A 72,089-nucleotide genomic window follows, 5' to 3' on the forward strand; every position below is an offset into this window, starting at 1 on the left:
GAAACAGAGAAGGGACCAGAAGTAAGGGAGGACCCACCCACACCAGTGGCCTGGCAGGGCAGGTGGGCATCATGGCACGGGGCTCCACAGAGTGCCCCAGGTGGCCCCGGGGTCTGCCTCAGGCCCTGGCCCTGCCTCCCGAATATTCCTCACTTGCTGCCCTCAATGGGCCCTTCTTAAGTGAAGGCCTTCCAGAAGCTTCCTTACTCCTCAGTTACCCTGCTCTGAAAACTGGGAGTTTCCTCCCTAATCTGCCCTCTCTCCAAAGGGTAAGGTGCCCCTCTGGCCTTAGCCAGGAGGCTCAGGACAGGTTGGGCCTGCCCTTCAGACGGGGGTGGAAGGCAGGAGACAAATGATGGGGGACGCAGAGGCAAATTGAAAATTATCACCCCTCGCCTGGGGTGAGCACTCCCTGGAGCTTCACTAGATAGAACCTTACTCATTCGTTCAACAGATGAGGAAACCAAGGCTCAGAGACAGGGAGCCACATGTCCAAGAATTCCCAGGAGTCAGCGAGGGGCAGAGATGACTCCCTGGGCCACCTCCCCCAGAAGGCCCTCCCAGATGAGTCTTGTGGCTTCTCTGCTGTTCCACCTGGTGCCTCCTCGCCCTGAGCTACCTCAGGTGCACCCAAGGCTCTCACAGAGTTTAGGAGCTTCTGGAAGATTTGGGGTCTGCTGTTCCTTGCCCACCTCCCACGCTGCTGTCAGAACCTGTACCAAAATGTCACCGTCACAGCAGACATCCACCACCACCCCCCAGCGTGTATAAAGAGCCATATGTGAATTATCTCACTTAATCCTGTAAGGTCAGCAGTCAAGGTACTATTTCCACTTTACAGAGGAAGAAACGGAGGTTCAGAGCAGGTGACACCTGGCCAGGTTCACCCAGCCCAGGAGCAGTACCAGGCAGCAAGAATCAGAGGCCAGATTCCTAACCACTGGGCTCCACTGCCTCTCACCTCTGGGCAGAGGCAGGGCTGGGGCCCTGGAGAGCGGAGGCCCTTTGTCTCACTGCCCTCGGCTGTCCCTGCTCAGCCCAGTCGCTCACCTGAGAGCCAGGTCCAATCCGGATAGCATCTGGGAGAAAACCTCGAAACTGCCTTCCCCTTCCAGCTGCCGGGCCACGTGGCTCTTCTCCAACAGCATCGTCTGCCAGGGGAGAGGACAGGCGCCGGTCAGCACGAGGCCCCGCTAGGCTGCCCGCACACCCCCACCAACCCCCAGGCCCACTCTTCGAGGCAGCACCTCAGGCCCCAACTTGGCTGGACGCCTCCAAATCAAAACGTGCCAGGCCTTTGTCTCACTGATTCAGCGTCCACGCAGGCAATCAACGAATGCAACGGGCTCATTCCGATGAAGGAATCCAAGGGTACTAACAATTAACCCAGAGCCGCCCTCCAACACACTCTTATGCAACCGAAGCCCTTAATAACTTGACCCACATGGTGATGCACGGTAGACTTTCAGGGCCGGGACAGAAAGGGATTTATCGTGCACCAGCGAGTCTGGGTATTCTCCTAGCTCCGCATACAAACAACCCTTCTAATAACCTAATCCTGTTTTCTGTTCAAACAGAATGTTGGCGGGGGCGGGGGGGGGGGAAGGGGAGGAGCCAGGTGATTTCAGAGAGAGGAACAAACAGGCCATGTGCCTGTCACACACGGGCTGCCGCAGAAGGCCAGCGAGCGCCTGTTTAATTTCAGCTTACGCTTTTAAGACCCAGCTAATGAGCGGCTGAATTATGTATCTACTCATGAATATTTCATCCCTGTGATACTCCGAGGCACAGACGAGCTGGCCTGCTCCGGGAGGAGATGTCTGGGCACTGAGTGAGGTGGGGAGGAGCTGGCCTTGGCCTGGGGAGCGATGACCATTTAGACACATTCCAGGGTCCCAGCTGGAGGCGTGGGCCCTGCTGAGTGGGGCTGAGGCTACTGCAGCCCCAAAGAGCCCCCTCTCCCTCCCATCCAGAGGCCTCACCTGGAGCTGGGCGGCCGTGACTCGGCCTGTGGCGTTCAAGTCCAGTGACATCACCATGGAGCACCGGGTGGCACGGCGGCTGTGGCCGGTGAACACGGAGCCAAAGGCCCGGAGGACAGTGAAGGTGGCTCGAATCTTCTCCACTGGTGGGGCACAGACAGGGCATCACCCGTGGCCCGGGTGCTGCCACCCCCACCTCTCACAGGACCCCATTCTGGCCCCAGGCCCCAGCAGGGGCCCCTCCACTCCCCCAACTCAGCTCTAAGCCACACCTCTTCCGCTGCTGGGCTGGCCCTGTGCTGCAAGCAGGGGCGCGGGGTGAGCAAGAGTGAGCCCAGAAGGGGAGATACACACACCTAGGATTGGTACGATCTGAGTGACAAGGGCTGCCCTAGGGCCTCCTGGGCCTGGTGGAGTCTAGGAGGAGGGCAGAGCATTAACATTCTTGGACCTGCTGTCGGGGAACGCCCATCACAGCCAGCTCAAAAAGCCCAGCAGTCCCAAGCTTTTTAACATAACTATTTAACAAGCACCCACTATGTGCTAGGCACCTGGATACAGCCTAGCCTGACTCCCACTCCCCCAACACACACTTTCAGCAGATCTACATTCTGGGAGGGCCTCTCCTTGCTGTATCCCCAGCTCCTCACAGGGCTCTAACCTGGGCCAGGTGCAGAACAGGTGATCAATAAAGCATTGGAATAAGCCCAGTGGAGAAGCAGGATAGTACAATGGTTAAACAAGCTTGAATATGGCCTCTCCCCGTTGTTAGTCACCTGATTTGGAGCGAATAAATTAACCTCCCTGTGCCTCAGATACCCCATCTATAAGATGGGGGTAATAATAGTACTTACTTACCTCATGTGGTTGCCACAAAGACTAAAAGATTTAATAATGTAAAGTGCTCAGAACATGCTCCAAATGTGGTGGTGTTAGTATTGTTTGTTATTATTAGAAAAGCAATACTGCCTGGGCCATATATTCTCAGCAGGGGGAATACTGCCCCCAAGAGGGCAGAAACTGATTCTTGAGGATGGGGGCAGTTTTCCTTTCTTATGTATAGAATAGAGCACAGATACACACACACACACACACACATGTCTGTGTGTGTCTGTATATATATACACACATACACACACACTGCATAAACAAATATATGGTGAATCTATGGCATTAACTTTTCACGGTGGGAGACGATTAGGAGAAAGAACAACTAAAAAGGCTCCTCAGAGGGGCAACAATACATTGAGGACACTGGCCCAGGGGTAACAGCTCTGGAGCCAAACTGTCTGTGTTTGAATCTCGGTGCTAGGATGTATGAGCTGTGTGGCCTTGGGCAAGCTGGTTAACCTCCCTGCGTTTTAATGGCCTCATCTATAAAATTCAAATAATAATAATGTCTACCTTATAGGGATGTTTTAAATAATAAATAAGTTAACCTGCTTGGAATAGAGCCTGGCGCGTAAGTCCTCAGCAAGCATTTACCACGATCCCCATCAATATTGTAATTATTATCACCAACTGACACTATTTTTTATTGAAGTATAGTTGATTTACAATGTTGAAACTCTTTCTTTAATGCCCAGCTCAAACATCATTTCCTCAAGGAAGCCCCCCGGCCCCTTCTCTGTGCTCCCTCCGCCTCTCCCCTCCCCAGCTCGGCCAGCAAGCGGTGCAGAGCACTGGAGTCTGGCACAGATGAGCAGCTGAGTCTCCCTTCCGGCTGTCAGTGCCTCCTTGTCTTTGTTTTTACTTATCGGGTCCTCTGCACAGTCCAGTGGGCTGTGCGCTGCACAAGGACACCACACCTAAGGGCACAGCATTTATATCAGATAGCCATAGGCCTGTATACTTATTAGGATGATGGCCCAGAACGTGGTGGTCAAGTGTTTGGTTCTAACAATGTCAATGCGTGACGACGGTTCCACATGTGGCAGTGAGTGTCTTAGGCAAGGAGTACCTGTTTCTAATTCACACAAAAGTACCCAACAGACTAGGGGTGGCCCTGCCCAGAAGCCAGCACAGGGTCTGCACACAGGTGCTCAGTGAACGCTAGCTGAGCAGATATAAGAAAGAGCCGCCCAGCACCCCCTCTGACTCTCCCTTCCCTTCCCCCACGCCACCGCCCCCACCACGTCCCAGCTGCACGTCACCTGGAGACCACTGTACCTGAGACCCTGCCATCCACACTGCCTGCCATCCCCACCAGGTGCTCCAGGACCTGCTCGCAGCAGGTGGTCTTGCCAGCACCGCTCTGGCCCAGGGCCACGATGCTCTGGTCCCTCTGCTGGCTCAGCAGAGCCCAGTACGCCCGCTGGGCCAGGGAGCCAACGTGGGCGGGTAGGCCATCCCAGCAGCTCCTGGGCACCTGCAGGAAGAGCGCCGGCATCAGCCTTCCCACCCGGCCGGGGCCCAGGGAGCACTCCACAATGCTCCAACCCGGCCTCAAGCCCAGATCCACGTCCATGCCTCCCATCCTACTCCAGCCTTGTCAGAGACGTCGTGCATTTTTCTGGGGAGAGCCCAGCCTGGAGATCTAGTCCTGCCACTGGCTCGCTGTGAGTCCTTGGGCAGCCTTGGACCCTGCTCTGAGCCTGGCCTCTTCTTCAGCCAATGAGAGGCTTGAACTAAAGCTGCATTAGCTCATGGGGCTCATCTCACTTGCTACACAAAGGACTGGATCGTACCTGTCTGAAATGAAGCAGGTGGATAAAATGGCTCAATTGATGAGTGACGTCTGCCATGGAAACAGAATGGGGCATGGGGGAATTGGCGGTACGTGTGCTATGTATTTGCTATAACAGATTTAGATACCGGAAGCCCCTTTGACTTCATTCATTCATCCATCCATACATTCATTCACTCAGTAAAAAAAAAAAAAATTCATTGAGTGTCTACTACATAGCAGGCACTAACCCAGGCACTGGGGGCACAACACTACTCAAGGCGAATAAAGGAAATCTCTGCCAACCGTGAGGAGATATCATTATACACCTATTAAGATGGCTAAAAAACCGGTTTTTAATTTTTTTTGACACACTACCAAGTTCTGGTTAAGATGCAGAGCAAGTGGAATTCTCCCACAATGCTACACAATACAGCCACTCTGGAGAACAGCTTGGCAGCCTCTTTTACAGTGATACGTACACTCGTCATCCAACTGAGCAACCCCACTCCTAGGTATTTACCCAAGAGAAATGGACATTTGTGTTCACCAAAAAACCCTCTGTCACTGGTTATATTGAGTAGGTATTCAAAATCATCAACAACCTAGAAACAACCCAAATGTCCCTCAACTAAAGAACTAAGATAACCAACCACCCTGGTTTTAGCACTGAAAGTCCCATGTCCCAGAAAAACCATTCCCTCCCACGGAAACCAGGACAACTGGTCCCCCTCCGAACAGATAAACAAAGCTGTGCAATAAAATACAATAGAATAAAAGAACTAACGGCTCACAGCTGCAACAATATGGGTGAATCTCAAATGCGCTGTGCATTGTGATAAGTGGAAGAAGCCGATTCCAAAGGTTACACGCAGTACAATCCCATTTATATGACTTTTCAGAAAAGGCACAACTAGGGAAAAGGGACAAAAGAACAGATTAGTGGCTGCCCAGGGCGGGACATGGGGGAGGGGATGACCACAAGGGTATGGAGAACTTTTGGGGGTGATGGGAACTGTCCTGTAATTGATGGCAGAGACAGTTTCACAACTATACGTGTTTGTCAAAAACTTACAGAAGTGAACACTAAAAAGGGTGACATTAACTGTATGTAAATTATACCTTAATAAACCTGACTTAAGACAAAAAAAGCCCTGCCTGTAGAGCTTGCTTTCCTTTGGGAGAAGACAGATGATAAAAAACCAACTAATTAAATTATACTCAACGGGAGTCATTTGAAAGCCATGAGCTTGGATGAGATCACCAAGGAAGTGGGCGTTTAAAGAGGGAGACAGAAGAGGTGTAGGGATGGGGCACCCAGACTTGGAGAGATCAGGGACCAGCAAAGGAGGCTGAGAGGGAGGGCCAGCGGGACAGAAGGAAAACCAGGAGAGCGGAATTCCTGAGCTGCGGAAGGGAGTGATGGCAGGAGGAGGGAAGGACCAGCCCCTGAAGTGCTGCTGAGGGTCAAGTCAGAGGAGGCCGGAGAATTGTCCACTGGGCTTGGCAGCATGGAGGTCACTGTGACCTTGACAAATGTCTGCTTAGCGTGGTTTTCAGGGAGAACGGAAGAGGGCGGTGGAGGTAGTGAGGGCAGTAGAAAGGCACCAAAGGGAGCAGGGAAACGGGCCTGGCTGGAGGAGGACCTTGGAAGCCCAGGATGCTAAGCGGGTGACAAGTGGGCTAGCATCCACCCTCCCAGTGGCTTGGCAGGACCAGGGGCACAAACTCCGGTGTGGCGGCCCTCCCCCTCCCCGAACCCCCAGCCTGGGGCTAAGGAGCACCCCCAGTGCACTGTTGGCCTTTCCTACCCCGAGGCCCCCAGGAACAGCAATGAGTCCCCATCCTGACACAAATCAAAAGGCTCACAGACCTACTAGAGAATGGACCTGAGGATATGGGGAGGGGGAAGGGTAAGATGTGACAAAGTGAGACAGTGGCATGGACATATATACACTATCAAACGTCAAACAGAGAGCTAGTGGGAAGCAGCCGCAGAGCACAGGGAGATCAGCTTGGTGCTTTGTGACCACCTAGAGGGGTGGGATAGGGAGGGTGGGAGGGAGGGAGATGCAAGAGGGAAGAGATATGGGAACATACGTATATGTATAACTGATTCACTTTGTTACACAGCAGAAACTAACACACCATTGTAAAGCAAGTATACTCCAATAAAGATGTTAAAATAAATAAATAAATAAATAAAAAAGGCTCAGCAGGACCCCAAACCTGGCAAAGTAGGACAAGCCGCCACACTGGCTGGACACAGCCTAAGGGAACGCAGCGGGCAGGGGGTCCTGAGGTCCGAGCCTCGGAGCCACCTGCCGCTTTGGAAACATAAAGTTCAAGGGCCAGGCTATCCCAATCGTCAGCCTTCTCAGGCCTGCAGGGGAACAGGGAGGATTCTGCAGACCCAGGCCCCACAGTCACACACAGGTACCCCCTGCATGCTTGCACACGGGCATGCTCAAGGGCACACGCACCCAACAGCTGCAGAGGCCTCTGCACACAGGTGTGCCCATCTACACCCCACGCAGTCACAGCACACTCACCCCAAAAGAGGCCTGCACCCCCAGGCACGCACCCAGCTCCCAGCCACCCGGCAAGCCCAGACCCCCAGTGAGAGAGGCCCCCAGCCCTGCCTGGAGCCCTCCTAGCCCATCTTCAAGGAGGCCTCAGTCCCAGCCTCACCGCAGGTCTCTGCTCCCACCTGGTGGCCATTTGAGGAACCAGAGGGGACTCAGCCAAAGACAGAAGGAAGCTGTGGGTGTGGGAGGCAGCGTGACTTGAGGGGGACCCACGCCCACCGCAGGGTTACAGGGGCTTAGGGGGATCACGGGACTCAAGTTCCTCCTACCAGGTTGGGTCCCAATCCCCGCACTTTTAGGCTCTTTGACCCAGGCCGTGTAGCAGACGCCGCAATCGAGGACAGTCACGGTCGAGAGAACTGGGCTTGCGGAGAGACCTGTGACAAACACCCCTCCCAGGGGCCCCTAAGGAACCAGAGCAGGCTCTCGGGGCCTTGGGCTGCAGTAACAGAAGCACAGCCTGCCTGGCAACGGAGGGGAGAGTGCAGCGTCGCCCTTCCAGGCTAATGAGAACCTACTGTATAGCACAGGGAACTCTACTCAATGCTCTGTGGTGACCTAAATGGGAAGGAAATCCAAAAAAGAGGGGATATATGTATATGTATAGCTGATTCACTTTGCTGTACAGCAGAACTACGCTCAAATAAAATTAATTTTTTAAAAAAGGTGCCTTTTGTTATGTTAATGAGGTGACTTTTGGAAAGCCAAATATATATGAGATGACCAAATATATATATATATATATAATATTTTTTTTTCCTTTCTAGATTACCAGTTTATTATAAAAAGATCTAACTCAGGAACAGCCATATGGAAGAGACGCACAGGGCAAGGTATGGGGAAAGGGGTGCAAAGCTTCCATGCTGTCCCACCTGGCACCTCCCTGGGTACACCAATCCAGAAGCTCTCCAAACTCCATTCTTTTTTTTTTTTTTTAATAATTTTGAAGAACTTTTTTTTAAAATTATTTATTTATTTATTTATTTTAGTTGTGTTGGGTCTTCGTTTCTGTGCAAGGGCTTTCTCTAGTTGTGGCAAGCGGGGGCCACTCTTCATCGCGATGCGCGGGTCTCTCACCATCGCGGCCTCTCTTGTTGCGGAGCACAGGCTCCAGACGCGCAGGCTCAGCAGTTGTGGCTCACGGGCCCACTTGCTCCGTGTCATGTGGCATCTTCCCAGACCAGGGCTCGAGCCCGCGTCCCCTGCATTGGCAGGCAGACTCTCAACCACTGCGCCACCAGGGAAGCCCCAAACTCCATTCTTTTAATTTCACTGAAGCTTCGTTATGTAGACAGGATTAACTGATTCAACCTCAAGCCCCTCTCCCCTTCAAGGGGGTGGGGGGGAGGGTGGAAGAGACTGAAAGTTCCAATCCTCTAATTCTGGTTGGTTCCCCTGGCAACCAGCCCCTTCCTTAGGGGCTTTCCAAAAGTCACCTCATTAACACAAACTCAGGTGTGGTTGAAAGGGTTTTGTTATGAATATCAAAAGACACTCCTATCTGGAAATTCCACGGGGTTTAGAAGTTTTGTGCCAGGAATGAGGGACAAAGACCAAATATATATTTTATTATACCTACTGCCTAATACTAAATCTTACTGCTAATAAGGTAAGTACAATTAAAACGATAGTGAAATACCATTTTCACCTATCCAATTGGCCACATGGAAAAGTTTGATATTACTCTGTGTTGGTGAGGATACTGGGGAACAGGCAATCTCATACACTGCTAGCTAGTGCAAGTATGAAGGGCAGCATCTGCTGAAATTTTCAATGCATATTTCCTTTAATCCAGCAAGTCCACTTTTGTGGGCAATTCAGAACCCTCTCTAGAATAAGGGTCAGCAAATTTTTTTTTTCCAAAAAGGGCGAAAATGTAAATATTTTAAGGTTTGGGCCACGTGGGAGATGGCCAAATATATATTTTTGGTCCGAATGACCAAATATGTATTTTTCTTCATAAATCACAATATTGCACCCAGCTCAATAAAAATCTCCAAATGCTTTGCACATCAGCTGGCTTTGACAAGTCTTCACCTCTCCCCCCACCCCCTTCCTCTCTCCCTAAATCATGCTCTGAGTGTTTCTTGAAGAAATAGAAAAATCTTGGCTCCTCCAGCACATTGCCTCTCCACTCTCCATATTTGTGGTTGCCTCACTGACCCAGGTTGGCCACACGTCCCTTGCCAGCCACCTTACAGCCTGGTGAGATCCTGGACCTCCCAGATGGGCCTCCTGGCCTAGGGATGACCAGTAATATTTCTCTCAAATGCTAGCATCTACTGATCTGTAGTTGGGGACTGCCTGGAGTGTTGTATTGAGAAGGATCCTGAGCTATGGCTGAACTAGCAAGAAAGTGTGTGGTGATTGACTAGCAGTGTCTGCCATGGGCGCAGGAATGGTTCGGAGTGGTGCCTGTGCCAAGTATTTGCCATTTCCAGCCTGGGGCTTCCCCTGCCACAGTGAGGCAAGAGGCTGGTCAGTCTTTTGCTGGGAGGCTCCCCTGACTGCTCCATCACAGGGCTGTCTTTCTACCCCTGCTCCCTTGCTACCTGGAGTTTTGCTGTCTAATACGGCAGCCACTAGCCACATGGGGCTATTTCAATTTAAATGAATTAAAATTAAATTAAAACCTCAGGGGCTTCCCTGGTGGCACAGTGGTTAAGAATCCGCCTGTCAATGCAGGGGACACGGGTTTAAGCCCTGGTCCGGGAAGATCCCACATGCCTCGGAGCAACTAAGCCCGTGCACTACAACTACTGAGCCTGCGCTCTAGAGCCGGTGAGCCACAACTACTGAAGCCCACGCACCACAACTACTGAAGCCCGCGTGCTACAGCCCGTGCTCTGCAACAAGAGAAGCTACCACAGTGAGAAGCCCTCACACCACAACGAAGAGCAGCCCCCGCTCGCCGCAACTAGAGAAAACCCGTGCACAGCAACGAAGACTCAACGCAGCCAAAAATAAATAAATAAATAAATAAATAATTTAAAAAACACACACGTAAGATGATTTTTTTTAAAAAAGATCTGTATGTAGAACACTGAGCACCTAAGGGCTCGATTATGGGCTGTTATCATTCAAACGGGACTGATACAGAACTTTTCAAAGCTTCTGCTTCTGAGGTTTACACGTGCTGCTATGCCTAAGCCGGAAACTGATCATCACCATCTTTACATCACTTTGTGAAGTCATAACAATGGTGTTATGCATCTAGGGTTTTACAGGCAGTCCCAATTTCACATATTTAACACATTCTCCTGCCAAGAACCAAATACTTTATTTCAAAAATAAAATTACACTTCAGAACATAATATGGTAACCAGAGCCGAACCTAAGCTCCCACAATAACAACCAGAAAACTGGACAAAGTATATGAAGTAACTGTTTTCAGACACAGAAGGGGCTAGAGTCCCTGAAAGAAGGGAAGCAAACTAGGAGGACCCCAGGCTGCGTCAGCTCTTCGCCTGGAGGCACTTTCTGAAATGTGGTGCTGGGAGGGGGACCCAAGCAGACCATGGTGGTCCTGCCGAGGCAAAGGCACCAGGAGTTCACGGAAGACGAGGTGCCTGGAAACACCAGAAAAATAAATGAAATGAAGAGCTATATAGCTATTATAAGCCAGTGGTGATGACAACTTACTAGGATATACTCAATCCAAAAGAAGACTGGAGAAGAAAAAAGCAACAAGGAAACAAATAATACATACGAGATTTAAATCCAACTAAATTGGTAATTATTCAAGTGTAAATGGTCTAAATAGTCTAATTACAAGGCAGAGGTCAGAGAATAGACATACCATGCAAACACTAATATCAAGAAAGCTCGAGTGATTATAACAATATTAGACAAAGTAGACGTCAGAACAAATATATTATTACCAGGACAGACTTCTCATCATGATAAAAGTGGTAGATTCATCAAGATGACATAACAATCATAATGTGTGTGTACTGGGAATTCCCTGGCGGTAAGTGGTTAGGGGTCCATGCTTCCACTGCAGGGGGCACAGGTTCAATCTCTGGTCGGGGGACTAAGATCCCGCAAGCTGCATGGTACGACCAAAAAACAAAAAAATACCGTGTGTACCTATCACAGGAGATGCAACAATGCCTCTCCTAGGCACTTACCAAAGAGAAATGACAGCATTTGTTCACAACAAGACTTGATGAAAAATATCCATAGCAGCTTTACTCATAATTTCCCTGAACTGGAAACAACCCGATGTCCATGAAAAGTGAAGTGTGTTAATAAGTCCATACATTGGAATACTATTCAGCAATAAAAGAAACAAAAATCCCAACACAAGCAACATGATAATGAACCTCAAGGAAGAACATGGTGCTGAGGCAAAGGGGCCAGACCCAAAAGAGTGCATAGGATTTGATTCTATTGATAGGATGTTCTAGAAAAGGCAAATATAATCTATTGTGACTGGAAGCAGAAGCAGATCAGTGTTTGCCTGGGGCTGGGTGGGATGAGCTATTTAGAAACGGGCCCAGAGTGTACTTTTTAAAGTGATGGAAATGGTCCATATATGGATCGTGGTAACAGGTACGCGGGTGCACACTTTTGTCAAAACTCAAACTCTATACTTAAATTGGATGTATTTTATTGTGAGTGTTTTATACCTCAATAAAATTGCTTTTTAAAAGAACAAAAGCATACAGCATATTTATCAGTAAACAAAGAAAAATTAAGTAACAACTGGATCCTTAGACATGTGGTATCTCACGAGAAGGAAATCAGGCATATTCTGAAAGAGATAAGCTAAAAAGTTAACACTAGAAGAAAAGGGCCCAAATCAATGTTCCCAATAAGCTATCCTATTTCAAGTTCTCTTCCATCACCAATTCTGAACCCACTTCTTGGTTTAAAAGTAGAAGCCACAAAACAAACCTAATTTCAATCTTCTGAAATAGTCATAGATTATATGGTAAGCAAATGAATTCTGAAAGAGCAAACTTTGAAGACAATGAATTAAAAAATAAAATCAAAGCAGTGAAATATTTCCAGTAAGGAAAAAAAAAAAAGATTTCTTTGGAGAGTAAGTGCCTCTTACAAGGGAAGAAAGAATATGTGCTTCTTGAAGAAGCTGTCCTAGTTGCTCTCACTGTGTTCTACTGTTATAAACAGTCTCTTTGAGGGACTAAAGCAATTCTCTCTGCCCCCACCTCCATCCACACTTTGCTGGGATTTCTCTTGGAAACCACCAAATCACAAGAATCTTCTCTGTTCATCAGCGAGCAGAGTTGGGACAAAGCTCTGAACTCTAAGGCTGACCTAAAAGCATCACGCAGAACACAGAGCGGGTGTGACAATACTCTTCAGCAGACGGCCCACTGTGCAAAGCAAGCAAGTCACCTTAATTCCGAGATGCATGAACACAGTCATCGCCCTACACCCTCAGGCTCTTGCCTGAGCCTTTCTTTCACCTTCTGACCCCAGCTGAACCCAAGCACATGGTACCCTGCAAGCCCCTGTGCCTCCCACCCGCTTTTGTACCACAGCACAATTCACTGCAAATCTATCCTCCCATCTTCAGATGACTTCTCACCACCTCCACTGCTGGCCGCTGGTCCCAAAGCCGGGATCATCTCTTGCTGAGCGCTGCAGCATCTCCTGCTTCTTGCTTCCACAGCACCGAGACGATGCTGCATGAGCACTTGAGTCAGGGTGTGCCGCCCCAGTGCTCAAACTTTCCTGTGCCCCATCCCAGGACCAGTAAAAGTGGAGATCCTCGTGATTGCCTAAAAAGCCTCGCCAACCACCCCCCACCTGTCTCGCGGTCCCTCGCACTCAGCCCCTTGGCTGCAGCCACCTTGCTCTTCCTCCACCACGTGGTTCCAGTCTTAGGGTCTCTGCCCTGCTGAGCCCTCTGCCTGGACCCACTTCCCCCCAGTACACAGGGGCTCAGCCCTCACACCTCCCCAGGACGCTGTTCAACCGTCCCTTTATAAGTGGTGCCTTCTCCAAACACCCTTTTGAAACTGCCGCACATACCGGCAAGCCCTGCCCCCCTCTGGCCTCTACAATTCTCCACAACATTTACTACTGTGCGGACAGTGTGTATTCGTTGGTCTGTCTCCCGCCCCCCCCCCAACCCCCCGGTAGAATGTTAGCTCCAGGGACTTCCCTGGTGGTCCAGTGGCTAAGTGCAGGGGGGCCCGGGTTCGATCCCTGGTCAGGGCACTAGATCCCACATGCCACAACTAAGAGTTCGCATGCTGCAACTAAAAGATCCCACGTGCCACAACTAAGACCCAGCGCAGCCAAATAAATAATTAAATAAGTATATTAAACAAAGAATGTCAGCTCCATAGGGGCACCCATAGCAGTACTACTCACGGATGCATGGTACACAGTGAAAGTCACTGAACGAAGGACGGAATTTTTAGTAGATTTCAAACAAAGCCCGAGAACCACCTCATAGCATATCTCTACATTTCCTGGTCTTGACTTTGACTAGAAGTAGGAATACTAAAATAAATCAAAAATAATGTATAAAACCCTCAGAAAAGGTATCTCCCAAAGAGCTAAAACCAGGGGATATTAATGACAGTGCACTGCCACCTGGAATTTCAGGCGTTTGGGGCTCCTAAAGTCCTAAACCCGCCCAATCATCCCTCTACTGTCAGTTCAAAAAGCTGACGGTCAACTTTTCCAGTAGAGGTGATGTTTCCTGGGTCCTTAGAACTCTCTAGGAATATATATTAAGACCCCAGCTTTGCTAATATTGCTAGAGCATGTAGCATTTTCCCTTAATTATGTGGACCCAGGCAACGAGACAGCTACAAAGTTGAGTCAGTTGCAGATGTTGGCTGATTGGCTAGACTTTCCTTTTGGCTAAGAGTGGTTTCCCCACACTTGCCGTGGGATCTAAACTCATGGCTCTGAAACATCACCAGTAGCCCCTTCCAAGAATTTCGGAGACTTCTGGGCAGTAGTAAACACTCCTTACAGCTGTCTGATACTGGCATGCCAGAGGTCTGTGGGTTTCACATCCATCCTTTTGCAGAGTGAGCTGGTGGCAGGTGGAAAGTCCTCTGTGGCCTGACGCTGTTCTAGTCTCCCCTATGTGCTGTTTTGTTTAATAAGACATTTCCAGTGGAGCACTTAATATATATTAGATTCTCAATGTCTCATTCAACAAAGCACATAAAGCAGAGACCTGTGCACTGCCCCCAAATTCTGGATTTTAGTATCATGATATATTAACTAGGAATTGTATAGTTTATATGCTTTTTTAAAAAACAAACTCCAGCACTACTTACAATAGCCAAGACATGGAAGCAGCCTAAATGTCCGTCCACAGATGAATGGATAAAGATGATGTGGTATATATCAATATATACACAATGGTATATTATGCAGCCATAAAAAAGAATGAAATAATGCCATTTGCAGCAACATGGACGGACCTAGAGATGATCATACTAAGTGAAGTGAGTCAGACAGAGAAAGACAAATATTACATGGTATCACTTATACATGGAATCTAAAAAAATGATACAAATGAACTGATTTACAAAACAGAAATAGACTCACAGACATAGAAAACAAACTTATGGCTACCGAAGGAGAAACGTGGGGAGGGATAAATTAGGAGTTTGGGATTAACAGATACACACCATTATATATAAAATAGATAAACACAAGGACCTACTGTATGGCACAGGGAACTACATTCAGTATCTTGTAATAACCTATAATGGAAAAGAATCTGAAAAACAATATATATATGTATAGCTGAATCACTTTGCTGTACACCTGAAACTAACACAACATTCTATCAACTATACTTCAATTAAAAAAAAACCCAGGGCTTCCCTGGTGGCGCAGTGGTTGAGAATCTGCCTGCCAATGCAGGGGACACGGGTTCGAGCCCTGGTCTGGGAAGATCCCACATGCCGCGGAGCAACTAGGCCCGTGAGCCACAACTACTGAGCCTGCGCGTCTGGAGCCTGTGCTCCGCAACGAAAGGCCACGATAGTGAGGCCCACGCACCGCGATGAAGAGTGGCCCCCACTTGCCACAGCTAGAGGAAGCCCTCGCACAGAAACGAAGACCCAACACAGCCAAAACTAAATAAATAAATAAATAAATAAATAATGATTTAAAAAAAAGAACTTTGTAAGGTAGCAATTTCTGTCTTTCCAATGTATCCTTTTTATAATGAAACATACATTTTTTTTTCAAAGTCCATGGCAAGTATATTTCTTATGCCTTAGCCCCAAACGCCAAATATAATTTATGCATTCTTTCAACCCGAATGTTCTTTGAAAGCATGCTAAATATGTTTGAGACCAACGTTAATAAATATTTAAGAAATTAAAGTGAAAAGTAAAAATCGAAAAGAAAAGGCACCAGACTGGAAAGAAAGGAGTACATTTGTTTTTATTCAGAGACAGGATCTTACATGTAGAAAATCCTGAAGAACTCACACACATACACACATACACAAATCTACTAGAACTAATAAATTAGTTCAGCAAGATTGTAGGATACAAGATCACCATACAAAATCCAATTCTATTTCCATGTACTAGCAATGAACAACCAAAAATGAAATTAAAGAAACAATTTCATCCATAATAGCATCAAAAACATTAAAATATTTGTGAATAAATTTAAGAAGACACATAAGACTGAAAACTACAACGCACTGCTGAGAGAAATTAGGGACGACGTAAACAACTGTAGAGACATTTCATTCATGGATTGGAAGACTTAATGTTGTTAAAATGACAGTTGTCTCCAAATCTATACATTCAACAAAATCCCTACCAAAATCTGAGTAGGCTTTTTTTTGAGGGGGGGCAGAAATTGAAAAACTGATGCTAAAATTCATATGGAAATGCAAAGGATCCAGAAGAGCCAAACACAAGTTTGAAAAAAAAAAGAAAGAAAAGAATAAAGTGAGAAGATTTTTATTTCCTGATTTCAAAACTTACTATAAAGCTACAGTAATCAAGACACTGTGGGACCAGCATAAGGACAGACATATACATCCACAGAACAAAACTAAGAGTCCAGAAATAAGTCCTTAAGTGTATGGTCAATCAATTTTCAACAAAGGTGCCAAGACAATCCAACGGGGGAAGGAAACGTTTTTATCTTCAAACAAAAAAACAAACATTTTTCAGACAACTAGATAGCCACATGCAAAAAAAGATGAATTTAGACTCTTACCTCACGTTATACATGACAACTCAAAAATCAAACAAAGACCTAAGAGCTAAAATGCTAAAACACTTCTAGAAGAAAAAGAGAAAAAAATCTTTGGGGAATTCAGTTAGGCAAAAAGTTCTTAGATAAGACACTAAAATTCATTCCAAAAAGTTGTAAACTGGACTTCAAAATTAAAACCTTCTGTACTTCAAAAGTCACTATGAAGAAAATGAAAAAGAAGCCACTGACTGGGAGGAAGTATTTGTGAATTATACACATGATAAATAACATAAATAAAGACAATCAATTTTTTAAATGGGCATAAGATTTAAATAGATATTTCACCAAAGAAGATATAAGAATGGCTAATCACCACAAACATGTCCAATATCACTAACTGTTAGGGAAATGCAAATCAAGACCCCAATGAAGCACCACTTCACACCCACTAGGAAGGCTAGAATCAAAGACAACAGCAAGTGTTGATGAGGCTATGGCAAACCTGGAACTCTCATAAAATGATGGTGAGAATGTAAATGTAGTATAATTTAGAAAGCAACTAGTGATTCCTTAGAAAGTTAAACATGAATTCACCATACAGCCCAGCAATTCCACTCCTAGTTACATACCCAGGAGAAATGAAAACATACATCCACACTTGTACGTGAATGTGAACACAGCAGCATCGTTTGTAATAGACCAAAAGTGGGAATAATTCAAATGTCCATCAACTGGCGAAGGGATAAACAAAATGTGGTCTATCCACGTAATGGAATATTATTCAGCAACAAAAGGGAACGAGAGACCGGAACACACAACGTGGATCAACCTCCAAAACCTGGTGTTAAATGAAAGAAGCCATGTGCAAAAGACAAACAGTCTACAACCTGTAAGATTCCACTCATATGAAATGTTCAGAAAAGGAAAATTACTATAGAGACAGAAAGCAGATTATTGGTTGCCTGGGGATGGGAGCAGGAAGTGACTACAAGTGGGCACAGGGGGTCTCTTTGACACATGGAAATGTTTTAAAATTAGACTGTGGTGCTGGCTGCACAACTCAGAGTTTACTAAAACTCATCAAATTTACACTCATAGTGAGTGAATTTTATAACATGTAATAGCATGCCTCGATAAAGCTGTTTTTCAAAGAGTAAAAGTTGCAAAATTTTGTTTTGACCAAAACCATGTTTCAAAGACACCAATTCTCACACGAATTCAAAAAGATCAATATTCAGACTCTGGATTAAGCTCTGAAGTCAGTGTGAGAAAATGAAATGTCTTCCATGGCAATAATGATGTGACGTCATAGTACTTTAACCATGATGTTCTTTATATATGAGAGTAACATTTGCATACTTTATGAATTAAGCATCTATTTTGGAGTCTCCTTATAATCGGAAACATCCTTCTCTAACAGGAGAGGGTATGCAGTCAGAGAAGTGAGTAGATTGTCAACAGACAGATGGAATTTATCAAATGTTATGTGCCCCACTTGCATATGATGAAATTATTTCAGTATATCACAGAAGAAAATGGTAGCAAAACATCTTAACCATACAAATTGATTTTAACCGACAAATTGATTTTACTGTCTATTTGATAACCAGTATCCCTTTAAAACCATTCTTTCAATGAGCCAAACCCAGGACACTTGTCAATCTCTAAATGAGTAAGTTTTACTGACAGCAAATTAGGAATCCACTTCATTGATGTCCGTTAAGACGTATGGTTTCTATGTAAGGATGAGGAAGATAAAGGCAGCTGTCATTTACTTAACCTTTTTTATTCTGGAAACCGGCAATTAAAAACAAAGAAGTTAAGCATTGATCCTGCTCTATTAGTCTTCTATTGCTGTGTAACAAATATCCACAAACTCAGTGACTTAAAAACACCACTAATAAATACCTCCCAGTTCTGGAGGTCAGAAGTCCTGGCTGGCTCTGCTGGGTTTTCTGCCTAGGGGCTCACAAAGCCAGAATCAAGGTGCTGGCAACCTGGGTTCTTATCTAGAGGCTCCAGGGAGGAATCTGCTCCCAAACTCATTCATGCTGTTGGCAGAATGCAGTTCCGAGGGCTGTAGGACTGAGGTCCCCGTTCCCTTGCTGCCTGCCAAGGAGGAGGGGTCACCCTCAGCTCCTCGACACACTCACAATCCTTCTCATGGGGCCCCCTCCACCTGCAAAGTTGCCAAGGGTGCGTCCCACCTTTCTCCTGCTTCAATCTCTCTGACTTCTGCTGCCGGCCTGAGGACATTCTCTGCTTTTAAAGGGCTGGTGTGAGCAAATTCAACCCACCCAGAACACAACCTTAATTATATCTGCAAAATCTCTTTCAGCGGGTTACCCCTGGGAGTAACCCCTGGAGGCTTTTAAAAGTCACGGGAGACGTCGCAGAAATCTGCCAACCGCACCTGACTGTCTTTACAGGCAAATATATAGCGCAAGTGGATGAGTAAAAAGCAGTCAACGTGGAAGGAATGGCATGATTAGCAAACTCACTGCTTCCTAACTTCCTAATAAAATAATCGATTTATGCAGAGATCGTCAGTGAAAATGAAACGAATGGCAGATGACAGCTGAATGAGGAGCCGGAGAGCTGAGCGCACCTGAGCCCACTTTAGAGAAGTGACGGACGGCAGAGCGGCCCCTACGTGTCATGTGCCTCTTGCTACAAAGTCCGAACCTAACACGCTAATCCAGCTGTTGGAGCTGGCTTTCAGCTCATAGGAAATTTAGGAAGCAGAAGTGCAATTTAAATGACACCACGAAAAAGCAAACAGAGAAATCCAGAATGTGGAACACTCTACAGCCGGCCCAGTTTCTTCAATACGTCAATTACCTGGGGGTGGGGGTGGGGTGGGGGGCTGTTCTGGATTAATGGGATGTTATTACCAATTACAATACAAGAACAATATTTGGATCCTGATTCAAAAAACACAAGAGTAAAAGGACATTTTAAAGTTAATCAGAAAAACCTGAATATGGACTCAGTATTAAAGTAAGAATCATCATTTTCATTGGTTGGCATAAAGGTCTTAAGGTTGTATGAGAAAACATTCAGGTTTTTTAGAGACGCACATAGGGCTGAAATGCTACGAGGGGTTTGCTAATTGCTTTAAAATATTCCGGCAACCACAAGAAGAGGGGATGGACAAAGCAGGTACACAAAATGTTGAAACATACCGAATCTGGCTGATGTATATGCATGGGGGCTCATTGTTCTGGTCCACTTTTACCCCGGACTAAACATTTTTATAATAAACGATTTCATTTAAGAGATTTCATTCATTGAGCATCTGCTGAGAATCAATCACTGTGCTCAGGGCTTCGCATCCACTTCCTGCTGGATCCTCACTACGGCCTTATGAAGCAGGTACCATTTGTATCCCCACTTTTATAGCTAAGAATATGAAACAACGACCAGTGTGGGGTGTAGCCGACAGGCCTGCCAATTGCCCGCCACCCCAGCGAAGCCTCAGAGGCCAAGGAAATGAAAGATTTCTACATTTTTTGGTTTCACAAAGCAGTCTGACAAGTCGCCTGCAGCCCGCGTTGGAGGGCGATCCCCCAAACCATGCGCCAACCGCAGCACAGGGGATGCTGGAAGGTTCGGAAGGAGACAAAAGGCGGAGACAGGTAGAGGGTGAAAGAGAAACAGAGGGACCACAGAAAAGCAACAAGGTGGAAACACAGGGAGACAGTCACGGAAAGGGGCGGAGGGAAGAGATGGGGAGACAGTGGGGAAGAGGGATGTGCTTGAAGGGGGATGTCACAGACCTAGAGTCAGACAAAGCTACTGCAACCTTGGTCCACCTTCCACTCTGCCCCACCCCTCACACCAACCAGAAAACGGGAACGCCTCGGAGCAAAGGAGGGACCAGACACGTTCAGTATAGAGCTCTGTCCACGTGTAGTTACAGATCCGTGTCAGGCACGGTTACCTTGTCCTCTCTCCCCATCCCCCAGCCCCCATCCCGTGACCTTCTCCCCAGACAGCTCACCAGCTCCAAGCTCAGAGCCAGGAGGAAGGGAAGGAGGAGTTATTTATTTATCTAAACCATGTTTCAGTTTTTTAACGGCCTAACTGAGATAAAAGTCACAGACCCTCAGTGCCCAGCAAAGCTGTTCTCAGCGGGGAAAGTCTGTGAGGCTGAAGTTAATAGCACGAGGGCCACGTTAATGCCACTAGGGGGTTCAGATCAGAGGCTCCTGGAGGCGGCTTCAGGTGACGGTTTAATCACAACGGAAAAAACGGGTCTGGGGTTTGCAACGTGTGACTGGGGGGGTGGGGGGAGTGGGGATGGCAGAAAGGGGTTACAGGAGGGAGCGTGGGGAGCAGAAAACACAAAGGAAGACAGAATCCTCAAACAGAATCCTCAATGCCTTTCAGAGACTGGAACTAGACCTGCAGAGGAGGGCAGGCCTGTCACACTGACCCCCCACCCCGCCCCGGGCATGTTAATAACACGGAACCACTTGCTCAAATTACACGTTAAAAAACACCTTCTTGGCCTTCCCTGGTGGCGCAGTGGTTACGAATCCGCCTGCCAACGCAGGGGACACGGGTTCGAGCCCTGGTCCCGGAAGATCCCACATGCCGCGGAGCAACTAAGCCTGTGCGCCACAACTACTGAGACTGCGCTCTAGAGCCCGCGAGCCACAACTACTGAGCCCGCGTGCCACAACTACTGAAGCCCGCGCACCCTAGAGCCCGTGCTCCACAATAAGAGAAGCCACCACAATGAGAGGCCTGCGCACTGTAACAAAGAGTAGCCCCCGCTCACCGCAACTAGAGGAAGCCAGTGCGCAGCAATGAAGACCCAACACAGCCAAAAATAAAATAAAATAAAAAATAAAATAAATTAAATTTAAAAAAAAACTGTAAATGACGCCTGCCCTCAAAAAATGCCCTGGGGTAGGGCATAGGCAAGGAAATTCAACACATGACAAATTTTTCAAGAACTCAATATGAAGAGGGAAGGTGTAGTCACTCTTTAAAAAAAAAAGGAAAAGAAAAAAAAGGACATGCCTAAAGTTCACTATAAGGAATTCTTAGCCATATGCAAATCCAACGTCCAAAAAGGTTTCAGCTCACACCAGTCAAATGACCATCAGCAAAAAGTCTACAAACTATAAATGCTGAAGGGCTTGTAGAGAACTGTGTACCTTCTAGCTGCTGGTGGGATGTAAAGTGGTAACAGCACTAACACAAACTGAATGGAGCTGCTTTAAAAGGTAAAAATTCAGCTACCATATGATGCGGCAGGGCACCTTTTGGGCCTATAACCTAAGGCCACCAGAATCGGAAAGACAGAGGCAGGCAAATGTGCACTGCAGCAATATTGAAATAGCCAAGATATGGAAGCAAAAAAAAGGTCCATAAACAGATGAATGGACAAAGAAGAAGTGGTATATAGACAGAATGGAATATAAGTCACGAAAAAAAATAAAAGAATGGCATATGCAGCACCACACATGAGCCTAGAGATAATCACACAACGTGAAGTAAATCAGAATGCGAAAGACAAATGCCTTTTGATATCACTTATGTTATCTGAAAATTCATAAAAATGAACATATTTCCACAGAGAAAGGCAATCTCAGATTGAGAAGACAAACTTATGGTTAAGCCAAAGAAAAGGTGTGAGGAATGGATAAATTAGGATATTGGGGTTAACACACATATACTAATACGTATAAAATATATAATCCCCAAAGACCTATGGAATACCAAGAGTGGTCTACTCAACACTCTGTAATAACCTACATGGAAAAGAACCCAAAGATCAATAGATATATGTATATGTGTAAATGAACAAGATTCTGTACACCTAGAAAAAAAGACATTTTTCAATCAAGTTTGCTCTGATAAAAACTACAACTTAAAGACACAGACAAGAATTAAGGAGGCTAAAACTTATGGGGGTTTGTCCTGGCACATTCCACTCTAATCTGCAACCTAAAAGCACAACTTGCAGCAAGGTTCTGTTTCCCTAGCAAGCAGAGTTGGCAACGTAGAAGTCTTCCCACCCTAAGGCCGTTTCCTCAAACAGCAGCTCAAATCTACTGCTAATGGTCACTAATATTCACAAGGACTGCAGGGCTGTAAATGACTCATGCCCTCAAACAATATCCTGGGGCAGGGAATGGCCAAAAAATCCAAACGCGGCAAATTTTTCAAGAAGGCAATTAGAAGTTGTAAGTTTAGCTCAATCTTTAAAAAAAAATGAAAAGGACATTGATAAACGCAAAACATCAGGAATTGTCAGACGCATGGAAACCCAATCTACACAAAGGTATCACCTCACACCAGTCAGAATGACCATCAGCAAAAAGTCAACAAACAATAGATGTTGAAGAAGTTGTGGAGAACAGCATAACCTCTCGGTCTAAGTGGGATGTAAACTGGTAACAGCCAATAATAGGAACAGAATGGCAGTGTGTTTAAAGGTAAAAAGTGAGTCACCATATGATCTGGAAGGCCCACTATTGGGCCTGTCACCTGTGAAAGCCAGAATCCAAAAGACACGGGATGGAAAATCGTGTATTGCAGCAGTATTTACAATAGGCAAGACATGGAAGCAAACAAAAGGCCCATCAACAGATAAATGGACAAAGAAGAAGTGGTATACGTACCGAATGGAATAGTAGCCTCGGGAAAAAAATGAACAGTGCCGTTTACAGGACTACAGATGAGCCTAGAAATAATCATATTAGGTTAAGTCAGTCAAAAGGGAATGACAAATATCCTATGATATCATTTATACATGTTATCCTAAGATTGCTACCAATGAACATATTTCCACAGAAAAAGACACTCACAGACTTATAAAACAAACTAATGGTTAACCAAAATGAAAGGTGGGAGGATGGATAATTTAGGACTAAGGGGCTAACATACATAGATTAATGTATGTTAAATGTATATAAACATATAACATATAAACTATATGAATTATATAATCACTAATACATAGAAAATATATAATGACAAAACACCTACCAAATACCAAGGGAGGTCTACTCAACATTCTGTAATAACATACATGGTAACAGGATCCGAAGATGAACAGACATATGCATGAATCATTGAGCAGATTCTGTACAGCCAAACAATCACAACACTCTAATCAAATTTACTCCGATAAGAAATAGAAATTAAATTTAAAAAGCAAACATAAGTAAGGAGACATAAACTTCTGGGGGCTTGTCCCAGCACATTCCACTCTAATTTACAACCTTGGAACGCTACCTCCAGGAAGACTCTGTTGCCCTAGTAACAAGAGTTGAGAACGAAATAATGCTGCCACCTTGTGGCTCTTTCCCACAACAGCAGCTTTAAACCCAGTGCTAATGGTAGCTTAATAGTCACAAGGACTGCTGGGCTGTAAATGACGCCTGCCCTCAAAAAATGCCCTGGGGTAGGGAATAGGCAAGGAAATTCAACACATGACAAATTTTTCAAGACGTCAATATGAAGAGGGAAGTTGTAGTCACTCTTTAAAAAAAAGGAAAAGAAAAAAAAGGACATGCCTAAAGCTCAGTATAAGGAATTATTAGCCACATGCAAATTCAACGTCAAAAAGGTTTCAGCTCACACCAGTCAAATGACCATCAGCAAACACTGCAGGATTCCACTCCCTGTGCTTTGTGGCTGCTTCCCAATAGCTATCTAGTTTACATTTGGTAGTGTATATATGTCCATGCCACTCTCTCACTTCATCCCAGATTACCCTTCCCCCTCCCTGTGTCCTCAAGTCCATTCTCTATGGCTGAGTCTTTATTCCTGTCCTGCCCCTAGGTTCTTCATAACCATTTTTTTCTTTTTTTTTAGATTCCATATATATGTGTTAGCATACGGTATTTGTTTTTCTCTTTCTGACTTACTTCACTCTGTATGACAGTCTCTAGGTCAATCCACCTCACTACAAATAACTCAATTTCATTTCTTTTTATGGCTGAGTAATAGTCCATTGTATATATGTGCCACAGCTTTATCCATTCATCTGTCGATCCTGCCAACACTTTCACTTTACTCAACTGAGACCAATGTCAGACTTGTAAGGTAATAAATTTACGATGTTTTGAGTCACTCAATTTGCGGTAATTTGTATGAAAGCAATAAAAAACAAATACAGACGTCCTACAAGAGCCAGGCTATATATTTATATTTAAGTATTTCTAAAATGAATTTAACCCTGTGATTCACAGCAGCAGCAGCTTCCAAGGGATCCCACCACACACCTGAGGCGAAAGCAGCCTAATAAAGAAGCAGTGACAGCAGCAGGTCACTGCCCCACACTTGGGGTAGAGGGGGATTTGATCTACTGTAGCAGCAGCGTAGCCTGAATGGGAATGCATCCTCCTGTGGCACTAGTCCCATCAGCATTAGTCTAATCTGCTAGCATCTGCTGTGCCAACAGGCCCAACGTATACAAACCCTCCAACTCAGTAGCATTAAGTGAGCCAGGCTCAGTGTTTCCTGAAACTCATATCCAATGGCACTGGAAAGCCCAGATATCACCTACTGTTATGAAAACATAAAAAACAATAACAGAAGACTGGCAACTTCAGAAAGAAAAGGCGAACAATGGAATGGGTGAAAACAAGTGGGATAAATATAAGAGACTATCATTAGTCTCATGAGTTTCTTAAATTCCCTATGATGGTCAAACAAAAATTATGACACCATCTGATGTGGTTCTCAATGTATATAAAGGAAATACTACAGAAAATCATACTTTAAAACTGGGGACTATTAAGAGACCTAAATGGAAGTAAAATTTTGAAACTTCACTTGAAGTAATAAAAGACAGATTCCAGTAGGCTATGATAAGTTACATATGTATAGTGTAATGCCAAAAGCAACCACTAAGAAAACTATACAAACAGTATACACAAATGATTATAAATAAATTAGATTAAAATGGACTTACCAAAAAATGTTTAAGTAACCCACAAGAAGGCAAAATAAGAGAAACACAGGATTGAGAAACTAAGGTAAAAGACAAAACAAAAAATAAAATGGTAGACCTAATCTTTAACATAGCAATAATTACATTAACTGTAAATGATCTAAATAACCAAGTCAAAGACAGAGATTGGAAGAGTAGATGAAAAAATCACAAGCATGATCCAACTCTATACTGTCTATAAGAAGCTTACTTTAAACATCATGATATAGGTAGTTCAAAGTAAAAGGATGAAAAAGGTATATCATGTGAACATTCATCAGAAAAAGCAGGAATGGCTATATTAATATCAGATAAAGTAGATTTCAGAGCAAAGGAAATTATTAGGGGCAAAGAGGGTCATTACATAAAGATAACAGGAATAATCCACCTAGATGACCTAGTGATACTAAATGTGTGTGCACCAAACAACAGAACTTCAAAACACATGAAGCAAACACTGAAAAAGGTAAAAGGAGAGAATTTCAAATCCACAATTATTATTTGAGACTTCAACACAGCAATTTATAGAACTCCCAGAGACAAAAATCAGCAAGGGTATGGAAGAACTGAAAACATCATCAATCAACAGGATATAACTGACATTTAAAGAACACACTCAATAAAAGCAGAATACATATTCAAGTGTCCATGGAACATTCACTCATATACCATACACTGGGTGATAAAAAAAAACATTAGCAGATTTAAAAGAATTAAAATCATAGAGAGTATATTCTCTAGCCATAATGGAACCAGACTAGAAATCAATAACAGAAAGACAACAGGAAAATCTTCAATCACATGAAAACTAAACATCACAATTCCAAATAACTCATGGGTAAAAAGTCAAGGAAAAATTTTTAAATGCATAGAATAAAAGAAAATGGAGATATAACAAATCAACATTTGTGGAATGAAGTGAAAGCAATGCTGAAAGGGAAGTCTATAGCACTAAATTGGGAAAGAAAATATTTCAAAGAAATAGTCTAATTTTCTATATTAAAATAGTAAAAACGGAAGAGGAAAAAACACTAAACAAGCAGAAAGAAGGAAATAATAAAGATGAAACAAAAATCCATGAAACTGAAAACAGGAAAATGGGGGGGGGGGGAGGAAATCAATGAAACAAAAGGCTGGTTCTTCAAAATAAACAATCTCATCAAGAAAGATGTAGCAAGACTGATCAAGATAAAAAGAGAGATGGCACAAATCACAGATATCAGAAATGCAACCAAGGATACCATGACATATCCTGCAGGTTAATAAGGGACAAGTTATTATGAACAAGTCTACACTATAAATTCAAAAATGTGGATGAAATGGACCAATGCGTCTACACCCAAAACTACCAAAACTCAGCCAAGATGAAAGAGACAATCTCAATTTTCCTGTAACTATGAGAAACACTGATTTTTCATTTAAAAACTCCCAAAAGAAATATTCAGGCTTAGATGTTTCACTTTTACCCAAGACTTAAAGAATTAACACCAATTTTACATGACTTGATAAGAAACAGAAGTAGAGGGAACAGTTCCTAATTAATTTTATGAAGCCAGTATTACCTTGATACCAAAACCAGACTGGGATAGTATAGAAAGAAGAAAACTACAGGCCAGTATTTTTTATGAAATTGGCTGTAAAAATCTTCAGCCAAATATTAGCAAATTAACTCCAGAAATATATAAAAAGAATAATATACCATGACCAAGTGGTATTTATTCCAGTTATGCAAAGTTGGTTAAATATTTGAAAATCAAACAATGTAATCTACCATATCCAATAGATTAAGGGGGAAAAGTCATGTGATCCTAATCATTAATGCAGAGAAAGCATTTGACAAAATCCAATCCCATTCATGATTTAAAAAAAAAGAAGAAAAGAAACTCCAAGCAAACTAGGAATAGAAAAGGAACATACAGAAACTCATAAAGATGATCTACAAACAACCTATACCGACATTATATTTAACTGTGAAAGACTGAACGCTTTCTCTGTAAGATCAGAAACAAGGCACCGATATCTGCTCTCACCACTTTTATTAAATATATTACTGGGGGTTCTAGTAAGAAAATAAAGCAAAAATAAATAAATAGATAAATTTAAAAGTTAAATTTTTAAAAAGTTTATTTAAAAGATGAAAGAACTATTCCTACTATGTTGAATAGGAAGGAATATATCCTCCTGAATGTTGAATAGTAATATATCCTATTATATTGAATAAGGAAAACTAAAACTGTCTATATCTGAAGATGAGATGATAATCTAAATGGAGAAAATACCAAGGAATCCACATAAAGCTTGAGAAATAATATTAGTTTGTAAATGTTTTAGAGTACAAGATCCACACAATTTTATCAAATTATATATTAATAACAAATGTGTAGAAGCTTAAATAAAAATATGTGATGCCATTTACAACTGACCTAAATAAATACTTAAATAGAAGCCCAATAAGACATTTATAGGACCTCTATACTGAAAATTACAAAATGCTGATGAAGAAAATTTTAAAAGTCCCAAACAAAGAGGGAGACATACCTTGTTCATGGATTAGAAAACACAACATAATAAAGCTGTCAATTCTCCCCAAGTTAAGAGGCTTAACACAATTACTCTTAAAATGCCCTCAAGGTTTTTGTGGATATAGACAAGCTTATTCTAAGATTTATATGGTAGGAAGAGGCTGAAGAATAGCTAAAACAATTTGTAAAGGAAGATTAAAATGGGAGGAATTAATCTACCCAATTTCAAGATTTCGCAGTAGTGATGGAGGGTAGATACATAGATCAATGGAATGGAACAGAGAACCCAGCAATAGACTGACACAAATACATTTAACTTGGTTTTGACAGCAGTGCAAAAGCTATCAAGGAAGAATAGACTTTTCAAAAAATGGTACTGAAACAGTTGGACATCCCTCGACAAAAACAAACAAACAAACAATGAACCTTAACCTAAACCTTACACATCTTACACAAAAATTAAATCAAAGTGGATCATAATCTTAAATGTAAAAGCAGGACATTTTTAGAGAAAAAAAATAGGAGAAAATCTTTGGCATCTACAACTAGGTGAATAATTCTTAGACTTGACACCGAAAGTATGATCAATAAAAGCAAAAACTGATCAATTGGATCTCATCAAAATGAGTTTAAAATGCTTCATAGAAGATCCTTTTAAGTGGATGAAAACTCAAATTACACAGTGGGAAAACATATTTGAAAATCCCATAGGAGACAAATGACTTGTATCTATAATATACAAAGAACTCTCCAAACAACTTAAAAAAATCCAACTAGAGAATAGGCAGAAGACAGGAACAGACATTTCATGGAAGAGAATATACACATGGCAAAGAAGCACATGAAAAGATGTTCAACATCGTTAGCCATCAGGGAAATGCAAATTAAGACCATAATGAGATATCAGAGAATAACTAAAATTAAAGTATAGTGACAACATCAAATGCTAGCGAGTACGTAGAAAAATTATATCACATCACTGGTGGGAAAATAAAATGGTTTAGCCACTCTGAGAAACAGCTTGACAGTCTCTTTTAATCCTAAAAGTAGATTCACCCTACAATGCAGTAATTGTACTCTTGAGCATTTATCCAAAAGAAACAAAAACTTAATGAAGTTCCCACAGAAACTTACACATAAATGTTCATAGCAGTTTTATTTCTAATAGCCACAAACTGGCAACTCCCCAAATGTCTTTCAATGGGTGAATGTTGAAACAGATTGTGATAAAATCTTATGATAGAATACTACCCAGCAACAACAAGGAACAAATTATTAATATATGCAAAAATTGAAATGAACTTCAAGGGAATGATGCCGAGGGAAAAGTTTTTAAAAGCCAATCTCCGAAGATTAAGTAATTCATGATTATGTTTACATATTATTCTTAAAATAACAAAACTGTGGAGATGGAGAACAGATTACAAGTTGCCAAGGGTTAGAGATGGGGGTAGAAGGTACAGCGGGGGAACTCTGTGAGGTTTTTGTGGTCCCAGTACAAATAATACAACAATCTTGGTTTTAATCCCTAAAGATTTTTAAAAGCAATTCCTAATAAGAGGTGTCCAGATATTTAGCAATGGCAGCAGATTAGAGGTATAGCTCCCCAACATGACAACTTCGAAAGAGATCTATACTATCAATACTAATTTAATGCATATGTTAATTTTTAAAAGGCCAGTCACAATACTTAAATGGTACATATCTTAACGATATTACTCTGGGTATCCAGCTATACCAAATGGACTAGCAGGATTTTCTGTCCATTCAATCTTATTTAAGACAGTAAATCTTATAATAAGACAGTTAAAAAAAGGAAAAGAAAAACAACAAACCTCAACTACAGTTGGATATTCTCACAGCAAGATGAGGTGAAAATACATAGCAGCGGTTCAAAAGCTTAAGCAGTGGCACCTAAATTTGGCTGCACATTAGAATCCTCTGAAGCACTTTTTAAAAACCCTCACACCGACGGTTGGTCATGCTAGACCAATACAATCCTTTTAACTCTCCTCAGACGATGCCAATGTCTAGCCAGAACGGAGAACCAGCGGACTAAGCAGAAGGGGATGTTTCTACAAAGATCTCTTAACAATAAGTCCTCTCACCCAATCAAGATTTACCTCCCCGCAAAGGGGTAAAGAAGGCTAGATGTTGTCCATACTTGCTTAGCTTTAATTAGCACTTGTGACTTGCCCAAAACCTAGATCATGTTTCCCCTAAATTTCATGTTATTCCCTAAGTTTATCAAACCCAAGGCTAAGGGGTTTGCCAGGATGAGATTTTAAGTGCTCACACAGGGGAAGTCCCTGGCAAACCAGGACAGCGGTCACTCTACACTGCAATGTAAAGCATCCTAAATAACCCTGCCACTGCTCCCAGATACTAGTCTGTGCCAACCAATGGAGAAAAGGCATTCTCCATTACTACCATGGCAAATGCTACTGTACTTACCTTGGCTAGTCCCTATCTTTTCCAGGCGCCACTCCCCTTCACCTGCTGGTGGACGCTTCGGCCAGCTGACAATGCAGATATTTTCAAACTTTAAGGTGAATAAAAATCATCTGGAGGGCCTGTTGTAACAGAGATCACTGAGCCCCACCAGAGTTGCTGATTCCATAGGGCTGGGACCGGGCCCTAAAACTTGAATATCTAACACATTATCAGGGGATGCTGGGAAAGCTGGTCAGGTAATGGTAAAGCTGGCCAGGAAAAAGAAACCCGACGTGTCAAGATCATAAAGTACGGAAGGGCAAGCCCGCCGGCAGTCCAGGCCGGGGTGGGGGGGACCTGGGTCCCCAGCCCTACAGGGCCAACGGCAGACCAGCTCGGGCGCCCCTCGGAAGCGCGGGGTCCCCGCTGCCGAGTCTGTGGCCCCGGCCGGCCCCGGCTCCCCTCTGCCCACCCTGCGCGCGGGGGCTGGAAACGGCCGCGGAGAACCAGGCAGGGCGGGAAGGGGGGCTCCAAAGAGGGTCTGGCGACTCGAGTCGCTCCGTTACTCGGTGGGCTCAGCGCGCGCCGTGGGGAAAGAGAGGTGGAGGTCCGGGAAGAGGGGACGGGCGGCACTCACGTAGACCAGCAGCAGCCATGGGTAGACGGCGGGCTCGGCCACCACGGGCGACTCCAGCCTCAGCTTCTCCCCCACGTTTTCGCGCGCGGCCCCCGCACCAGGCTAGTCTGGCGGTTGGGGGAGGGGCGGGGCGCCGCCGGCGGGGGCGGGACAGGCGGGCGGGCGGGAGGCTGAGGGGAGGGAGCCTGGCCTGGGCCTCAGCCGGCGCCGCCGCCGCCGCCGCCGGCCTGCTCCCGTCCGGCCCCCGGCTCCCTCTTTGTGGTCACAGGCCCGGGGCCTCCAGCGCTGCTGCCAACTGGGGCCGGCGTGAGCAAGCACAATGAGCCGGGGCCCGGCTGAACCACTCACTCGCGGCGAGCACCTCCCGCCCCGTGGACCCGCCCCCACGCACGCACGTACGCACGTACGAACGCACGCACGTACGCAAGCAAGCACGCACGCACGTCTTCAGCTGCCCCCCCCCCCCGGCCACACCCACCGGCCCGAAGTGGAGACCCGGGGAGACCCCTCGGGGCCTGGGGTGGCGGGTTCGACTCCCGCCCTTGACGAACCGTGACACCTCCCCCCCAATATGTTTCTAGGTATTATATGTATATATGAATATACTATTATATACACACTTGCGTATGAATTTATATGTGTATGTACATGCGCATATTTACATATAGGTGTGTGTGTGTACACATTGTATATATGTATGTGTATATATCTTATATATATGATATATGTATGTATATATACGATGAATTTCTATATACAGTACATATATATTTTTATGCTATATGCTTTTATATGTAGGTGTATATGTGTGTCTATATGTATGTACGTGTATGTATTGCATATATTATATGTGTATGTATGTTTACTGTCTATATGCACACCTAAATATCTTTGTATGTGTGTATATACGTATGCTATATATGTACCTAGGTGTGTATATTGCATATGTTATACGTATGTGTACATACTGTATACATACCAACTATGCATTTTATATGTGTGTATGTATAGTGTATATGTATGTGTGTATTGTCTATATTGTGTGTATATGTGTGTATACATACTGTATATATATAAACTGCATTTTATATGTGTGTATATATGTATGTGTGTATTGTATATACTATATGTGTATATGTGTGTACGCATACTGCATATGTACACAGCTGTATATTTTTGTATGCTTGTACATATGTACGTGTGTGTGTATATACACACACACCCCATATGGATTCTGTTTGTCTGGAGAACCCTCACTGATACGGACACTTATGACAATTGAGTACCTACTCTTTGCCAGCCAGGGAGCCAAAGGCTTGTCTTTCGGTGTCTCCCTTAAGTATCACGAGTCCCAGGAGGGAAGGTGATGCTGCTCCTACCAGTTGAGGTGCCTCAGGGTCAGTTAGGTGGACAGGGCGGGGGGCTGGAGCCTGGTGGAGCCCAGGTGGAGTTCTAGCAGCAGTACAGCCTAGCAGTCCCACTTCCCCGGGTGCTTCTCACAAAGACGCCGAGGGAGAGTCGGGACCTGAAGGAGGGAATGAGGAAGCTTCCGTGGGTCCGCAAGCCCAGACCAAGGCTGACTCGTCAAGAGTGTTAGAGGTCAGGACTGTGGTTACCCTGGGGGTGGGCTTACACAGAGCCATTCATATCCTGAAAAAGTATCCATTCTGCTCTTGTTTGTATGGTTACCCCCCTCCCCCAAATCTTTTAAAAACAGATTCTCTTGGTTGCTGGGAACACACACGGGGAAGTTGTGTGTGAGGGGGTATGATCCAGGGGACAGGGAGGATAAGCCCCCCACTCGTAGGGCAAGGAGTGGCTCAGCTTTGTGAGCTGAGGATGGCCCACGAGGTTCCAGAGAGAAGGGTCCCTGCTCCGTTCCTGCTCTGTGCACCCCATTCCCAGCCTGAGAAGCCCAGAGCCACCCACCCCCCCCGCAACACACGCACACCAGGGAGGAGAGCCAGTCACCCTGGCTCCCAGGCTCCGGCTCCAAGGCTCCCGGCACTAGGAGCTATTTTCAGCTTTCATGCCCTAGGACACGGCCAGAGCTATTGTCTCCGGAAACTCTCTGTCTGTCTCTCGCCCGGCCTCCCTCCCTTCCTCCCTCCCTCCTCCGCTTCTTCCCCTCCAGCTCCATCTGTCCTCCCCTCCACCCTGCATTTCTACCCAGGATGGCTCACAGACAGCTGCTCCCCGTGCCCACCTGCCACCATTCCATGGATGTCAAAGCAAGCCCTGGGGACTTCCCTGGAGGTCCAGTGATTAAGACTCCGAGCTTCCACTGCAGGGGACGCGGGTTCGATCCCTGGTCAGGGACATAAGATCCCACATGCCACACAGCACGGCCAAAACAAAATGAATAAATAAAGTTATAGTGATGAAACAGCCCTAGTGGTGCAAGGATGGGACGTATAGCTCTATGGTATAGAAAAAAGGTCCAGAAACAGATATATGAGAACTTGATATGATAGAAAGTGGGGAAATTAAGGAGTTTTCAATAAATGGCATTAGGACAATTGCATATCCATGTGGGGAAAAGTAAATTAGAAAAAAAAAAAAGCAAGCCCTGGTCAGGTGTGACCTTGGGCCCAGGGCCATTGGCACAGGTTGTCATGTGGGATGTTCTTCCTTAGACTCCTCCCTCCCTCCTGTGTCACTGTCACTTCCTCCAGAACCTTCCTGGACTCCCCTCCACAAGCCCGGGGTGTGCCCTCACCCGCCCTGGATCACCAGAATTCCAATCCCGGCCCACCCTTCCCCGCCAGGTAGAGAACTGTGCATGGTCAATAAGACCGTAGAGGTCATTGGCCATTGCTATTGCAGCTGGAATTGTTACTGTGTTTAGATAGGGTGACCAACACCCGCCCCCAGTTTGCCCAGGACCGCTCAGGTTTGAGCGCTGGAACTCTGGGGAAACTCTCAGTCCCGGGGAACCCCAGAAGGCTGGTCAGCCTATTTAGGACAGATCTTTCACTTGATCTCCCAACCCCCGAGAGCCAGAAAGGGAATCTCCCCCCTCCTTCCATTGTAACCTTCATTCATTCATCCACTCATCCCTTTATTCAACTCCTTTATTCAGCAAGTATTTATGAAGCATCTACTACACAGCAGACACTCTTCTAGGTGCTGGGGACATAACAGCATCCCTGTCCTCAAACAGCTCACGTTCTAGTGAGGGCAGCAAACAGTAAACTGAGAAGGTGTGATTTATTACATGGGGATGATGTCTCGGAGACCACTGCAGGGCAGGGGAGGTGGGAGAGGAAAGGGGCAGTTCTAAATGCAGGCGCTGACGGGATTGGGGCAGACCTTGCCCTGGGCCAGGCTGGTTGCTTCAACACAGCTGTCCTCGCCCAGAGCCATCCTGCCCCCGCCTCACCCAGTTCTTCCGTGATGTGTGGGGAAAATCTGTGGTTGTCACAACTGGGAGGGAGGGCCCCTGGAATCAAATGGGTGAGGCCAGGGATGCTGCTAAACCCCACACAGTGCCCAGGAGGGGCCCTCAGCAGAGGATGACCCGCCCCGAATAACCCCAGTGCCACGGGGGAGACCCTGCACTAATATTATTCAGACCCGCTGGTGCCCCGATTCCTGCACAGGCAGGGACTCTAACCGGGTCACCTCTGTATCCCGAGGTGACCTAGAGTGGGGCAGCCAGGAGGGCTGAGATGAGTATCGGGGGTGAAATGACAAACCTCTGCACCCACTCTCCCCTCCGCACCCCAGGGGCGATGGTCTCTATCTCCTCCCTGTGCAGGTAGCTTTTCCCTGAGCCATTTCTTCTTGTCAAGGTCCCTGTCGCAGGTTGGGTTCCCTGAAGATGACGTTGAGAGCAAGGATTGGAGTGCAGGTGGTTGATGTGAGGCGTGCAGGAACAGATACAGCTGCCATAGGGTCCCACAATTCCACTCCCGGGCATAGACCCGGAGAAAACTCTAATTCAAAACTATACATACACCCCTGGCATTTCCCTGGTGGTCCAGTGGTTAAGAATCCATGCTTCCAGTGCAGGGGGCGTGGGTTCCATCTCTGGTCAGGGAACTAAGATCTCACATGCCGTGTGACAATAAAAGAAGAAAGAAAAAAGAAAGAAAGAAAGAGAGAAAGAGAGAAAGAGAGAGAAAGAAAGAAAGAAAGAAAGAAAGAGAGAGAAAGAAAGGAAGAAAGGAAGAAGGAAAGAAGAAAGAAAGAAAGATACATGCACCCCAACGTTCATTGCAGCACTATTTACAGTAGCCAAGACATGGAAGCTACCTAAATGTCCACTGATGGATGAATGGATAAAGAAGATGTGGTACATATATACAATGGAATCTTATTCAGCCATAAAAAGAATGAAATAATGCTATTTGCAGCAACGTGGATGGACCTAGAGATTATCATACTAAGTGAAGTAAGTCAGAAGAGAAAGACAAATATCATATGATCTCACTTATATGTGAAATCTAAAATACGACACAAATGAACTCGTCTACAAAACAAAAACAGACTCACAGACATAGAGAACAGACTTGTGGTTGCCAAGGGGGAGAAACAGTGAGGGAGGGTTGGATTGGGAGTTTGGGGTTAGCAGATGCAAACTATTAAATATAGGATGGATAAACTACAACGTCCTACTGTCTAGCACAGGGAACTATATTCAGTATCCTGTGATAAGCCATAACGGAAAAGAAAAAAGTTTTATTTATAGGTTCCATCCCTAACTGAGCTAGCCCATCCCCTCCCATGTTTCTAAGTGCAGCCCGAGGCTGCAGACTTCCCACCGTGGTCTTCAGCTCCAGAGCAAGCCACCTGCGAACCACCCACATCTTCCCAGGGGCTGGCAACTCTCCTTTGCTACTGATTCCAAGACACATCCAAATAGCAAAAATGTGACCATGAAAAGAAACTCAGGCATGTTCAAATCAGGGAAATAACATTCTTAGCTCTGTTCAGTACTCGCTTAATTTTACAAGAGCTTAGAGTTACAAAAAAGTTGCAAAGATCTGTACAGAGTGTACAGAGTGCCGTGGACCCTGACCCAGTACCCCTATTTCCAACTCATTAGTACCTTAGTGTGACATGTTTATCCAACTAAGGAACCAAGATGGATACATTGTTATTAACTAAAGTCCACACTTTATTAGAATTTCCCTAGTGTTCCCCTAACATCCTTTTTCTGTCCCAGTCTCCTCTGGGCTGTGACATTTCTCAGACGTCGCTGGGTTTTGATACCTTGAAAGTTTTGAGGAGGACTGGTCAGGTGTTTTGTCCCTCAATTTGTTAGTCTGTTTGTTTTCTGATGTTTTCTTATGGTTGGTCTGGAGTTATGGGGTTTGGGGCGGAAGACCCAAACAGAGATAAAAATGCCATTCTCCTCAGGTCACATCAAGGATACACACCATCAACGGGACTTATGACAAACGATTTTACCCTTGATCACCTGGCCAGTATCGTCTTTTTTTTCTTGCTGCATTGGGTCTTCGTTGCGTGTGGGCTTCTGTAGTTGTGGCACGGGGGCTCAGTAGTTCTGGCTCCCAGGATCTAGAGTGCAGGCTCAGTAGTTGTGGCCCACGGGCTTAGTTGATCTGCGGCACCTGGGATCTTCCCGGACCAGGGCTTGAACCTGTGTCCCCTGCATTGGCAGGCGGATTCTTTTCTTTTCTTTTTTTCTTTTGCAACCAAAACGTTAATCCCAAGGATTCTCACAAAACATATTACAAATGACAGCATGAAAAAAAAAATTGCACAGTAACTCAAAGTTCAGCTCTACAATATACTCTTAATCTGGCAGGACATTGGTATCTTGATAATCTCAAATTTCCAAAAAATATTACAAAGAGCTATGTATTCATGTACAGCAATCACAGAGGGGACGTATGACCTAACTCAAAGGTAAACTAACTTCCTTGAAACTTCTTAGATTTTAAACTCCCTGGACAATCTCTTGTCCGGTGTGAAGACTAGTGGAATTTTTAAACCTCTAATCTAGGGTAAGGGTGCGGCTTTCATTTTTACCTGCTGGCTTGGGTTCACAGCACCTTTTAAAGACTGCTTGCTTAACTACAGCTGCATACCATATCCCAGCTACAGAAAGTCTTTTCAATGTTTGCCAGTGTTGTTTCCATAATAGTAAACATCACACTTTAGGTGGGCAGGAGTTAGAGTTTTATTATCAGTCTAGGCAAGACCAAAAATTCAAAGCAAGTTCAATTTTGCTTAAGGGAACATTGTAAGGTAACAATTCTTCATATTACATGCCTCCCAGGACCCATTTCAAACCATAGAGAATGACACCTTTATGTGTCACTGTCCCAAGAGACAAACAAATGTGAACAACTAAAACATTTAAAAAGTGCACCAAGCTTCGGAAGTCTCAAACAAAACTTGAATTTTCTGTACATACTCCTGCCAAATGAAGTTATTGCCTGTACACCACTCCTCTTGCAAAGTGGTCTTCTATTTCCTTTCATCTGACCTAGATCGGCTAGGAGACCTAGAGAAAGATCGGGACGGCTTGTGATTTCTCTCTTGGGACAGGGATCTCTCTCTTCTCCTATATCTAGAAAGGGACCTGCTCTGGCTGACGGAGAAGGCTCTCCATCTTGGAGATGTGCGGGAGGTGGAGGACTCCTCCTCCCATAATCATCTCGAGGGCGACGACCCCAAGAAGGAGGCGGTCACGATTTCGACTTCTCTTTTCCCCATTCGACAGGTCCACTCTTACTCGGCAGCCACATAGTGTTCTCCCATCTAGTTCTCGGACAGCATCGGCTGCATCTCGGGGATCTTCACATTCAACGAGAGTGAAGCCGGGAGGGTTTTTAGCACCCCACACACTTCAGAGTGGTCCATAATAGCCTAAAGCTCGTTCCAATTCAGCCTTGTTACCACTGTTTCCAAGATTCCCTACATAAACTTTACAGTCCAACGGACAGGAATCACGTTGCAAGACCCTCGTGGCTCCTGGGTTTCACGGGCCACAGGGTGGTCCCGGGCCTCTAGAATCTGGTAGCTGAATCTGCTCGCACAAGCTGTCCTGTGGGGATGCGTTTTCCCCTATGTGTCCAGCCCGGGGCCCTGCTCTCTTGGCCCGGCCTCCCGGGTGAGAGGGTGAACCCCAGCTCCCTGGAGCAGACACTCAGAGCCCTGGTGACCGGACTCACGGCTGACGGGGCTGGAGCGGCGGCTGGACACGTGTGGCCAGCCTGGTGGTGTTTGGCCCCGTCTGCAGTTCCAGTTCCAGCTGAGAAAGAGCCTCCCTGTGTTACTTTCTCCTGGTTGTGTAAGGATCCCCGGTGTCATTTGACAGAAATGTAGACGGTGTGTTCTTTCTCTCTTTTCTCCCTGCTTCCTCTCCTCCCTCTCTGCCTCCCTCTCTCCCTGTACCTCTTTCCCTGTTCCGCTCTCCCTCTACCTCTTTCCCACTCCCTCTCTGTCTCTCCCTCTGTCTCTTCCTCTCTCCCTCCCTCTCTCCCTCTCCCTCCCTCTCCCTCTCTCTTTCCTCTCCCTATCTCCCTCTCTCCTCTCTCCCTCTTCCCTCTTCCTCTCCCTCTTCCCTCTGCCTCTTTCCTCTGCCTCTTTCCTCTCCCTCTTCCCTCTCCTCTTTCCCTCTCCTTCTCTCCCTCCCCCTCTCTCACTCTCCCTCTCTCCCCCCTCTCTCTCCCTCTTCCTCTCTCCCTCTCCCCTGTCTCTGCCTCTCCCTCCGTCTCTCCCTCTGGGAGGGAGTGAGGGAGATGGAGAGATGGAGGGAGCGGGAGAGTTGGAGGGAGAGGGAGAGGGAGAAGAGGGAGGAGAGGGAGGGAGGAGACGTCTCTCCCTCCCTCCCTCCCTCTGCCTCCCTCCCTCTCCTCTCTTTCCCTCTCCCTCCGTCTCTCCGTCTCCCTCACTCCCTCTCAGAGAGGGAGAGACGGAGGGAGAGGCAAAGACAAGGGAGAGGGGGAGAGGGAGAGAGGGAGGGGGAGAGAGAGGGGGGAGAGAGGGAGAGCTCTCTTCCTCCCTCCCTCTCCCTCTCTCCTCCTTCTCTCCCTCTCTCCCTCACCCTCTCTCCCTCTCCCTCCCTCCATCACTTTCCCTCCTTCTCCCTCTCCCTCTCTCCCTCCCAGAGAGGGAGAGACAGAGGGAGAGGGAGAGGGGGGAGACAGGGACACGGAGAGGGAGGGAGGGAGGGAGGGAGACAGAGAGGGAAGCAGGCACCCTCTCGCCTTCTCCCTCTCCCTACCTCCTTCTCCGACTCCCCCTCTCCTCTCCCTCTGTCTCTCCCTCTCCCTCCCTCCCTCTAGGAGAGGGAGAGGGAGAGGAAGGGAGGGAGAGGGAGAGAGGGAGGGGAAGGGAGACGGAGAGGGAGAGACGTCTCGCCCTCCTTCCCTCTCCCTCCCTCGCCCTTTCCCTTCCTCTCTCCCTCTCCCTCCCTCTGTCTCACCCTCTCCCTCCCTCTGTCTCTCCCTCTCCCTCACTCCCTCCCAGAGAGGGAGAGATGGAGGGAGAGGGAGAGACGAGGGAGAGGGGGAGAGGGAGAGAGGGAGGGGGGAGAGAGGGAGAGGGAAGAGGGAGAGTGGGAGAGAGGGAGAGAAGGAGGAGAGAGGGAAAGGGAGGAAGAGACCTCTCTCTTTCTCCCTCTCTCCGTCTCTCCCTCTCTCCCCCTCTCTCTCCCTCTCCCTCTCTCCCTCTTCCCTCTCTGCCTCTTCCCTCTGCTTCTTTCCTCTGCCTCTTTCCTCTCCCTCTTCCCTCTCCTCTTTCCCTCTCCTTCTCTCCCTCCCCTCTCCCTCTGGGAGGGAGTGAGGGAGATGGAGAGATGGAGGGAGCGGGAGAGTTAGACGGAGAGGGAGAGGGAGAGGGAGAAGAGGGAGGAAAGGGAGGGAGGAAACGTCTCTCCCTCCCTCCCTCCCTCTCCTCCCTTTCCCTCTCCCTCCGTCTCTCCGTCTCCCTCACTCCCTCTCAGAGAGGGAGAGACGGAGGGAGAGGCAAAGACAAGGGAGAGGGGGAGAGGGAGAGAGGGAGGGGGAGAGAGAGGGGGGAGAGAGGGAGAGCTCTCTTCCTCCCTCCCTCTCCCTCTCTCCTCCTTCTCTCCCTCTCTCCCTCACCCTCTCTCCCTCTCCCTCCCTCCATCACTTTCCCTCCTTCTCCCTCTCCCTCTCTCCCTCCCAGAGAGGGAGAGACAGAGGGAGAGGGAGAGGGAGAGGGGGGAGACAGGGACACGGAGAGGGAGGGAGGGAGGGAGGGAGACAGAGAGGGAAGCAGGCACCCTCTCGCCTTCTCCCTCTCCCTACCTCCTTCTCCGACTCCCCCTCTCCTCTCCCTCTGTCTCTCCCTCTCCCTCCCTCCCTCTAGGAGAGGGAGAGGGAGAGGAAGGGAGGGAGAGGGAGAGAGGGAGGGGGAGGGAGACGGAGAGGGAGAGACGTCTCGTCCTCCTTCCCTCTCCCTCCCTCGCCCTTTCTCTTCCTCTCTCCCTCTCCCTCCCTCTGTCTCACCCTCTCCCTCCGTCTCTCCCTCTCCCTCACTCCCTCCCAGAGAGGGAGAGATGGAGGGAGAGGGAGAGACGAGGGAGAGGGGGAGAGGGAGAGAGGGAGGGGGGAGGGAGGGAGAGGGAAGAGGGAGAGTGGGAGAGAGGGAGAGAAGGAGGAGAGAGGGAAAGGGAGGAAGAGACCTCTCTCTCTCTCCCTCTCTCCGTCTCTCCCTCTCTCCCCCTCTCTCTCCCTCTCCCTCTCTCCCTCTCCCTTGTCTCTGCCTCTTCATCTCTCTGTCTCTGGGAGGGAGTGAGGGAGATGGAGAGACGGAGGGAGAGGGAGGAGAGGGAGCGAGGAAGAGGGAGAGAGGGAGGGAGAGAGGGAGGGAGAGAGGGATAGAGGGAGGGAGGGAGAGATGTCTTTGTCTTTCCCTCCCTCCCTCTATCACTCTCTCCCTCTTCCCCCTCCCTCTCCTGCTCCCTGTCCCTCTCCCTCCCTCTATCCCTCTCTCCCTCTCCCCCCTCCCTCTCCTGCTCCCTGTCCCTCTCCCTCCACCTCCTTCCCTCTCTGGAGAGGGAAGGAGGTGGAGGGAGAGGGAGAGGGAGAGGGAGCACGAGAGGGAGAGAGGGAGAGGGAAAGAGGTATAGGAAGAGCGGAACAGGGAAACAGGGACAGGGAAAGGGGGACAGGGAGAGAGGGAGAGGGAGAGGGAGAGCAGAGCAGGGAAACAGGGACAGGGAAAGAGGGAGGCAGAGAGGGAGATGGAAACGGGGAAAGGGAGGGGGGACGGATAGAGGGAGAGGGAGAGAGGGACAGGGAAAGAGAGACAGGGATGGAGGGAGGGAGAGAGGGACAGGACAGGGCAAGAGGGACAGGGAGAGAGGGAGGGAGAGAGGCAGAGGGAGAGATGGAGGGAGAGTGAGAGGCAGGGAGGTAGAGGGAGGGAGGGAGGGAGGGAGACAGAGAGGGAGACAGGGAGAAGGGCTGATGGGGGCTCCCTCCCCCTCCCATCCTCTGCCCACTGCTTTCTCTTTTTTCTGCTTCAACAAACACCAGGCGCCTTTCAGATCAGCCCTGAAGTCAACGTTGATGCTTGGGACGGCCTGACCTCCCCGCTGCCTTCCAGCCCAGGACCACAGCTGGGAGATGAAGTCTGCGGGGCCCTGGGGGGGGGGCAGCGGCGGCGGAGGTGGTGGAGGCAGGCACCTCCTCTGACGCCCAATCTCTCCTCGTTTACGAGGCAGCCGCCAGCTCCCCTCCCTGACTCCCCAAGATTTGGGGCCATTTTAATATGTGTCGATAATGCCATGAGCTACTATTTAACTTTTCCACGAGGACCCATCTCCCGAAATGCAGTGGTTTTCAGGCTTGGCTGCACTAGAGAACCCCCAGGGAAAGGAGAGACGTCTGTACCTCCCTCTCTCTCCCTCTCCCTCCGTATCTCCTTCTGGCTCTCTCCCTCTCCTTCTGGGGTGATGCCCGATGAGCTCAGATTCGCAGATGTTCCCCCCATCCCCTCTCTGTGCCTTGCGTGGGGCCTGGGCCTTCTCACTGTGGCCCGGGAACAGCCTCGACATTCAGACATCGGTTCCTGCAAGGACACTTGCGTTTGGTCCATACCGCATGTGGCTGCAGTCTGTGCTTCTCCCGTTTAGCATCTTCAGTAGATGGGGGCTGTGCATGAGCCCTTCATCTTCCCCGCAGACACCACTGGTGCTTGCTCGGCCTCGCGGGTGATGTCCACGGGGGACAGACCTGTGTCCCCACCTTCTTGGGCTGCAGACAGGCCACGTTGGTCCTGTGGTGACTGGGGGCTCCCAGGAGAACACCACCGCAGACCCAGAGAGGTGGCCCCAGAGAAGGTGGCGTACGCCTGGGGCCAGGCCTCACCAGCCAACCACGGGGCACCTGCAGCAACAGGTCTCTCGCCGTCCAGGGGCTGGGTGTTCGGGCGCCGTGGGGATGAGCTGCTGTCTGCACGGCAGCCAAGTTTGTATTGTTGAGCCCGGGGAGGCCCCTGGGTGGCTCCTGGAGAGCCTGGTCACATTTCTTCCTGCCCTTGGCCTTAGAGCCCATCATGGTTCACGCCGTTTCTTGTTCCAAAAGGACCTGTGTTCATAAAGACCACATGTTAGGACAGCACCAAAGTGTCTAGAAATCCAGGCCAGGAGGAGGAGGGAGGGGGTTTGGCTGTGCCCGCCAGTGGCCTGAGAGCCCTCCCACCCACAGAGACCTGGCCCGGGGCCTGTGGGGAGGGCGTGGCCCACGGTCCCCAGCGCTGGCTGTCTCTGGGTTCCAGGAGAACTGCGCGATCCTCGGGGAGCTGGTAAGGCTGCAGGCTCAGAAGTCCCGCCTGCTGGGATTCAGCACGCGAGCCGACTCTGTGCTGGAGATGAACATGGCCAAGACCAGCCAGGTGGTGGCCACTTTCCTAGGTAACCCCGCCTCCCCGAGTCCCAGTGGGGACGGGGGTCAGGTGGACCTTGACTGGACGTGGTGCTGCCTGAGACCCCACTGTGTCAGCCCTTGGGGGTCGCCTTCCCCAACCCTTCATTCTGCCTCGAGGGGCGTGGGGTGGGGGGCGGCTGGGCGGCTGCCACAGGGACATAGCTGAGCCTCTCCCCTCCGCCCGCAGATGAGCTGGCCCAGAAGCTGAAGCCCCTCGGGGAGCAGGAGCGGCCGTGATCCTGGAGCTAAAGAAGGCTGAGTGCCAGAGGCGGGGCCTGCACTTTGACGGGCCCATCAACGTCTAGGACCTGCGCTACTACATGAACCAGGGGGAGGAGACGCGCTACCACGTGGACCAGTACCTGCTCAATGAGTCCTTCCCCATGCAGGTGGTCACGCGCGGGCGGCTGGGCATCTCCCAGGAGCTGCTGGGGCTGACCTTCGACCTGGAGGAAGGCGCCAACATGCGTCACGAAGATGAAGATGTGAGGCTCTACACGGTCCGGGACGCGGCCTCGGGCAAGGTCATCCATCAGCAAGTTCTACCTGGACCTCTACCCTCGGTGCATGCGTGGGGGAACCTGTCGGCCGTGGGCCGGGGCTCCTCTGTGGTAGCGGGGCCTCACCCGCGTCCCTCCCCAGGGAAGGGAAGTCCGGGCACATGGCCTGCTTTGGCCTGCAGCCGGGCTGCCTGCAGCAGGACGGGAGGCGCCAGATTGCCATCGCGGCCATGGTGGCCAACTTCACCAAGCCTACGCCCAACCCGCCCTCCCTGTTGCAGCATGATGAGCTGGAGACCTACTTCCATGAGTTCTGGCAAGCGATGCACCAGCTCCGCTCCCAGGAGGGTGCGGGCGAGGGGCTGAAGGCAGGGGGCGGGGAGGGCCCGGGCTCTCCCGTGGTCCTCAGGCAGGCCCTCGCCACGGGATTCTTCCGCTGATGTCACCCCGCACGAGGAGACGCCCTCGGTGTCAGTTTCCATCATCAAACCCCACGCACTGGGCGCGTAAACAACGGAAGTGGATGTCCTCGAGACTCTGGAGGCTGGAAGTCCCAGATCAAGGAGTCAGGACTGGTTCCCTGCATGTTAAATACAGGTATTCAAGAGTTGCCTTTAAAAAAGACAAAATAGAAGAAAGGAACGTTGCATGCAAGGCTGGTGAGTGATGAGTGATGAGAACCAGAGGTTAGGCTCTGGGGCCGGGAGCACCACGCCCTGTGAGGCCCTGGGGCTGCTGCCAGTCTCGGTGGAGGCTCAGCAAGTCCCAGTGACTTCCCAATGTGGGGGGGGTCCCCAGATGAGCGTCTGGGCCCAGGACCCAGTGCTCGTTCAGTCTTCCTGCAGTCAGCCCTTCGTCCTGAGAGCGATGCTCTCACAGACTGCAACCGGAGCGCGTGGGGACACTTTACTGAGCTGTGCAGCCGTCACTACTGCCCTGTTCTGGAACATTTCCCTCACCCCAAAAAGGTCCCTCACGCCCTTAGTTATCATTCCCTCCCCTCCCCTGTCCCTGACAACCAGGAACCCACTCTGACTCTGTGGATCTACCTGTTCTGGACGTTTCCCCTCAGTGGGGTCACACCCTGTGTGTCCTTCTGTGTCTGACTTCTCTCGCTGAGCATCGTGTTCTCAGGGTGCATCCACGTGGCAGCGAGTGGCAGGGCTTCACAGCTTTGCGTGGCTGCGGGCCGGAAAAAAGACAAACGAAAAGAAGGGCACGTTGCCTGCGACTCTGGTGACAGCCGGGGATGAGAACCAGAGGGTAGGCTCTGGGGCCGGGAGCGCCGCGCCCTGTGAAGCCCTGGCGCTGCTGCCAGTCTCGGCGGGGCACGGGCAGCGCCGTCCCCCAGGAGCTGCTGGACAAGCTCATCAAGTCCCGGCTGGCCAACCCCCGTGCGGCCGGGCCGAGGGAAAGGAAAGGGGCTCCCGGACCGCCCGGCTGGAAAGCACGGCCTGGACACAGTGCCAGCGCCCCCGTCTCCTTCCTCCCGCCCTCCAGGCCTCTTCAACCTGCGCCAGATCGTCCTGGCCAAGGTGGACCAGGCCCTGCACATGCAGACGCCCTCGGAACCGGCCTAGGACAATGCCCGCCTCTGCCAGGAGATCCTCAGGGTCCCAGCCACGCCAGGTAGCCAAGCACACGCCGGGCCCACCTTAGCGGTCGGTTGGCGGCTACTGCCCAGTTCAAGAGGATCCTCTGGTGGTGTGTGAAGGGGGACCGACTGACGGGCTCTGGTCGAGGCCCACTGACCTCTGGCCTCTTCCTGCCTGGGTTCCTGGGCTGGTCCCTCCAGCTGTGGCGCGCGGAGTCCGAGGGTGGGCTGGGCCTATCTGCACGTGCTTTCTGGAGAGCCTGGAAGAGGCAGGAGAGGGCTTCATACCCCGGACGGAACGCGTCGACGAGGTTTGCCCGTGCGTGTCGGTGCGGAGACGCAGTTCACTCCCTCGTGAGCGCTTTAACCCGCGCTCTCCCCGTGCTGGAGGGCGAGCCCTGACTCATCCCTCGGAGCCTCGGGCAGCTGTCCCTGTAAGAGGCTTAGGGGTGAACCCTCGTGAGCTTCAGCAGAAAGTCGGCAAAGATTGAATTGTGTCCCTCCACTGAGTTGCCAGCAAGGTCCCCGTTTTCTAGAAGTGTTGGGCCAATACTCCCTCTAGTGGCAGGGGACTCAGACAGGGCTGCTTTGAGGCCCCAAGCTCTGGGCTCTGGGGAAGGGGCACGGAGCGGCCAGGGGGCCGGGCAGGAGCCTCTCCGCGTGTGTCCCAGGGACCCACCTGCCTGCGACTTTCGGCCACCTGGCAGGAAGCTACGACGCCCAGTCCTATGGCTACCTGTGCAGCGAGGTGTACTCCGCGGACACGGTCCACACACTCGTTTCAAGCAGGAGGGCGTCCTGAGTGGCAAGGTGAGAGGCCGGCCTGCCGTGCAGACCAACACGGAGGTCCTTGGCCTGGGCCTAGATGCTTGTGCCGCCCGCCTGGGCCTGCCAGGCTCTGAGGGCCCTGCCCAGAACCCCCTGCTCCCCTGCCCTTTGTTGAGTCACAGCAGAGGTGGCCACACCCACACCCTCTGTGAAGGGGGTGCTCCACCCTCCTGCAGCCCCGCCCCCTCTCCTCAGGTTGCCATGGACTACAGAAGCTGCATTCTGAGGCCAGGGGGCTCCGAGGATGCCAAGGGCATGGTGAAGCTCTTCCTGGGTTGTGACCCCATGCAGGACGCCTTCCTCCTGAGCAAAGGGCTGCAGGTTGAGGGCTGCAAGCCGCCGGCCTGCTGACGGCACGGGGTTTTGCCCCCCCAGGCGGGCCGGGTGCCTTAGCGCCCCGTCGGGGCGGGGGAGGGGCCGTGTGTCCTCCCAGCCCCCGAGTCCCCGGCGGCCGGCCTAGGCCAAAAGTCTCCACCTGGAAGTGTCTGGAAAGCCTGGCATCAAGGCTCCCCCTTGTTGCACTAATGCAATCCCTTCCTGGGGAGCTTTCCTGGTAACAAAACGGTTCTTTGAAAACGCAGCCATTAATAAAAAAGACTCTACTCCTGGTCTCTGCCTGCCGTCCCTTCCACCACAGGAGTGGCATGGGGGCCGTCACACTGGGGGGAGTTCTGACCTTGGTCGGGGATCAGCCCTGGGGCCGTGGTGACGCGTCTGGGTCACTGGGAGACGGCTGAGCTGTGGGGTGAGTTCAGACGGGGATGGTGCCCCGCACCCCGACCGGGCAGGCTCTCCAGTGAGGGGGTGTCAGTTTCCTGCCGGCCTCTCGCCCGTCACTGTTTGGCATCTCGGGGGCTGTGACTGGCTGGAGCTGGTTCTGGCGGTGGGCACAGCTGCGGGAAGCCCGGCTGTGGCTGTCCCTGTCCCCGTGTCCTGTCCTCCTGCTCACGGCCGGCCGGCTGGCTCCCTCTGGTCATCGGCAGCTGCTGAAGTCTGGACCACAGCAAGGGGCCGCCTTCCTGGGTCCTAGCAATTCTTCCCAAAGGCCTTAGGGATGTGTTTTGGTGGCAGTAGGAATTCAGAGAGGGTGCTGCACCACTGGAGCGGTAGGGTGGCTCTGGACCGTCCCGTGTGTCCTCCCCTGGCCTTTGAGCTCCTTGGGAGCCCTGCCTCCACAAAGGACGCCAGGCAGCGGAACGAGGGCGCGGGCGGCGCCCCGACCTTCTCCCCGTGGCCCAGGCGGGCAGGCCGTGCCACGCTCTGTCCTCCCCTCAGCCTGCCCGCCCGTTCTGTTGTTATTTTACCGAAGAGGACACAGACATTCAGAGAGGCTAGGGTCCATGCCTGAGGTCTCATATCCAGTAAGTGTCAGAGCCGGGGTTTGAACCCAGACAGCCTGTCCCGGAGACCGCGCCCTTACCTCTACACAAACCACCTCCTGGTTCCCTTTATTAGCACAAGACTCATTTCCCTGACAAGCCCAGGCCCCATAAAGGCAACCCTGCCTCCCCCACGTGACCAGCCCTTGCCAACTACTTACCCCAGTGGCAGAGGGACGAGCCACACAGGGGACCCGCCCATCTTGGCCATGGGGACACAGACACCCACTCACACCCAGAAGGACCTCCTCTTTACCTTAGGCCACACGCCCATGCCGAAGGAGCTGCTGTCTGCCAGCTGGTGCAGGTACAGTTCTGTCCTGGAAACAGAGAAGGGACCAGAAGTAAGGGAGGACCCACCCACACCAGTGGCCTGGCAGGGCAGGTGGGCATCATGGCACGGGGCTCCACAGAGTGCCCCAGGTGGCCCCGGGGTCTGCCTCAGGCCCTGGCCCTGCCTCCCGAATATTCCTCACTTGCTGCCCTCAATGGGCCCTTCTTAAGTGAAGGCCTTCCAGAAGCTTCCTTACTCCTCAGTTACCCTGCTCTGAAAACTGGGAGTTTCCTCCCTAATCTGCCCTCTCTCCAAAGGGTAAGGTGCCCCTCTGGCCTTAGCCAAGAGGCTCAGGACAGGTTGGGCCTGCCCTTCAGACGGGGGTGGAAGGCAGGAGACAAATGATGGGGGACGCAGAGGCAAATTGAAAATTATCACCCCTCGCCTGGGGTGAGCACTCCCTGGAGCTTCACTAGATAGAACCTTACTCATTCGTTCAACAGATGAGGAAACCAAGGCTCAGAGACAGGGAGCCACATGTCCAAGAATTCCCAGGAGTCAGCGAGGGGCAGAGATGACTCCCTGGGCCACCTCCCCCAGAAGGCCCTCCCAGATGAGTCTTGTGGCTTCTCTGCTGTTCCACCTGGTGCCTCCTCGCCCTGAGCTACCTCAGGTGCACCCAAGGCTCTCACAGAGTTTAGGAGCTTCTGGAAGATTTGGGGTCTGCTGTTCCTTGCCCACCTCCCACGCTGCTGTCAGAACCTGTACCAAAATGTCACCGTCACAGCAGACATCCACCACCACCCCCCAGCGTGTATAAAGAGCCATATGTGAATTATCTCACTTAATCCTGTAAGGTCAGCAGTCAAGGTACTATTTCCACTTTACAGAGGAAGAAACGGAGGTTCAGAGCAGGTGACACCTGGCCAGGTTCACCCAGCCCAGGAGCAGTACCAGGCAGCAAGAATCAGAGGCCAGATTCCTAACCACTGGGCTCCACTGCCTCTCACCTCTGGGCAGAGGCAGGGCTGGGGCCCTGGAGAGCGGAGGCCCTTTGTCTCACTGCCCTCGGCTGTCCCTGCTCAGCCCAGTCGCTCACCTGAGAGCCAGGTCCAATCCGGATAGCATCTGGGAGAAAACCTCGAAACTGCCTTCCCCTTCCAGCTGCCGGGCCACGTGGCTCTTCTCCAACAGCATCGTCTGCCAGGGGAGAGGACAGGCGCCGGTCAGCACGAGGCCCCGCTAGGCTGCCCGCACACCCCCACCAACCCCCAGGCCCACTCTTCGAGGCAGCACCTCAGGCCCCAACTTGGCTGGACGCCTCCAAATCAAAACGTGCCAGGCCTTTGTCTCACTGATTCAGAGTCCACGCAGGCAATCAACGAATGCAACGGGCTCATTCCGATGAAGGAATCCAAGGGTACTAACAATTAACCCAGAGCCGCCCTCCAACACACTCTTATGCAACCGAAGCCCTTAATAACTTGACCCACATGGTGATGCACGGTAGACTTTCAGGGCCGGGACAGAAAGGGATTTATCGTGCACCAGCGAGTCTGGGTATTCTCCTAGCTCCACATACAAACAACCCTTCTAATAACCTAATCCTGTTTTCTGTTCAAACAGAATGTTGGTGGGGGCGGGGGGGGGGGAAGGGGAGGAGCCAGGTGATTTCAGAGAGAGGAACAAACAGGCCATGTGCCTGTCACACACGGGCTGCCGCAGAAGGCCAGCGAGCGCCTGTTTAATTTCAGCTTACGCTTTTAAGACCCAGCTAATGAGCGGCTGAATTATGTATCTACTCATGAATATTTCATCCCTGTGATACTCCGAGGCACAGACGAGCTGGCCTGCTCCAGGAGGAGATGTCTGGGCACTGAGTGAGGTGGGGAGGAGCTGGCCTTGGCCTGGGGAGCGATGACCATTTAGACACATTCCAGGGTCCCAGCTGGAGGCGTGGGCCCTGCTGAGTGGGGCTGAGGCTACTGCAGCCCTAAAGAGCCCCCTCTCCCTCCCACCCAGAGGCCTCACCTGGAGCTGGGCGGCCGTGACTCGGCCTGTGGCGTTCAAGTCCAGTGACATCACCATGGAGCACCGGGTGGCATGGCGGCTGTGGCCGGTGAACACGGAGCCAAAGGCCCGGAGGACAGTGAAGGTGGCTCGAATCTTCTCCACTGGTGGGGCACAGACAGGGCATCACCCGTGGCCCAGGTGCTGCCACCCCCACCTCTCACAGGACCCCATTCTGGCCCCAGGCCCCAGCAGGGGCCCCTCCACTCCCCCAACTCAGCTCTAAGCCACACCTCTTCCGCTGCTGGGCTGGCCCTGTGCTGCAAGCAGGGGCGCGGGGTGAGCAAGAGTGAGCCCAGAAGGGGAGATACACACACCTAGGATTGGTACGATCTGAGTGACAAGGGCTGCCCTAGGGCCTCCTGGGCCTGGTGGAGTCTAGGAGGAGGGCAGAGCATTAACATTCTTGGACCTGCTCTCGGGGAACGCCCATCACAGCCAGCTCAAAAAGCCCAGCAGTCCCAAGCTTTTTAACATAACTATTTAACAAGCACCCACTATGTGCTAGGCACCTGGATACAGCCTAGCCTGACTCCCACTCCCCCAACACACACTTTCAGCAGATCTACATTCTGGGAGGGCCTCTCCTTGCTGTATCCCCAGCTCCTCACAGGGCTCTAACCTGGGCCAGGTGCAGAACAGGTGATCAATAAAGCATTGGAATAAGCCCAGTGGAGAAGCAGGATAGTACAATGGTTAAACAAGCTTGAATATGGCCTCTCCCCGTTGTTAGTCACCTGATTTGGAGCGAATAAATTAACCCCCCTGTGCCTCAGATACCCCATCTATAAGATGGGGGTAATAATAGTACTTACTTACCTCATGTGGTTGCCACAAAGACTAAAAGATTTAATAATGTAAAGTGCTCAGAACATGCTCCAAATGTGGTGGTGTTAGTATTGTTTGTTATTATTAGAAAAGCAATACTGCCTGGGCCATATATTCTCAGCAGGGGGAATACTGCCCCCAAGAGGGCAGAAACTGATTCTTGAGGATGGGGGCAGTTTTCCTTTCTTATGTATAGAATAGAGCACAGATACACACACACACACACACACATGTCTGTGTGTGTCTGTATATATATACACACATACACACACACTGCATAAACAAATATATGGTGAATCTATGGCATTAACTTTTCACGGTGGGAGACGATTAGGAGAAAGAACAACTAAAAAGGCTCCTCAGAGGGGCAACAATACATTGAGGACACTGGCCCAGGGGTAACAGCTCTGGAGCCAAACTGTCTGTGTTTGAATCTCGGTGCTAGGATGTATGAGCTGTGTGGCCTTGGGCAAGCTGGTTAACCTCCCTGCGTTTTAATGGCCTCATCTATAAAATTCAAATAATAATAATGTCTACCTTATAGGGATGTTTTAAATAATAAATAAGTTAACCTGCTTGGAATAGAGCCTGGCGCGTAAGTCCTCAGCAAGCATTTACCACGATCCCCATCAATATTGTAATTATTATCACCAACTGACACTATTTTTTATTGAAGTATAGTTGATTTACAATGTTGAAACTCTTTCTTTAATGCCCAGCTCAAACATCATTTCCTCAAGGAAGCCCCCCGGCCCCTTCTCTGTGCTCCCTCCGCCTCTCCCCTCCCCAGCTCGGCCAGCAAGCGGTGCAGAGCACTGGAGTCTGGCACAGATGTGCAGCTGAGTCTCCCTTCCGGCTGTCAGTGCCTCCTTGTCTTTGTTTTTACTTATCGGGTCCTCTGCACAGTCCAGTGGGCTGTGCGCTGCACAAGGACACCACACCTAAGGGCACAGCATTTATATCAGATAGCCATAGGCCTGTATACTTATTAGGATGATGGCCCAGAACGTGGTGGTCAAGTGTTTGGTTCTAACAATGTCAATGCGTGACGACGGTTCCACATGTGGCAGTGAGTGTCTTAGGCAAGGAGTACCTGTTTCTAATTCACACAAAAGTACCCAACAGACTAGGGGTGGCCCTGCCCAGAAGCCAGCACAGGGTCTGCACACAGGTGCTCAGTGAACGCTAGCTGAGCAGATATAAGAAAGAGCCGCCCAGCACCCCCTCTGACTCTCCCTTCCCTTCCCCCACGCCACCGCCCCCACCACGTCCCAGCTGCACGTCACCTGGAGACCACTGTACCTGAGACCCTGCCATCCACACTGCCTGCCATCCCCACCAGGTGCTCCAGGACCTGCTCGCAGCAGGTGGTCTTGCCAGCACCGCTCTGGCCCAGGGCCACGATGCTCTGGTCCCTCTGCTGGCTCAGCAGAGCCCAGTACGCCCGCTGGGCCAGGGAGCCAACGTGGGCGGGTAGGCCATCCCAGCAGCTCCTGGGCACCTGCAGGAAGAGCGCCGGCATCAGCCTTCCCACCCGGCCGGGGCCCAGGGAGCACTCCACAATGCTCCAACCCGGCCTCAAGCCCAGATCCACGTCCATGCCTCCCATCCTACTCCAGCCTTGTCAGAGACGTCGTGCATTTTTCTGGGGAGAGCCCAGCCTGGAGATCTAGTCCTGCCACTGGCTCGCTGTGAGTCCTTGGGCAGCCTTGGACCCTGCTCTGAGCCTGGCCTCTTCTTCAGCCAATGAGAGGCTTGAACTAAAGCTGCATTAGCTCATGGGGCTCATCTCACTTGCTACACAAAGGACTGGATCGTACCTGTCTGAAATGAAGCAGGTGGATAAAATGGCTCAATTGATGAGTGACGTCTGCCATGGAAACAGAATGGGGCATGGGGGAATTGGCGGTACGTGTGCTATGTATTTGCTATAACAGATTTAGATACCGGAAGCCCCTTTGACTTCATTCATTCATCCATCCATACATTCATTCACTCAGTAAAAAAAAAAAAAATTCATTGAGTGTCTACTACATAGCAGGCACTAACCCAGGCACTGGGGGCACAACACTACTCAAGGCGAATAAAGGAAATCTCTGCCAACCGTGAGGAGATATCATTATACACCTATTAAGATGGCTAAAAAACCGGTTTTTAATTTTTTTTGACACACTACCAAGTTCTGGTTAAGATGCAGAGCAAGTGGAATTCTCCCACAATGCTACACAATACAGCCACTCTGGAGAACAGCTTGGCAGCCTCTTTTACAGTGATACGTACACTCGTCATCCAACTGAGCAACCCCACTCCTAGGTATTTACCCAAGAGAAATGGACATTTGTGTTCACCAAAAAACCCTCTGTCACTGGTTATATTGAGTAGGTATTCAAAATCATCAACAACCTAGAAACAACCCAAATGTCCCTCAACTAAAGAACTAAGATAACCAACCACCCTGGTTTTAGCACTGAAAGTCCCATGTCCCAGAAAAACCATTCCCTCCCACGGAAACCAGGACAACTGGTCCCCCTCCGAACAGATAAACAAAGCTGTGCAATAAAATACAATAGAATAAAAGAACTAACGGCTCACAGCTGCAACAATATGGGTGAATCTCAAATGCGCTGTGCATTGTGATAAGTGGAAGAAGCCGATTCCAAAGGTTACACGCAGTACAATCCCATTTATATGACTTTTCAGAAAAGGCACAACTAGGGAAAAGGGACAAAAGAACAGATTAGTGGCTGCCCAGGGCGGGACATGGGGGAGGGGATGACCACAAGGGTATGGAGAACTTTTGGGGGTGATGGGAACTGTCCTGTAATTGACGGCAGAGACAGTTTCACAACTATACGTGTTTGTCAAAAACTTACAGAAGTGAACACTAAAAAGGGTGACATTAACTGTATGTAAATTATACCTTAATAAACCTGACTTAAGACAAAAAAAGCCCTGCCTGTAGAGCTTGCTTTCCTTTGGGAGAAGACAGATGATAAAAAACCAACTAATTAAATTATACTCAACGGGAGTCATTTGAAAGCCATGAGCTTGGATGAGATCACCAAGGAAGTGGGCGTTTAAAGAGGGAGACAGAAGAGGTGTAGGGATGGGGCACCCAGACTTGGAGAGATCAGGGACCAGCAAAGGAGGCTGAGAGGGAGGGCCAGCGGGACAGAAGGAAAACCAGGAGAGCGGAATTCCTGAGCTGCGGAAGGGAGTGATGGCAGGAGGAGGGAAGGACCAGCCCCTGAAGTGCTGCTGAGGGTCAAGTCAGAGGAGGCCGGAGAATTGTCCACTGGGCTTGGCAGCATGGAGGTCACTGTGACCTTGACAAATGTCTGCTTAGCGTGGTTTTCAGGGAGAACGGAAGAGGGCGGTGGAGGTAGTGAGGGCAGTAGAAAGGCACCAAAGGGAGCAGGGAAACGGGCCTGGCTGGAGGAGGACCTTGGAAGCCCAGGATGCTAAGCGGGTGACAAGTGGGCTAGCATCCACCCTCCCAGTGGCTTGGCAGGACCAGGGGCACAAACTCCGGTGTGGCGGCCCTCCCCCTCCCCGAACCCCCAGCCTGGGGCTAAGGAGCACCCCCAGTGCACTGTTGGCCTTTCCTACCCCGAGGCCCCCAGGAACAGCAATGAGTCCCCATCCTGACACAAATCAAAAGGCTCACAGACCTACTAGAGAATGGACCTGAGGATATGGGGAGGGGGAAGGGTAAGATGTGACAAAGTGAGACAGTGGCATGGACATATATACACTATCAAACGTCAAACAGAGAGCTAGTGGGAAGCAGCCGCAGAGCACAGGGAGATCAGCTTGGTGCTTTGTGACCACCTAGAGGGGTGGGATAGGGAGGGTGGGAGGGAGGGAGATGCAAGAGGGAAGAGATATGGGAACATACGTATATGTATAACTGATTCACTTTGTTACACAGCAGAAACTAACACACCATTGTAAAGCAAGTATACTCCAATAAAGATGTTAAAATAAATAAATAAATAAATAAAAAAGGCTCAGCAGGACCCCAAACCTGGCAAAGTAGGACAAGCCGCCACACTGGCTGGACACAGCCTAAGGGAACGCAGCGGGCAGGGGGTCCTGAGGTCCGAGCCTCGGAGCCACCTGCCGCTTTGGAAACATAAAGTTCAAGGGCCAGGCTATCCCAATCGTCAGCCTTCTCAGGCCTGCAGGGGAACAGGGAGGATTCTGCAGACCCAGGCCCCACAGTCACACACAGGTACCCCCTGCATGCTTGCACACGGGCATGCTCAAGGGCACACGCACCCAACAGCTGCAGAGGCCTCTGCACACAGGTGTGCCCATCTACACCCCACGCAGTCACAGCACACTCACCCCAAAAGAGGCCTGCACCCCCAGGCACGCACCCAGCTCCCAGCCACCCGGCAAGCCCAGACCCCCAGTGAGAGAGGCCCCCAGCCCTGCCTGGAGCCCTCCTAGCCCATCTTCAAGGAGGCCTCAGTCCCAGCCTCACCGCAGGTCTCTGCTCCCACCTGGTGGCCATTTGAGGAACCAGAGGGGACTCAGCCAAAGACAGAAGGAAGCTGTGGGTGTGGGAGGCAGCGTGACTTGAGGGGGACCCACGCCCACCGCAGGGTTACAGGGGCTTAGGGGGATCACGGGACTCAAGTTCCTCCTACCAGGTTGGGTCCCAATCCCCGCACTTTTAGGCTCTTTGACCCAGGCCGTGTAGCAGACGCCGCAATCGAGGACAGTCACGGTCGAGAGAACTGGGCTTGCGGAGAGACCTGTGACAAACACCCCTCCCAGGGGCCCCTAAGGAACCAGAGCAGGCTCTCGGGGCCTTGGGCTGCAGTAACAGAAGCACAGCCTGCCTGGCAACGGAGGGGAGAGTGCAGCGTCGCCCTTCCAGGCTAATGAGAACCTACTGTATAGCACAGGGAACTCTACTCAATGCTCTGTGGTGACCTAAATGGGAAGGAAATCCAAAAAAGAGGGGATATATGTATATGTATAGCTGATTCACTTTGCTGTACAGCAGAACTACGCTCAAATAAAATTAATTTTTTAAAAAAGGTGCCTTTTGTTATGTTAATGAGGTGACTTTTGGAAAGCCAAATATATATGAGATGACCAAATATATATATATATATATATATATAATATTTTTTTTTCCTTTCTAGATTACCAGTTTATTATAAAAAGATCTAACTCAGGAACAGCCATATGGAAGAGACGCACAGGGCAAGGTATGGGGAAAGGGGTGCAAAGCTTCCATGCTGTCCCACCTGGCACCTCCCTGGGTACACCAATCCAGAAGCTCTCCAAACTCCATTCTTTTTTTTTTTTTTTTTTTTAATAATTTTGAAGAACGTTTTTTTAAAATTATTTATTTATTTATTTATTTTAGTTGTGTTGGGTCTTCGTTTCTGTGCAAGGGCTTTCTCTAGTTGTGGCAAGCGGGGGCCACTCTTCATCGCGATGCGCGGGTCTCTCACCATCGCGGCCTCTCTTGTTGCGGAGCACAGGCTCCAGACGCACAGGCTCAGCAGTTGTGGCTCACGGGCCCACTTGCTCCGTGTCATGTGGGATCTTCCCAGACCAGGGCTCGAGCCCGCGTCCCCTGCATTGGCAGGCAGACTCTCAACCACTGCGCCACCAGGGAAGCCCCAAACTCCATTCTTTTAATTTCACTGAAGCTTCGTTATGTAGACAGGATTAACTGATTCAACCTCAAGCCCCTCTCCCCTTCAAGGGGGTGGGGGGGAGGGTGGAAGAGACTGAAAGTTCCAATCCTCTAATTCTGGTTGGTTCCCCTGGCAACCAGCCCCTTCCTTAGGGGCTTTCCAAAAGTCACCTCATTAACACAAACTCAGGTGTGGTTGAAAGGGTTTTGTTATGAATATCAAAAGACACTCCTATCTGGAAATTCCACGGGGTTTAGAAGTTTTGTGCCAGGAATGAGGGACAAAGACCAAATATATATTTTATTATACCTACTGCCTAATACTAAATCTTACTGCTAATAAGGTAAGTACAATTAAAACGATAGTGAAATACCATTTTCACCTATCAAATTGGCCACATGGAAAAGTTTGATATTACTCTGTGTTGGTGAGGATACTGGGGAACAGGCAATCTCATACACTGCTAGTGCAAGTATGAAGGGCAGCATCTGCTGAAATTTTCAATGCATATTTCCTTTAATCCAGCAAGTCCACTTTTGTGGGCAATTCAGAACCCTCTCTAGAATAAGGGTCAGCAAATTTTTTTTTTCCAAAAAGGGCGAAAATGTAAATATTTTAAGGTTTGGGCCACGTGGGAGATGGCCAAATATATATTTTTGGTCTGAATGACCAAATATGTATTTTTCTTCATAAATCACAATATTGCACCCAGCTCAATAAAAATCTCCAAATGCTTTGCACATCAGCTGGCTTTGACAAGTCTTCACCTCTCCCCCCACCCCCTTCCTCTCTCCCTAAATCATGCTCTGAGTGTTTCTTGAAGAAATAGAAAAATCTTGGCTCCTCCAGCACATTGCCTCTCCACTCTCCATATTTGTGGTTGCCTCACTGACCCAGGTTGGCCACACGTCCCTTGCCAGCCACCTTACAGCCTGGTGAGATCCTGGACCTCCCAGATGGGCCTCCTGGCCTAGGGATGACCAGTAATATTTCTCTCAAATGCTAGCATCTACTGATCTGTAGTTGGGGACTGCCTGGAGTGTTGTATTGAGAAGGATCCTGAGCTATGGCTGAACTAGCAAGAAAGTGTGTGGTGATTGACTAGCAATGTCTGCCATGGGCGCAGGAATGGTTCGGAGTGGTGCCTGTGCCAAGTATTTGCCATTTCCAGCCTGGGGCTTCCCCTGCCACAGTGAGGCAAGAGGCTGGTCAGTCTTTTGCTGGGAGGCTCCCCTGACTGCTCCATCACAGGGCTGTCTTTCTACCCCTGCTCCCTTGCTACCTGGAGTTTTGCTGTCTAATACGGCAGCCACTAGCCACATGGGGCTATTTCAATTTAAATGAATTAAAATTAAATTAAAACCTCAGGGGCTTCCCTGGTGGCACAGTGGTTAAGAATCCGCCTGTCAATGCAGGGGACACGGGTTTAAGCCCTGGTCCGGGAAGATCCCACATGCCTCGGAGCAACTAAGCCCGTGCACTACAACTACTGAGCCTGCGCTCTGGAGCCGGTGAGCCACAACTACTGAAGCCCACGCACCACAACTACTGAAGCCCGCGTGCTACAGCCCGTGCTCTGCAACAAGAGAAGCTACCACAGTGAGAAGCCCTCACACCACAACGAAGAGCAGCCCCCGCTCGCCGCAACTAGAGAAAACCCGTGCACAGCAACGAAGACTCAACGCAGCCAAAAATAAATAAATAAATAATTTAAAAAACACACACGTAAGATGATTTTTTTTAAAAAAGATCTGTATGTAGAACACTGAGCACCTAAGGGCTCGATTATGGGCTGTTATCATTCAAACGGGACTGATACAGAACTTTTCAAAGCTTCTGCTTCTGAGGTTTACACGTGCTGCTATGCCTAAGCCGGAAACTGATCATCACCATCTTTACATCACTTTGTGAAGTCATAACAATGGTGTTATGCATCTAGGGTTTTACAGGCAGTCCCAATTTCACATATTTAACACATTCTCCTGCCAAGAACCAAATACTTTATTTCAAAAATAAAATTACACTTCAGAACATAATATGGTAACCAGAGCCGAACCTAAGCTCCCACAATAACAACCAGAAAACTGGACAAAGTATATGAAGTAACTGTTTTCAGACACAGAAGGGGCTAGAGTCCCTGAAAGAAGGGAAGCAAGCTAGGAGGACCCCAGGCTGCGTCAGCTCTTCGCCTGGAGGCACTTTCTGAAATGTGGTGCTGGGAGGGGGACCCAAGCAGACCATGGTGGTCCTGCCGAGGCAAAGGCACCAGGAGTTCACGGAAGACGAGGTGCCTGGAAACACCAGAAAAATAAATGAAATGAAGAGCTATATAGCTATTATAAGCCAGTGGTGATGACAACTTACTAGGATATACTCAATCCAAAAGAAGACTGGAGAAGAAAAAAGCAACAAGGAAACAAATAATACATACGAGATTTAAATCCAACTAAACTGGTAATTATTCAAGTGTAAATGGTCTAAATAGTCTAATTACAAGGCAGAGGTCAGAGAACAGACATACCATGCAAACACCAATATCAAGAAAGCTCGAGTGATTATAACAATATTAGACAAAGTAGACGTCAGAACAAATATATTATTACCAGGACAGACTTCTCATCATGATAAAAGTGGTAGATTCATCAAGATGACATAACAATCATAATGTGTGTGTACTGGGAATTCCCTGGCGGTAAGTGGTTAGGGGTCCATGCTTCCACTGCAGGGGGCACAGGTTCAATCTCTGGTCGGGGGACTAAGATCCCGCAAGCTGCATGGTACGACCAAAAAACAAAAAAATACCGTGTGTACCTATCACAGGAGATGCAACAATGCCTCTCCTAGGCACTTACCAAAGAGAAATGACAGCATTTGTTCACAACAAGACTTGATGAAAAATATCCATAGCAGCTTTACTCATAATTTCCCTGAACTGGAAACAACCCGATGTCCATGAAAAGTGAAGTGTGTTAATAAGTCCATACATTGGAATACTATTCAGCAATAAAAGAAACAAAAACCCCAACACAAGCAACATGATAATGAACCTCAAGGAAGAACATGGTGCTGAGGCAAAGGGGCCAGACCCAAAAGAGTGCATAGGATTTGATTCTATTGATAGGATGTTCTAGAAAAGGCAAATATAATCTATTGTGACTGGAAGCAGAAGCAGATCAGTGTTTGCCTGGGGCTGGGTGGGATGAGCTATTTAGAAACGGGCCCAGAGTGTACTTTTTAAAGTGATGGAAATGGTCCATATATGGATCGTGGTAACAGGTACGCGGGTGCACACTTTTGTCAAAACTCAAACTCTATACTTAAATTGGATGTATTTTATTGTGAGTGTTTTATACCTCAATAAAATTGCTTTTTAAAAGAACAAAAGCATACAGCATATTTATCAGTAAACAAAGAAAAATTAAGTAACAACTGGATCCTTAGACATGTGGTATCTCACGAGAAGGAAATCAGGCATATTCTGAAAGAGATAAGCTAAAAAGTTAACACTAGAAGAAAAGGGCCCAAATCAATGTTCCCAATAAGCTATCCTATTTCAAGTTCTCTTCCATCACCAATTCTGAACCCACTTCTTGGTTTAAAAGTAGAAGCCACAAAACAAACCTAATTTCAATCTTCTGAAATAGTCATAGATTATATGGTAAGCAAATGAATTCTGAAAGAGCAAACTTTGAAGACAATGAATTAAAAAATAAAATCAAAGCAGTGAAATATTTCCAGTAAGGAAAAAAAAAAAAGATTTCTTTGGAGAGTAAGTGCCTCTTACAAGGGAAGAAAGAATATGTGCTTCTTGAAGAAGCTGTCCTAGTTGCTCTCACTGTGTTCTACTGTTATAAACAGTCTCTTTGAGGGACTAAAGCAATTCTCTCTGCCCCCACCTCCATCCACACTTTGCTGGGATTTCTCTTGGAAACCACCAAATCACAAGAATCTTCTCTGTTCATCAGCGAGCAGAGTTGGGACAAAGCTCTGAACTCTAAGGCTGACCTAAAAGCATCACGCAGAACACAGAGCGGGTGTGACAATACTCTTCAGCAGACGGCCCACTGTGCAAAGCAAGCAAGTCACCTTAATTCCGAGATGCATGAACACAGTCATCGCCCTACACCCTCAGGCTCTTGCCTGAGCCTTTCTTTCACCTTCTGACCCCAGCTGAACCCAAGCACATGGTACCCTGCAAGCCCCTGTGCCTCCCACCCGCTTTTGTACCACAGCACAATTCACTGCAAATCTATCCTCCCATCTTCAGATGACTTCTCACCACCTCCACTGCTGGCCGCTGGTCCCAAAGCCGGGATCATCTCTTGCTGAGCGCTGCAGCATCTCCTGCTTCTTGCTTCCACAGCACCGAGACGATGCTGCATGAGCACTTGAGTCAGGGTGTGCCGCCCCAGTGCTCAAACTTTCCTGTGCCCCATCCCAGGACCAGTAAAAGTGGAGATCCTCGTGATTGCCTAAAAAGCCTCGCCAACCACCCCCCACCTGTCTCGCGGTCCCTCGCACTCAGCCCCTTGGCTGCAGCCACCTTGCTCTTCCTCCACCACGTGGTTCCAGTCTTAGGGTCTCTGCCCTGCTGAGCCCTCTGCCTGGACCCACTTCCCCCCAGTACACAGGGGCTCAGCCCTCACACCTCCCCAGGACGCTGTTCAACCGTCCCTTTATAAGTGGTGCCTTCTCCAAACACCCTTTTGAAACTGCCGCACATACCGGCAAGCCCTGCCCCCCTCTGGCCTCTACAATTCTCCACAACATTTACTACTGTGCGGACAGTGTGTATTCGTTGGTCTGTCTCCCGCCCCCCCCCCAACCCCCCGGTAGAATGTTAGCTCCAGGGACTTCCCTGGTGGTCCAGTGGCTAAGTGCAGGGGGGCCCGGGTTCGATCCCTGGTCAGGGCACTAGATCCCACATGCCACAACTAAGAGTTCGCATGCTGCAACTAAAAGATCCCACGTGCCACAACTAAGACCCAGCGCAGCCAAATAAATAATTAAATAAGTATATTAAACAAAGAATGTCAGCTCCATAGGGGCACCCATAGCAGTACTACTCACGGATGCATGGTACACAGTGAAAGTCACTGAACGAAGGACGGAATTTTTAGTAGATTTCAAACAAAGCCCGAGAACCACCTCATAGCATATCTCTACATTTCCTGGTCTTGACTTTGACTAGAAGTAGGAATACTAAAATAAATCAAAAATAATGTATAAAACCCTCAGAAAAGGTATCTCCCAAAGAGCTAAAACCAGGGGATATTAATGACAGTGCACTGCCACCTGGAATTTCAGGCGTTTGGGGCTCCTAAAGTCCTAAAACCACCCAATCATCCCTCTACTGTCAGTTCAAAAAGCTGACGGTCAACTTTTCCAGTAGAGGTGATGTTTCCTGGGTCCTTAGAACTCTCTAGGAATATATATTAAGACCCCAGCTTTGCTAATATTGCTAGAGCATGTAGCATTTTCCCTTAATTATGTGGACCCAGGCAACGAGACAGCTACAAAGTTGAGTCAGTTGCAGATGTTGGCTGATTGGCTAGACTTTCCTTTTGGCTAAGAGTGGTTTCCCCACACTTGCCGTGGGATCTAAACTCATGGCTCTGAAACATCACCAGTAGCCCCTTCCAAGAATTTCGGAGACTTCTGGGCAGTAGTAAACACTCCTTACAGCTGTCTGATACTGGCATGCCAGAGGTCTGTGGGTTTCACATCCATCCTTTTGCAGAGTGAGCTGGTGGCAGGTGGAAAGTCCTCTGTGGCCTGACGCTGTTCTAGTCTCCCCTATGTGCTGTTTTGTTTAATAAGACATTTCCAGTGGAGCACTTAATATATATTAGATTCTCAATGTCTCATTCAACAAAGCACATAAAGCAGAGACCTGTGCACTGCCCCCAAATTCTGGATTTTAGTATCATGATATATTAACTAGGAATTGTATAGTTTATATGCTTTTTTAAAAAACAAACTCCAGCACTACTTACAATAGCCAAGACATGGAAGCAGCCTAAATGTCCGTCCACAGATGAATGGATAAAGATGATGTGGTATATATCAATATATACACAATGGTATATTATGCAGCCATAAAAAAGAATGAAATAATGCCATTTGCAGCAACATGGACGGACCTAGAGATGATCATACTAAGTGAAGTGAGTCAGACAGAGAAAGACAAATATTACATGGTATCACTTATACATGGAATCTAAAAAAATGATACAAATGAACTGATTTACAAAACAGAAATAGACTCACAGACATAGAAAACAAACTTATGGCTACCGAAGGAGAAACGTGGGGAGGGATAAATTAGGAGTTTGGGATTAACAGATACACACCATTATATATAAAATAGATAAACACAAGGACCTACTGTATGGCACAGGGAACTACATTCAGTATCTTGTAATAACCTATAATGGAAAAGAATCTGAAAAACAATATATATATGTATAGCTGAATCACTTTGCTGTACACCTGAAACTAACACAACATTCTATCAACTATACTTCAATTAAAAAAAAACCCAGGGCTTCCCTGGTGGTGCAGTGGTTGAGAATCTGCCTGCCAATGCAGGGGACACGGGTTCGAGCCCTGGTCTGGGAAGATCCCACATGCCGCGGAGCAACTAGGCCCGTGAGCCACAACTACTGAGCCTGCGCGTCTGGAGCCTGTGCTCCGCAACGAAAGGCCACGATAGTGAGGCCCACGCACCGCGATGAAGAGTGGCCCCCACTTGCCGCAGCTAGAGGAAGCCCTCGCACAGAAACGAAGACCCAACACAGCCAAAACTAAATAAATAAATAAATAAATAAATAATGATTTAAAAAAAAGAACTTTGTAAGGTAGCAATTTCTGTCTTTCCAATGTATCCTTTTTATAATGAAACATACATTTTTTTTTCAAAGTCCATGGCAAGTATATTTCTTATGCCTTAGCCCCAAACGCCAAATATAATTTATGCATTCTTTCAACCCGAATGTTCTTTGAAAGCATGCTAAATATGTTTGAGACCAACGTTAATAAATATTTAAGAAATTAAAGTGAAAAGTAAAAATCGAAAAGAAAAGGCACCAGACTGGAAAGAAAGGAGTACATTTGTTTTTATTCAGAGACAGGATCTTACATGTAGAAAATCCTGAAGAACTCACACACATACACACATACACAAATCTACTAGAACTAATAAATTAGTTCAGCAAGATTGTAGGATACAAGATCACCATACAAAATCCAATTCTATTTCCATGTACTAGCAATGAACAACCAAAAATGAAATTAAAGAAACAATTTCATCCATAATAGCATCAAAAACATTAAAATATTTGTGAATAAATTTAAGAAGACACATAAGACTGAAAACTACAAAGCACTGCTGAGAGAAATTAGGGACGACGTAAACAACTGTAGAGACATTTCATTCATGGATTGGAAGACTTAATGTTGTTAAAATGACAGTTGTCTCCAAATCTATACATTCAACAAAATCCCTACCAAAATCTGAGTAGGCTTTTTTTTGAGGGGGGGCAGAAATTGAAAAACTGATGCTAAAATTCATATGGAAATGCAAAGGATCCAGAAGAGCCAAACACAAGTTTGAAAAAAAAAAGAAAGAAAAGAATAAAGTGAGAAGATTTTTATTTCCTGATTTCAAAACTTACTATAAAGCTACAGTAATCAAGACACTGTGGGACCAGCATAAGGACAGACATATACATCCACAGAACAAAACTAAGAGTCCAGAAATAAGTCCTTAAGTTTATGGTCAATCAATTTTCAACAAAGGTGCCAAGACAATCCAACGGGGGAAGGAAACGTTTTTATCTTCAAACAAAAAAACAAACATTTTTCAGACAACTAGATAGCCACATGCAAAAAAAGATGAATTTAGACTCTTACCTCACGTTATACATGACAACTCAAAAATCAAACAAAGACCTAAGAGCTAAAATGCTAAAACACTTCTAGAAGAAAAAGAGAAAAAAATCTTTGGGGAATTCAGTTAGGCAAAAAGTTCTTAGATAAGACACTAAAATTCATTCCAAAAAGTTGTAAACTGGACTTCAAAATTAAAACCTTCTGTACTTCAAAAGTCACTATGAAGAAAATGAAAAAGAAGCCACTGACTGGGAGGAAGTATTTGTGAATTATACACATGATAAATAACATAAATAAAGACAATCAATTTTTTAAATGGGCATAAGATTTAAATAGATATTTCACCAAAGAAGATATAAGAATGGCTAATCACCACAAACATGTCCAATATCACTAACTGTTAGGGAAATGCAAATCAAGACCCCAATGAAGCACCACTTCACACCCACTAGGAAGGCTAGAATCAAAGACAACAGCAAGTGTTGATGAGGCTATGGCAAACCTGGAACTCTCATAAAATGATGGTGAGAATGTAAATGTAGTATAATTTAGAAAGCAACTAGTGATTCCTTAGAAAGTTAAACATGAATTCACCATACAGCCCAGCAATTCCACTCCTAGTTACATACCCAGGAGAAATGAAAACATACATCCACACTTGTACGTGAATGTGAACACAGCAGCATCGTTTGTAATAGACCAAAAGTGGGAATAATTCAAATGTCCATCAACTGGCGAAGGGATAAACAAAATGTGGTCTATCCACGTAATGGAATATTATTCAGCAACAAAAGGGAACGAGAGACCGGAACACACAACGTGGATCAACCTCCAAAACCTGGTGTTAAATGAAAGAAGCCATGTGCAAAAGACAAACAGTCTACAACCTGTAAGATTCCACTCATATGAAATGTTCAGAAAAGGAAAATTACTATAGAGACAGAAAGCAGATTATTGGTTGCCTGGGGATGGGAGCAGGAAGTGACTACAAGTGGGCACAGGGGGTCTCTTTGACACATGGAAATGTTTTAAAATTAGACTGTGGTGCTGGCTGCACAACTCAGAGTTTACTAAAACTCATCAAATTTACACTCATAGTGAGTGAATTTTATAACATGTAATAGCATGCCTCGATAAAGCTGTTTTTCAAAGAGTAAAAGTTGCAAAATTTTGTTTTGACCAAAACCATGTTTCAAAGACACCAATTCTCACACGAATTCAAAAAGATCAATATTCAGACTCTGGATTAAGCTCTGAAGTCAGTGTGAGAAAATGAAATGTCTTCCATGGCAATAATGATGTGACGTCATAGTACTTTAACCATGATGTTCTTTATATATGAGAGTAACATTTGCATACTTTATGAATTAAGCATCTATTTTGGAGTCTCCTTATAATCGGAAACATCCTTCTCTAACAGGAGAGGGTATGCAGTCAGAGAAGTGAGTAGATTGTCAACAGACAGATGGAATTTATCAAATGTTATGTGCCCCACTTGCATATGATGAAATTATTTCAGTATATCACAGAAGAAAATGGTAGCAAAACATCTTAACCATACAAATTGATTTTAACCGACAAATTGATTTTACTGTCTATTTGATAACCAGTATCCCTTTAAAACCATTCTTTCAATGAGCCAAACCCAGGACACTTGTCAATCTCTAAATGAGTAAGTTTTACTGACAGCAAATTAGGAATCCACTTCATTGATGTCCGTTAAGACGTATGGTTTCTATGTAAGGATGAGGAAGATAAAGGCAGCTGTCATTTACTTAACCTTTTTTATTCTGGAAACCGGCAATTAAAAACAAAGAAGTTAAGCATTGATCCTGCTCTATTAGTCTTCTATTGCTGTGTAACAAATATCCACAAACTCAGTGACTTAAAAACACCACTAATAAATACCTCCCAGTTCTGGAGGTCAGAAGTCCTGGCTGGCTCTGCTGGGTTTTCTGCCTAGGGGCTCACAAAGCCAGAATCAAGGTGCTGGCAACCTGGGTTCTTATCTAGAGGCTCCAGGGAGGAATCTGCTCCCAAACTCATTCATGCTGTTGGCAGAATGCAGTTCCGAGGGCTGTAGGACTGAGGTCCCCGTTCCCTTGCTGCCTGCCAAGGAGGAGGGGTCACCCTCAGCTCCTCGACACACTCACAATCCTTCTCATGGGGCCCCCTCCACCTGCAAAGTTGCCAAGGGTGCGTCCCACCTTTCTCCTGCTTCAATCTCTCTGACTTCTGCTGCCGGCCTGAGGACATTCTCTGCTTTTAAAGGGCTGGTGTGAGCAAATTCAACCCACCCAGAACACAACCTTAATTATATCTGCAAAATCTCTTTCAGCGGGTTACCCCTGGGAGTAACCCCTGGAGGCTTTTAAAAGTCACGGGAGACGTCGCAGAAATCTGCCAACCGCACCTGACTGTCTTTACAGGCAAATATATAGCGCAAGTGGATGAGTAAAAAGCAGTCAACGTGGAAGGAATGGCATGATTAGCAAACTCACTGCTTCCTAACTTCCTAATAAAATAATCGATTTATGCAGAGATCGTCAGTGAAAATGAAACGAATGGCAGATGACAGCTGAATGAGGAGCCGGAGAGCTGAGCGCACCTGAGCCCACTTTAGAGAAGTGACGGACGGCAGAGCGGCCCCTACGTGTCATGTGCCTCTTGCTACAAAGTCCGAACCTAACACGCTAATCCAGCTGTTGGAGCTGGCTTTCAGCTCATAGGAAATTTAGGAAGCAGAAGTGCAATTTAAATGACACCACGAAAAAGCAAACAGAGAAATCCAGAATGTGGAACACTCTACAGCCGGCCCAGTTTCTTCAATACGTCAATTACCTGGGGGTGGGGGTGGGGGTGGGGTGGGGGGCTGTTCTGGATTAATGGGATGTTATTACCAATTACAATACAAGAACAATATTTGGATCCTGATTCAAAAAACACAAGAGTAAAAGGACATTTTAAAGTTAATCAGAAAAACCTGAATATGGACTCAGTATTAAAGTAAGAATCATCATTTTCATTGGTTGGCATAAAGGTCTTAAGGTTGTATGAGAAAACATTCAGATTTTTTAGAGACGCACATAGGGCTGAAATGCTACGAGGGGTTTGCTAATTGCTTTAAAATATTCCGGCAACCACAAGAAGAGGGGATGGACAAAGCAGGTACACAAAATGTTGAAACATACCGAATCTGGCTGATGTATATGCATGGGGGCTCATTGTTCTGGTCCACTTTTACCCCGGACTAAACATTTTTATAATAAACGATTTCATTTAAGAGATTTCATTCATTGAGCATCTGCTGAGAATCAATCACTGTGCTCAGGGCTTCGCATCCACTTCCTGCTGGATCCTCACTACGGCCTTATGAAGCAGGTACCATTTGTATCCCCACTTTTATAGCTAAGAATATGAAACAACGACCAGTGTGGGGTGTAGCCGACAGGCCTGCCAATTGCCCGCCACCCCAGCGAAGCCTCAGAGGCCAAGGAAATGAAAGATTTCTACATTTTTTGGTTTCACAAAGCAGTCTGACAAGTCGCCTGCAGCCCGCGTTGGAGGGCGATCCCCCAAACCATGCGCCAACCGCAGCACAGGGGATGCTGGAAGGTTCGGAAGGAGACAAAAGGCGGAGACAGGTAGAGGGTGAAAGAGAAACAGAGGGACCACAGAAAAGCAACAAGGTGGAAACACACGGAGACAGTCACGGAAAGGGGCGGAGGGAAGAGATGGGGAGACAGTGGGGAAGAGGGATGTGCTTGAAGGGGGATGTCACAGACCTAGAGTCAGACAAAGCTACTGCAACCTTGGTCCACCTTCCACTCTGCCCCACCCCTCACACCAACCAGAAAACGGGAACGCCTCGGAGCAAAGGAGGGACCAGACACGTTCAGTATAGAGCTCTGTCCACGTGTAGTTACAGATCCGTGTCAGGCACGGTTACCTTGTCCTCTCTCCCCATCCCCCAGCCCCCATCCCGTGACCTTCTCCCCAGACAGCTCACCAGCTCCAAGCTCAGAGCCAGGAGGAAGGGAAGGAGGAGTTATTTATTTATCTAAACCATGTTTCAGTTTTTTAACGGCCTAACTGAGATAAAAGTCACAGACCCTCAGTGCCCAGCAAAGCTGTTCTCAGCGGGGAAAGTCTGTGAGGCTGAAGTTAATAGCACGAGGGCCACGTTAATGCCACTAGGGGGTTCAGATCAGAGGCTCCTGGAGGCGGCTTCAGGTGACGGTTTAATCACAACGGAAAAAACGGGTCTGGGGTTTGCAACGTGTGACTGGGGGGGTGGGGGGAGTGGGGATGGCAGAAAGGGGTTACAGGAGGGAGCGTGGGGAGCAGAAAACACAAAGGAAGACAGAATCCTCAAACAGAATCCTCAATGCCTTTCAGAGACTGGAACTAGACCTGCAGAGGAGGGCAGGCCTGTCACACTGACCCCCCACCCCGCCCCGGGCATGTTAATAACACGGAACCACTTGCTCAAATTACACGTTAAAAAACACCTTCTTGGCCTTCCCTGGTGGCGCAGTGGTTACGAATCCGCCTGCCAACGCAGGGGACACGGGTTCGAGCCCTGGTCCCGGAAGATCCCACATGCCGCGGAGCAACTAAGCCTGTGCGCCACAACTACTGAGACTGCGCTCTAGAGCCCGCGAGCCACAACTACTGAGCCCGCGTGCCACAACTACTGAAGCCCGCGCACCCTAGAGCCCGTGCTCCACAATAAGAGAAGCCACCACAATGAGAGGCCTGCGCACTGTAACAAAGAGTAGCCCCCGCTCACCGCAACTAGAGGAAGCCAGTGCGCAGCAATGAAGACCCAACACAGCCAAAAATAAAATAAAATAAAAAATAAAATAAATTAAATTTAAAAAAAAACTGTAAATGACGCCTGCCCTCAAAAAATGCCCTGGGGTAGGGCATAGGCAAGGAAATTCAACACATGACAAATTTTTCAAGAACTCAATATGAAGAGGGAAGGTGTAGTCACTCTTTAAAAAAAAAAGGAAAAGAAAAAAAAGGACATGCCTAAAGTTCACTATAAGGAATTCTTAGCCATATGCAAATCCAACGTCCAAAAAGGTTTCAGCTCACACCAGTCAAATGACCATCAGCAAAAAGTCTACAAACTATAAATGCTGAAGGGCTTGTAGAGAACTGTGTACCTTCTAGCTGCTGGTGGGATGTAAAGTGGTAACAGCACTAACACAAACTGAATGGAGCTGCTTGAAAAGGTAAAAATTCAGCTACCATATGATGCGGCAGGGCACCTTTTGGGCCTATAACCTAAGGCCACCAGAATCGGAAAGACAGAGGCAGGCAAATGTGCACTGCAGCAATATTGAAATAGCCAAGATATGGAAGCAAAAAAAAGGTCCATAAACAGATGAATGGACAAAGAAGAAGTGGTATATAGACAGAATGGAATATAAGTCACGAAAAAAAATAAAAGAATGGCATATGCAGCACCACACATGAGCCTAGAGATAATCACACAACGTGAAGTAAATCAGAATGCGAAAGACAAATGCCTTTTGATATCACTTATGTTATCTGAAAATTCATAAAAATGAACATATTTCCACAGAGAAAGGCAATCTCAGATTGAGAAGACAAACTTATGGTTAAGCCAAAGAAAAGGTGTGAGGAATGGATAAATTAGGATATTGGGGTTAACACACATATACTAATACGTATAAAATATATAATCCCCAAAGACCTATGGAATACCAAGAGTGGTCTACTCAACACTCTGTAATAACCTACATGGAAAAGGACCCAAAGATCAATAGATATATGTATATGTGTAAATGAACAAGATTCTGTACACCTAGAAAAAAAGACATTTTTCAATCAAGTTTGCTCTGATAAAAACTACAACTTAAAGACACAGACAAGAATTAAGGAGGCTAAAACTTATGGGGGTTTGTCCTGGCACATTCCACTCTAATCTGCAACCTAAAAGCACAACTTGCAGCAAGGTTCTGTTTCCCTAGCAAGCAGAGTTGGCAACGTAGAAGTCTTCCCACCCTAAGGCCGTTTCCTCAAACAGCAGCTCAAATCTACTGCTAATGGTCACTAATATTCACAAGGACTGCAGGGCTGTAAATGACTCATGCCCTCAAAAAATATCCTGGGGCAGGGAATGGCCAAAAAATCCAAACGCGGCAAATTTTTCAAGAAGGCAATTAGAAGTTGTAAGTTTAGCTCAATCTTAAAAAAAAATGAAAAGGACATTGATAAACGCAAAACATCAGGAATTGTCAGACGCATGGAAGCCCAATCTACACAAAGGTATCACCTCACACCAGTCAGAATGACCATCAGCAAAAAGTCAACAAACAATAGATGTTGAAGAAGTTGTGGAGAACAGCATAACCTCTCGGTCTAAGTGGGATGTAAACTGGTAACAGCCAATAATAGGAACAGAATGGCAGTGTGTTTAAAGGTAAAAAGTGAGTCACCATATGATCTGGAAGGCCCACTATTGGGCCTGTCACCTGTGAAAGCCAGAATCCAAAAGACACGGGATGGAAAATCGTGTATTGCAGCAGTATTTACAATAGGCAAGACATGGAAGCAAACAAAATGCCCATCAACAGATAAATGGACAAAGAAGAAGTGGTATACGTACCGAATGGAATAGTAGCCTCGGGAAAAAAATGAACAGTGCCGTTTACAGGACTACAGATGAGCCTAGAAATAATCATATTAGGTTAAGTCAGTCAAAAGGGAATGACAAATATCCTATGATATCATTTATACATGTTATCCTAAGATTGCTACCAATGAACATATTTCCACAGAAAAAGACACTCACAGACTTATAAAACAAACTAATGGTTAACCAAAATGAAAGGTGGGAGGATGGATAATTTAGGACTAAGGGGCTAACATACATAGATTAATGTATGTTAAATGTATATAAACATATAACATATAAACTATATGAATTATATAATCAGTAATACATAGAAAATATATAATGACAAAACACCTACCAAATACCAAGGGAGGTCTACTCAACATTCTGTAATAACATACATGGTAACAGGATCCGAAGATGAACAGACATATGCATGAATCATTGAGCAGATTCTGTACAGCCAAACAATCACAACACTCTAATCAAATTTACTCCGATAAGAAATAGAAATTAAATTTAAAAAGCAAACATAAGTAAGGAGACATAAACTTCTGGGGGCTTGTCCCAGCACATTCCACTCTAATTTACAACCTTGGAACGCTACCTCCAGGAAGACTCTGTTGCCCTAGTAACAAGAGTTGAGAACGAAATAATGCTGCCACCTTGTGGCTCTTTCCCACAACAGCAGCTTTAAACCCAGTGCTAATGGTAGCTTAATAGTCACAAGGACTGCTGGGCTGTAAATGACGCCTGCCCTCAAAAAATGCCCTGGGGTAGGGAATAGGCAAGGAAATTCAACACATGACAAATTTTTCAAGACGTCAATATGAAGAGGGAAGTTGTAGTCACTCTTTAAAAAAAAGGAAAAGAAAAAAAAGGACATGCCTAAAGCTCAGTATAAGGAATTATTAGCCACATGCAAATTCAACGTCAAAAAGGTTTCAGCTCACACCAGTCAAATGACCATCAGCAAACACTGCAGGATTCCACTCCCTGTGCTTTGTGGCTGCTTCCCAATAGCTATCTAGTTTACATTTGGTAGTGTATATATGTCCATGCCACTCTCTGACTTCATCCCAGATTACCCTTCCCCCTCCCTGTGTCCTCAAGTCCATTCTCTATGGCTGAGTCTTTATTCCTGTCCTGCCCCTAGGTTCTTCATAACCATTTTTTTCTTTTTTTTTAGATTCCATATATATGTGTTAGCATACGGTATTTGTTTTTCTCTTTCTGACTTACTTCACTCTGTATGACAGTCTCTAGGTCAATCCACCTCACTACAAATAACTCAATTTCATTTCTTTTTATGGCTGAGTAATAGTCCATTGTATATATGTGCCACAGCTTTATCCATTCATCTGTCGATCCTGCCAACACTTTTACTTTACTCAACTGAGACCAATGTCAGACTTGTAAGGTAATAAATTTACGATGTTTTGAGTCACTCAATTTGCGGTAATTCGTATGAAAGCAATAAAAAACAAATACAGACGTCCTACAAGAGCCAGGCTATATATTTATATTTAAGTATTTCTAAAATGAATTTAACCCTGTGATTCACAGCAGCAGCAGCTT

General features: G+C 47.7%; 2 pseudogenes across 2 annotated transcripts; one reads left to right on the forward strand and one right to left on the reverse strand.

Moving 5' to 3' along the window:
- Nucleotides 1-37,395: 37,395 nt before the first annotated feature.
- On the reverse strand, nucleotides 37,396-37,882 carry LOC309617859 (serine/arginine-rich splicing factor 3 pseudogene; annotated as a pseudogene). Its single transcript has one exon. The product of its transcript is annotated as a serine/arginine-rich splicing factor 3 pseudogene (transcript).
- Nucleotides 37,883-42,675: 4,793 nt separating this feature from the next.
- Nucleotides 42,676-46,103, forward strand: LOC309617920 (thimet oligopeptidase-like; annotated as a pseudogene). Its single transcript has 7 exons — nucleotides 42,676-42,817; nucleotides 43,018-43,393; nucleotides 43,473-43,668; nucleotides 44,667-44,724; nucleotides 44,831-44,959; nucleotides 45,596-45,734; nucleotides 45,948-46,103. The product of its transcript is annotated as a thimet oligopeptidase-like (transcript).
- Nucleotides 46,104-72,089: the final 25,986 nt, after the last annotated feature.

The sequence above is a fragment of the Balaenoptera borealis genome, assembly GCF_965194805.1.
Source record: "Balaenoptera borealis genome assembly, chromosome: 1".
NCBI classification, from domain to species: Eukaryota; Metazoa; Chordata; class Mammalia; order Artiodactyla; family Balaenopteridae; genus Balaenoptera; species Balaenoptera borealis.